General features: G+C 31.5%; 2 protein-coding genes and 1 pseudogene across 2 annotated transcripts; 1 reads left to right on the forward strand and 2 right to left on the reverse strand.

Annotated features, from left to right (window-relative positions):
• Positions 1 to 11,501: 11,501 nt before the first annotated feature.
• On the forward strand, positions 11,502 to 14,671 carry LOC124923825 (annotated as a pseudogene).
• Positions 14,672 to 34,758: 20,087 nt separating this feature from the next.
• On the reverse strand, positions 34,759 to 37,656 carry LOC124923835 (subtilisin-like protease SBT4.6). Its single transcript, XM_047463816.1, has 7 exons — positions 37,412 to 37,656; positions 36,817 to 37,303; positions 36,299 to 36,342; positions 35,745 to 36,087; positions 35,385 to 35,583; positions 34,883 to 35,300; positions 34,759 to 34,801 (listed from the first exon to the last, which is right to left on the reverse strand). The coding sequence occupies exons 1-7, from the start codon at positions 37,654 to 37,656 to the stop codon at positions 34,759 to 34,761; spliced, it is 1,779 nt and encodes a 592-aa protein (XP_047319772.1).
• A 24,221-nt stretch (positions 37,657 to 61,877) lies between these two features.
• LOC124923846 lies at positions 61,878 to 63,737 on the reverse strand. Its single transcript, XM_047463823.1, has 5 exons — positions 63,603 to 63,737; positions 63,417 to 63,518; positions 63,130 to 63,294; positions 62,898 to 63,059; positions 61,878 to 62,270 (listed from the first exon to the last, which is right to left on the reverse strand). Exons 1-5 carry the CDS (start codon positions 63,735 to 63,737, stop codon positions 61,878 to 61,880), a joined length of 957 nt encoding a protein of 318 aa, XP_047319779.1.
• Between the last annotated feature and the right edge of the window lie 8,352 nt (positions 63,738 to 72,089).

Here is a 72,089-nt window from a genome sequence, read left to right on the forward strand (position 1 = left end):
TGTCTTCAATCCTTTTTAGGAATGACTAATTTGATTTTTGGTGGGAATAAGTACAAGAGCAGATACATAATCAAAAGACAGTTGTCCAAATAGCCAGAAGATGAAAGGTCCAATTACACTAGTAGTTAAACATTTATTCTTCTTTTCACATTTTCAACTTCTACTTGGAAATCCGTTTATTAGACGTATACGTCTAATTATGCAATAACACCAAGTGCAACACGTGTGTCTAGTTAGACGTGAACATCCTCTTGCTCATGACGTAAGAACGTCTAACGTCTATTAGACGTATGCGTCTAACCACGTAGGTTAAATAACCAAGACAAATATTCCAAAGGAAGATTAAATTGCTAGAGTAGACGTACGTCTAAGTAGTTGTGTTTCTCAAACCCTTAATCCTTAGGACGTATTAAGACCTCTGTCTTCATGTCTGTTCAGTTACGTTTTCAACAATACGTTCCCCCTCAATTTATGCATGTAATCATATCAATCAAGATCAACAAGACCTAAAATGTTTCTAAAGTGAGAAAACTTAGCTTCGGGTAGAGGTTTCGTGAAGATGTCTGTCGTTTGTTGATCTGTGGGAACATATTCATGACGAATCTGCTTCTGATTGACGTGTTCTCGGATAAAATGATGCCTAGTTTCAATATGCTTTGTCCGAGAATGTATAACTAGATTGTAGGTGATTGCAATAGCACTAGTATTGTCGCAGAAAATTGGACACTCTTCAACCTCAATCCCATAGTCCCTGAGCTGTTGTTGAATCCACAAAAGCTGAGAGAAATAACTGCCAGCTGCAAGATACTTTGTTTCTGCTGTAGACGTGGCAATTGACGTCTGCTTCTTGTTGAACCATGAGATTAAACGATCTCCAAGGAACTGGCAAGTTCCACTTGTGACTTTTCTATCAATTTTGCACCCTGTATAATCTGCATCTGAAAAACTAGTCAAATTGAAACTGGAATTCTTCGGATACCACAGTCCCACATTTTGAATTCCCTTTAAGTATTTAAGAATACGTTTAACAACAGTAAAATGAGAAAGTTTAGGATTAGCCTGAAATCTTCCACAAACTCCAACAGCAAACTGAATGTCTGGCCTGCTATTAATCACATATAGCAAAGATCCAATGAGTCCTCTGTATGCTGTTACATCGACACTTTGTCCACCTTCATCTTTATCCAGTTTACTAGAGGAGCTCATTGGAGTGGCTGCGGCAGAACAGTTCTCCATTCCAAACTTCTTTAGTAGTTCTTTGGTGTATTTAGCCTGATTGATGAGGGTCCCTTTTTCTAATTGACGGACTTGAAGCCCAAGGAAGAATGTTAATTCTCCCATCATGCGCATTTCGAATCTGTCCTGCATCAGCTTAGAAAATTTCTCACACAATTTGGGATTAGTTGAACCAAAAATAATGTCATCAACATATATTTGAACAAATAGAATGTGAGAGTCTTTAGTGAATCTAAACAAGGTTTTATCCACAGTTCCAATAACAAAATCATGATCAAACAAATATTCAGTTAAAGTGTCATACCAAGCTCTAGGAGCATGTTTTAGACCATACAATGCTTTGTCAAGCTTGAAAACATGATTAGGTAACACGTGATCTACAAATCCAGGGGATTGCTCAACATATACTTCTTCACTCAATTTACCATTTAAAAATGCACTTTTCACATCCATTTGAAAGACCTTAAAGTTCTTAAATGATGCATATGTTAGGAAGATTCTAATTGCCTCAAGTCTTGCTACAGGTGCAAAAGACTCATCAAAGTCGATACCTTCCTCCTGTCTGTATCCTTGAGCAACTAAACGAGCTTTATTTTAATGACTTAACCATCTTCACTAATCTTGTTTCTAAAGACCCATCTTGTTCCTATAACTGACTTATCAGTTGGTCTAGGAGTAAGATGCCACAATTTATTTCTCACAAATTGGTTTAACTCCTCCTGCATAGCATTAATCCAATCTGGATCAACAACAACTTCACTATTTTCTTGTGTTCAATCTAAGAAATAAATGCATAATTGGCCATTTCATCCATCAATTGACGTCTTGTCCTTCGAGGAGTGAAGGGATTTCCGATGATCAATTCTGGTGGATGATTTCTGTTCCATCTAACTCCACGAGTTAGACTGCACGTCTAATTACGATTCTATTAGACTACACGTCTAACTCCACAATTTAGACTGCACGTATAATTATGATTCTATTAGACTACACGTCTAACTGCACGAGTTAGACTGCACGTATAATTACGAGTCCATTATACTACACGTCTAACTCCACGAGTTAGACTGCACGTCTAATTACGAGTCTATTAGAATGCACGTCTAACTCCACGAGTTAGACTGCACATCTAATTACGAGTCCATTAGACTGCACGTCTAACTCCACGAGTTAGATTGCACGTCTAATTATGAGTCCATTAGACTGCACGTCTAACTCCATGAGTTAGACTGCATGTCTAACACCGCTTAGTTAGACTACACGTCTAACTTCGCTAGTTAGACTGCACGTCTAACACCATGCATCTAATACCAAATTGGTCTAATGAACCGTATTAGAACCAAGTCTTATGAAATCTGATTTCGATACACATGCATAAAAAAGAATTAGATGCATAGATTATCCATTCATCATTTCATCATCAAAATTCCAATAGTCAAATTATTTCAACACTTAGTCAAAATAATTTGACCCAACATATTATTCCTGTGAAAGTTTGAGAACTTCTTTATCCCTGAAAATTATCATCCTAAGGATTTGTTTTACAGAACACAAATCCTTCATTGCAAACTTTTCAGACAACTCTTTTTTTAGCTTGTTAATCTAATATAAATTTTCTCCAACAATCAACATGTCATCAACGTTAAGAAGCAAAATAATGTACGATTTATCAAATCTCTTGATATAACAACAATGATTAACTTCACACATCAAAAAATTGTTACTTTTTATTAAGATATCGAATTTGTTGTACAATTTCCTTAAAGCTTATTTCAAACCATATAAACACTTTAGAAGCTTACACACAAGCTCATATTTTCCTTTAATTTCAAAGCTTGTGGTTGTCGTATTTATTATCTTTATCCAAATCACCATGAAGAGAAGCAGTTTTGATATCTATTTGTTGAAGATGAAGGTCTTCTTTCATAACCAAACTCAAAATAGTTCTGATTTTCATCAATTTGACCACTAGATAGATCTCATTGTAGTCAATACTTTCTTTCTGTTTAAATCCTTTCACAACCAAACTTGCCTTATACCTCATGGTTGTATCATTTTCTTCTTTAATCCTGAAGATCCATTTTTGTAAAGTGATTTCTTTCCCTTTGGTAGCTTAGTGAGTTCCCAAGTCTAATTCGACGTTAAAGAGTTCATCTCATCTTTCATTGCAGACTCTCACTTAACCGATTTATCAGATTGTATTGCTTCCTCAAGTATTCAGGCTCGTCTCTATCTGTGTACAAGATATATTTCAAAGATGGGACCACCTCCTGATTGGTTTTCAATTTCTTGACGATCTTCTCAATTGAATAATTGTTTTTCTGATTTGTTTATAGGGCCATGTTCTAAAAAATTTCATCTTCAACAAAACATTGGTCTTTTTCGAGAGTCGATATATATTCAGTAAAAAATATTTATAATCAATTGTACCAATCTCTTCCAATTTGGAATCACCAATTGATGTCTTCCTAACACCATCTTTGTAGAGAACCTGTTCATTGAAGATAACGTTCTTCTAGGAATAATTTTCTAATTTAGATTATCCCAGAAATGATAACCAAACTCGATCTCATCATAACCATTAAAAAACATTTATTAAACTTTGGATCAAGTTTGCTCCTATCATATTAATTAATATGAATATATGATAAACAACCAAACACTTTCAAATAAGAAAGTTCTACATTTTTATTGCTCCAAGCTTCTTCATGACTTCTAAATTCAAGAGGAACAAATGGTCCTCTGTTTTTTTGGGAAAAACGACTTAGCATAATTTCATTAAAAATTCCCAAAAATGAAAAAAAAACCAAGACTTTAAGAGATCATTCTAGACAGGCCTAGAATGATTTTGAAGTTGTAATATTCTAAATAAAAGCTAAAAACGTAAATGAATTATTTAATTACAATGCTTTCAATTCTAGTGAGTTCAAAAAAAGGTAAATTCTAGTTCCTGCAGATATTCTAGTTCTGCTCCATGCTTGGATTCTTCTCCACGTTCTCGCGAGGGCTCTGCAATCCGATACAATATTTTTCCATATCTCTTCAACGCTCCTACGGGTTCTGCCATATACCCTTGCATTCCGTTCTTGCCAAATGTTATACACCACTGTTCCAAAGCCGGACTTGAACATGCTTATTGCAAATCTATTTCCGTTGGCTTTGAGTAGTGTTGCTTCTTTGATTTCATTCTATTCGCTCGGGAAACTGATCAGCTCCAGGCTTTTATAGGATATGTCCCAAAGCTCCAAAGCAATACAGCAACTCCCGAATAGATGACTCCCGAATAGATGATCTATGTTTTCTTCATTTCCTATGCATAGAAGATAGCTCACGTCCGGGATGCTCATATAATTGCTAATACGATCATGAATTCTGAGTCTTTCCCAGAAGGAGAGCCATAGGATGAACTAGTGTCGAAGGATAATCTTTGTTGACCATACAAGAGGATCCCATTCTACTTTTTGCACTTTTTCCTGGGTTACCTCCCATATTTTCTTTGATCCCAACTTCCCATTATCCTTAGCTTTACATTCATGAATATCCGTTCTGTAGTGTAGTTGTATGTTACTTATATGATCAAGTATCCTCTTTCCTTCTGGAATTCTTCTCAGGAGCGAGTTCCAATTCCCATCTTTGATTTTCGCTTTTGCGCAGTCCCTTCTGATACGAGTATTTTGAAACTCCTCCTTGTGGATGATAGACTAGTTTTCGAACCAGGGGTCATGCCAGAATAGAGTGCATTTCCCGTCCCCTAGCCGGATGTTGTAAAGATCTACAATGTCACTTCTTAGTTTAAGAATCTTTTTCAGAGACTAGTTCATACCTTCGTAAATTTTGAATATCTAGATGCTGATTTCGTGTTTCATAAACCTCGTATGCACCCATTTGATCCATAATGACTCTTGATTACGCTCCAAATCCCACAGATGCTTGAAGGTTAGAGCCTTGTTCCACTCGATACAATTCTTCAAGCCGATGCCTCCCTTGTCCTTCGGTTTGTAGAGAGCGGTCCATTTGACTTTCTTTCCTCTTTCGCTACTTCCCCAAATAAATTTTCTCATCAGCATGTCAAGCTCCTTCATTACCTTATTCGGGATGACCATCTATTGCGCCCAGTAGCCAACTATGCCCATGAACACAGTTTTGATAAGTTTGATCCTCCCTACATAAAAAAGTTTTTTCGCTGCCCAGCCAAATATTGTATATTTTACCTTTTCAATCATCGACTTGTAGTGTGAGATCTCAATCTGCTTCGCGTTTAACAGAATTCCTATGTACCTTACGTGAAAGTTGCCTACCTTGATGCCCATGATGTTGAAAATGTCCTACTTTGTTTTATCCTTTACGCCTCCATAAAATGCCACACTTTTTGCTTTCATTAATAGTTAAAACTGTAACCTCGGAAAAGAACGTTAGTGCAGCCCTAATAGTTTTAATGGAATCAACGTCCGCGTGCGCTAGAAAGAACAAATTGTTAGTAAAGCATAAATGGGTTACCTCCTCTACCTTAGAGAATGAGTGAAAGATGTAAGACTATTCTTTTGGAACATCGCGAAGATGCTCTCAAAAATTATCACGATAGCTACGAAAAGGTAAGAAGAGAGGGGGTCCCCTTACCTTACCATGTTTTCACCCTTAAAATAGCCTCCATGGACTCCATTGACGCTAACAACAAAGCAAGATGATGAAACGCACTTCATAATCTAATCGATAAAAATCATAGGAAAAAAAGATACAACCAGAAAGTCCTAAATGGCTTCCCATCTAACTAAGTCGAAAACTTTCTTGATATCTATTTTGAAAGCCACTCTCGAGGATATTTTCTTTTTCCCGTAACCTTTTAATAGGCTCTATATGAGAAGAATATTATGAGAGATTGTCCTACCGGGGATGAATGCAGATTGATTAAGATTTATTATTTTTCCTATGACATTTTTAAATCGTATAGAAATGATTTTTAAATTACATTGCAGTAGGAAATTGGTCTGAAATCTTGTACCTTCTTGGGTATCGCAGTTTTGGGGATCAAGGTTAAAACCGCTGTATTCCATTGCTTTAACATCTTCCTGTTATTGAAAAACTCCAGAACCCCATCAGTAACGTCTTTACCCACAACCGAACAATTGTCTTTGAAGAATCGTGCATTAAACCCATCAGGACCCGGACTTTTATTCCCATCAATACTAAACAGAGCTTCTTTAATCTCAACCCTCGTGACCACCCTTATCAGCTCACGACTATCTTCTGTAGATATTTTCCTATCAATAATCTGATACAAGGTATTCAGGTGACTTTGATGTTGCTTTCTTGTACCCATAAGCTGCTTATAGAAATTGATAGCCAGATTTTGTACACCCTTTTGATCCTGAATATATTTACCACCATCATTCATATTGTTTCTCATGTTTCTAGCCATGCATTTTCTGTAGAAGAAAGTTGTGTTTTTGTCACCCAACGAGAGCTAGTTCTATCTTGATTTCTGTCTAAAAAATTTCTCTTCAAGCAAACTCAACTTCCTGAAGTTTTCACATATATATATGTTTCATTGAGTTGTTCATCACTATCATCCCTTAATAACCTTTTCTTAACCTCTTCCAGTTCTTCTCTAGCAGCCAAAACTCTATTGGAAATATTGTTGAACTTCTTCTTGTTAAAGCCTTGGAGATAATTCTTAAAGAGCTTAAGCTTCTCAGAAACCCTATACATGTTGGAACCCCTAACATCTGTAGACCATATGCTTTCGAGAATACCCTTAAATTTGTCGTTATCCTTACAGAAATTGAAAATTTTAAAGGACCTTATGAACATTTCTTCCTTTTACCAGAACAATTTAATCGGGCTGTGATCAGATATACCCGAATTCAGAACATGAAGTTGACTTCTTGGAAATTGGTTAATATAGTTCTCATTACTAGACATCTGTCAATTCTACTTATTCTAATTTTCTCATTCCCTCTCGTAGAAGAACAAGTGAAGAAGTTTCCAGAATTGGTATACTCGATACAACTCATATCTCTGTTGTAGTCATTAATGTCAATCATATCCCGGATTATTTCAGATTCTGGGCTACGATCAGATTCGTTTCTAGTTACGTTGTAATCACCAAGGACAACCCAAGATTTATCACTACCGATCTAGTTTCTAAGAAAATTCCAGAGGAGTCTTCTATCAGTGCTTGAGTTTCTACCATAGACAATAGCAAGATTAAACACGATTCTTGTGATTCTGTCTTTGACCTCTACTAGGATTGCTTGATCATTCGAAAAGAGAGCTCTAACCTCAGCAACTTTGTTATCCTAAATAACCCAAATTCTGTCTGTTTTATCATTTGAGTTGTGAATGATTTCCCAGCTACTATCAATACACAACTTGCTAACCTTCTCAACGTTTCGAGTTTTGACTTTTGTTTCAAGAATACCCATAATAGTGATCTTCTGGTTCTCAATGATCCTCCTAATTTCTTTGCATTTTAGAGGGTCATTGAGTCCCCTTATGTTCCATGTCACTATATTCTTGAATGGATATAAGTTTTGGGTTCCTGACTTTCCAGACTGTCCTAGACCTCTTCATCCGAGAAATAGCATCAGTTGCCTCGCTATCCTCATTGACTACAGTTTGATTATATGGAATACTATTGCCATTGAGAGGGGGTTACTCATGTAGATCTCATCTTCTCCCGTGATAGAGTTATGGCTTCTGAATCCAGGATCTTTCTGCTTTGTCTTCGATTTTTCAGCTTGTTCTGCTTTAGTAGATCTTTTCTAACTTTGAACCTCTTCACAATTGGATTCATGTCTGTTATCGATTTTAATTCGCCCTATTTCAGAACTAAGGCTCACTACCTTATTCAAGACCAAATTGTCTTCTTCTATACTTGATCTTTTGATTTCACAAAACCCAAGATTTCCTAGTCCATTCTCAATAGCTTCCTTATAACTTATTCCAGTATTCTCCTATTCATTATCTTAAAAGGTGGCTTTAAGCCCAAGGATCGGGTCATTTCGAATTCTGATGACATTATTTTTTAGGTTCCTACTTGCATTCCTAGAACTGTGAAGTGTGGACTCACGACCTATTAGAGTGCCTTCAGACACAATTTTGCTTGTTTCATATGGGCCAAGTATTCCACATCCCATAGATCTTTGAATTCCAGAAACTTTAGAACCAGGACCTGTAGTTGCTTCAAGACCAGTTCTTTGATTAGTATTGGGACCGATGGAGTTAGGACCAGCAATAGTATCATCCATAATAATAGAACTTGTGTCAGTATCAGGATCAATATATTCGGGATCAGCAATGATTGCACTTTTTTCATCAGGACCGGTAGTAGAAAGTCCGGTAGCTTTAGTAGTTTCAGGATCAGCAAGTCCAGGACTAGGCTTAACATGGTCAATATGGCTAGGAACAGTAGCATTATGAGAAACTCTAGGACCGGTGTGGCTATGTCCAACTTTATCAAGACCGATACCCTAACCAGGACCGACGTTTTGAACATGACCTATTCTTGATAAAATATAATCCCTAGGACTGTTGCCCTGAACATTACCGATAGGATCAGCGTTAGCAGGGCCAACTTGTACCCTTACCCACTTCATTCTTTTTCCTATCTTTTTCATTTCCCTTATCTGTTTTTGCTTTTGGTTGCCCATCTTATCATCCTAAGTGCGTTCATTGATGTTAAGTTCAGACCTGTTCACATTTCTCTCAACCTGATCCTAGTTAGAGTCATTGATACTGCCTAAGCGTTGTTATTGGCCTTCGATTTTTGATTATTATTAACTGGACATTTATTCGTAGCGTGTGTGAAAGTGCTACAATGGTCCTCTATTTATCAAGTAGGCAACAAAGTTAATAGTTTATGCCCAAAAAGTTTTAGGCAACCTAGCATGCAATCTCATGCTTCTAGCACACTCGTTAAATGTTCGATTCATTCGTTAAACTATTTCATTCTCTTGAGACGTATGTGGAGTAGTCTTCACCATACTAATCACATTTACAACACAATATTATCTAAAATTATAAATGATGTACTCGTCTATGTTGTCAGATCTCAAACATTTAACCTTATAATTTGTTTCATTTTTAACCAAAGTCTTCCACTTTTTTAAAACCACAAATCCATCAGATGTTTTCTTCATAAAATATACCCATACTTTTCTCGTCAAAACGTCACGTAGTAGTGTGATCCGCCAATAAAAGAAATAGGTGTAGGTCCATAAACATTATTGTGTACCAACTCTAGACTTTCTTTCTTGAGCTCCTTCCCAATATTTAAGAAACTCACCCGTTTTTTATTTTCCAAGAATGCAGTTTCACATAACTGATGTTCAAAAGACTTCAACTATTGAATCTGACCATTCTTTAAAAGAATTTTTCATTCTTTTTTTGCTCATATGACCCAACCTATAATGTTATAGCTCACTATTCTTCGAGTCATCAACTACATCAACAACTGTTTCTCTACATGTTGAAGTCATGAATAACGTTCTAGTTTTATGACCTCGAGCAACACTTATTGCTCATTTAGTCACCTCCACACACCATTTCTACAACTGAAACTATGAGCTTCGTCGTCAAGTTTGGCATCTTCAATTTGATCTGTCTGGCATCTTATTATTCTTCTAAACAAAATTGTTTGACATCTTCAATTTGATTTCCCCATGCCTACAATATCTAGTGGCTCATCATCTTTGAGATAAACATTCTTGCAGTTTCCAGCCACATAATTCTTCATTAATTATTTGTGGGCAGTGGTGTGGAAAGATGCTCCCGAGTCTAAAACTCATAAGTCTATTGTGTTATCAATTGACGGAAGCAACACATCAGTGTCATTTTTTGTAAATACGTTGGTTGCATAATTTTTATATAATTGTTTCTCTTCGGTTCTTTGCAGTTCCTCTTTATGTGACCCCGTTTATCACAATTTCAACAATCAAATGTCCGCCCAAACTTGGACGGACTATTCCTATTTATCGACATAGATATGCTCTTATCTTAGTTGAAATTTTTATCACTTTTCCCCATGTTTATCAATCTTATATGGTTTCTAACTCATAGGAACTTGAAGCTTCTTTCCATGGAGGTAATCTTCAATCTTCATCCTCTTGATGCATAATATGTTCAATCGTATGTTTCAATCACATGTCCTATCCTATTCTCGCCTTCCATCGTTTCAAATAATTCGATATAACTTATCAGCTATGATACCAATTTTTAGGATTTGAATCCCCCAAATTTAACATGCTTAAAACGATGTGTAAAAACGCAAGAAAGAAGAACACAAAAAAACAAAAATTTATAGTGGTTCACTCAAATGAGCTACGTCCACTTCAACTACCACCAGATTTCACTATGAAGAATAATAAAGAATGCAGAGGTTTTGTCTCACACTTTATCTCTAAATTATGTATTTTCAATATAAACCATTAATAATAACATATTTATAGGGTAAACATTCATGTAATAAAATCTAAATAATTATTCGTCAGGCCCAAGCCCAAATTCAAATACAAATACAAACCCAATAAACTCTAATTAACTATTGTAAACTTTATTATAAGTTTGGGCTCCATAATTCAACATGTAAATCTTTTGAAGATCTACACATAATTTATTATTTACTAGAGGTTATATCTTAATTTTATACCATTCCACTACTTTCATCTTAAAATTCTCATTTACATTTCATATGAAAATTAACTGAAAATTTTCTTTATAGTTGATATTCCATGAAATTACTTTGACAGACAAAAAAATGTTACTAACATGTTTATATGGTTATGCTTCATATTTAGTTTGGAGTAGAATTATCTATTTTATTTTATCAATTTTAGACAATACAAAGTTAAGGTGTCTTCTATTTGTCGATGAGGAAGATCTCTACAATGTCCACAAAGCATCAATATTTCTCTCTTTTATACCATTCTTCCAATCAATTTTTTCTCCGTGACATAATTTTGCACCACATCATCTGCCGGTACAAATTATATACGGCCAAATTAAATAAACAGATGTTTGCAGATCTAAAACTATTGAAATGTGGAGACAATGTGATGTGAAAATTGTGGTTAGTTGCCAGTATATAATTTGCACTTTACCCTAGAGATGACAAAGAGAATAAAGATTCTATCAGTATATATGTTATACACTAGTAAAAAAGGGCAAATAGTTAGCAAATGTGGCTATTGGTGTTTAGCACAATCGTTAGTAGCTCATGTAATGACGATTGAAATGAATTCAATCGCAACTACTCATGTACTCATGTAATGGCGATTGGTCCATATTCAATCGTGGTATCCTATCATATTGGCGATTGGTTTAAAATTCAATCGCGGTTTCCTATCATATTGGCGATTGGTTTAAATTCCAATCGCTATTAATAACCATATTGACAATTAGTTTAAAATCCAATCGCAATTAACAACCAATTCTGCGATTGGTTTAATCCAATCGCAGTTTCCTATTAAAACTATTTCTCCTCCTTTACTTTCTTTTTCTCCGACTTCTTTCCAGGATCACAAATATTAAATCTTCTTTCCGCTTTTCTTCTCCGACACAACATTGAATCCTCTCGGTCGCGGTTAATCTAATGAGTGATGAAAATTAAATTATGTTTGATTTGAATGTAGGCTTTGTTTGACTTGGAGAACACCAACAATGAGCTGAAAAGTGACCTTAAAGATCTTTTCATCAATTCAGCATTGTGATATTTTAATTCCTTTTCTTATCAGCTGGGTGATATGAGATTGAATTGTTGTTGTAATTGTGTCCTCTTACTTGCTTACTTAAATCTTCAGGCAAGTTGATATGTCTGGAAGCCGCAAGGCGGTTGTTATTCACGTTCCCTATAGACTAAGGAAAGCTTTTCGCAAGATTCATCTTAGGTTGGTTAGAGAAATTGAGAAGAAGTTTAGTGGAAAGGTTTGTTTTTATAACCTGATGACTTTATAACTCAGACTATAGGTTAGTAAACAAACACTTAGCTATTTTCAGGATGTTGTTTTCGTTGCTACCGAAGGATAACAAGGCCACCAAAGAAGGGCTCGGCTGCACAGAGGCCAAGATCGCGTCCTCTGACTTCAGTGCATGAAGCTATTCTTGAGGATCTTGTTTATCCTGCTGAGATTATTGGAAAAAGAGTTGATACCAGCAATTTACAGTCTTTATGCTGGTTAGTTAACCTGTCTTTTTTTTCTTTCTGTTTAATAGCGGCCATGACTACTGCTATCTGTCTAGATTCAAACCTTCTTACATAGAAGCACTATTTAATTGTTATAGCCCACATTTAACTACTCAATCAAAAGTCAACATGAAGGAATTAAGGAGTTTCATTATGAATTGTTCAATACTACTAATAATTCTGATTTTATAATAATATTAAATATTTTTTATTTTAAAATGAAAAAAGCTCACTTAGACGTATATACTTGTACAACTAGCTCATCTAGACGTATGTACTAATAAAAGGTCATTTAAACATATTTACTATGAAAAATTAGTTCATTTAGCCTCTTTTAGTAATCATGATTAACTTTTATTTTTAAATTTATATATTTATTAATTAAATATTAATATATTTTCTCTCACTTTCTTTTTCATTAATTAAAGTAGGTAATTTATTTTATTCTTAAATTTTTTATTATTTTAATATTAATTTTTATTTAATATTTCATTTTTTTTATTAGTTTTTATTTCTCATATTTCTTAAATTCTCATTTTTTAAAAAAAATTTAACAACTTATTTATGAATTTTATGTTTTACTGTAATATTTTTTTAAAGGATTTTTTTCTTATTTAATTTAATATAATAAAAATGAAAAAGGTTTTTTTCTTATTTAATTTAATATAAATAAAAATAAAATTAATAATTTTTTATTTAATTTTTATTCACGACTTATATTAGTAAATGAATTATTTTGTCTAATATTTGATTATTACTCTTTTGGTATGAGTTTTTATTATTATTCAATTCTTAATTATTAATTAATTTATCTTTGTGTTGAAAGATTTTTATTGTTGAAAGAATTTTTATTGTTATATTCAATTATTGGAATAAACAAATTTAAAATAATTAATAATTAATTTAAATATAAAAAATATATATATAAAGAAAAAGAAATATAGAGTTAAAATAATTAATAATAAATGCTCATGTATATATATAAAATAAAATTAAAATAATCAATCATAAATATTTATATAGAAATAATAAAAAATTATAAAAAAATAAAAAAAAATAAAAAAAAAATAAAGGATTCATTTATGAGTAATAAATGAAATAATAAATGAAAAGAAAAGAGAGAAAATATATTAATATTTAATTAATAAATATATAAATTTAAAAATAAAAGTTAACCATGGTTACTAAAAGAGGCTAAATGAGCCAATTTTTGATAGTACATATGTTTAAATAAACATATGACCTTTTATTAATACGTACGTCTAAGTGAGCTAGTTGTACAAGTACATACGTCTAAGTGAGCTTGGAGTTTAGAACTATTAATTTCATTTTTTAAAATCACTATGACATCACTTTCGAGGGTAGATATGGTGGTTGAAGCAAAATTTGCAAAGTGACATCACTTTCGAGGGTAGATATGGTGGTTGAAGCAAAATTTGCAAAGTTACAGTTCAACATATTACAGAAACTAAAGAAGATGCTATAACTTTTAAACTATCATCGATTCTATGTCGATTCTATGTGTGGCTTTTAACTTAAACTAGAAGTTGTTCGTTCTTCAAGATTGCTGATTATTCGTCTTAGAATAGTTCTTGTGTGACTATTGAGATTTAGGGTTTGACTGATTTTCCAGTTTTTTAGAACATGTATGTAGTTGAGTTAGCAATTGATAACTTTCTGCCATGTTTGTTCTCTTCTGTCATTTTTTATATCACTTGTACAAGCATTTTCTAAAATTGAAATCTGTAATGGCAGATTAATTTACATGATAGACAAGAGCTTTAACAATGAAATGGAAGAGAGGTTGAGGATAGAGAAAGATGAAATAGAAGAGAGTTGAGGATAGAGAAAGCTGAAACGGAAGAGAGGTTGAGGATAGAGAGAGCCGAGATGATGCGTTTTATGTCAAAATTTTTACCCCGAGGTGCATCAATAGATCCTACATTATTTGCCCAGTTTACTAATCTTGGTGGTCAATCATTGGGTCAAGGATCATCAACCGCAATTCCACCCGTGCAGCCTCAACAAGACGATGATAATTCTGGGGAAGACGCGAATTAAGTAAGAACTTTAGTTATATAATTTTGGTTAGGTTTCAAATGTTGATGTCATACTATACTTTGATTATAAATGTTGGTGTTTGTGTTAAGAACATTTTTGTTATGAATTTGGTATATTTTGGTTGTGTGGTTGTTTAATAACATTTGTTATGATGATATTGGTTCAATTGAGTATGATATGTAGTAGTTAAATTTTCAGTTTTATAGGTATTATTGTAATATTATTATTTATATTGAAAGTAAAGAATCATGAGGGAATCTGCGATTGGATTAAGTACCAAAAATGGTAATAGCCATTGGATTAAGTACCAATTGCTAGAGGCTAAATGGTAATAGCCATTGGATTAAGTACCAATCTCCAGAGGCTAAATAGTAATAGTCATTGGATTAAGTACCAATCGCCAGAGGCTAAATATAAATAGCCATTGGATTAAGTACCAATCGACAGAGGCTAAATAGTAATAGCCATTGGATTAAGTACCAATCGCTAAATGGTAATTGCGATTGGTATTCTACCAATCGCCATTGCTGGTTAAGGCAACCGCGAGGACACCTCTACCGATTGATGGCGATTGGTTTTTGACCAATCGCTAAATGTTTATGGCGATTGATATGGAGGTTAATAACGATTGGTTTACCCATCGCTATAGAGTCTTTTTTTACTAGTGATACTATTTATGTGCTTGCACCTTACCCTAGAGATGACAAAATAGATAAAGATGCACTCAAAGTAAAATTAATCATCATATATAGAGTTCACAATAATTATTAATCTTTAAAAAATGTTTGGATTAGATATTGCTAGAGTGAAGAATTCACCACAAATATTAAGATTCTACAAGCTATGCTTATGCTGAAATTTTGAGTTATAGCACTTTTGTGTTTTTTAGATATAAGTTTAGAAAGTTTTAATGACTTTTTGGTCCTCATTGTCCTACATAATATATTGGGTAAGTTCTCGATAGTGTACATATTTACTTATATAAAAAGGAATACAACCACTGTAAAAATTTGACTCACTTCAATGAATTTTGAAACTGATAATTTTTCATCAACCATAGGGTATGAACTACTTACTTAGTGTATAAATATGCTTATATATAAATTTAACGGTATCCTCCCTACACTAAATTGATAGGGGTGATAGTGGAAAATTAATTATTTTTGTGTCCCATCAATAGTGGAAAATTAATTAAGTTTGTGTCTATGAAATATAATATCATATTCCAATATATTATTGTTGAGCTAATGCATTTAGATATTTGAGTTCCATAGTTTAGAATTGTGCAAATAATTGTTTTCTGGAAGTAGACCAACTATATATATTTACCATATTTAAAAATTGTGTCAGTATGTTTATTTGACTTCTTAATTTTTTGTTTTATTTTGGGCAACTTTCTAGAATTTTAATTAAAGGAATTTGGATGATACGAGCAGATGGTTTACAAGTTTGAATCATTTGTAAAAGTTTCAAAATTGGATATATATGATTTAGCTCCATTACCTTGTGAATAATAATATCATATTTGAAAACATAACTTTTTGACACAATTTTTCATATGGATGCCAAAAGTGTATAAATAGACATAATGTTATTACATTTGGTTAAACATTAAGCATCAATTGAAAACCTATCTAAAGTGGAGCCTTGTTTATATTGATTTTAATTGAAACTGCACCATTTAAAAATGTTTTTTTTTATTATATACATCATGATATTAGTCTTGATAAAATTAAACATGGAAATAGAACTTAGTCTCATAACATTTTAGAAATTTATTGACAGAAGGTCTAGAAAAATGAATATTTTTGAATTAAAATGCAATTCAGCTCCAACAAATGATGTGGCTTGTTGGATGAAAGAATACAAAGAGAGTGGTAAGATCATTACTTCAAGTACAAAAAGTTTACTACATTTGGTCATTTCTTAATACTTGTTGAGAAATGAAAAGTAAATAAGACCGATTATTGATTGATTTAGTTATGAGTTTTGTAATTATTATTTATTAGTATGTTTGACGCCATTTGTTTTTGTTACAAATTGTATAATTGGTGGGTTTTTTTTCTTTTTCTTTTGAGGTATATGTTGAAAAAGTTTTCTATTGTGATACTTTTGTAGAATTTTGATGATTGAACATTCTTTTGATTATTGATGTTTTTCATTTAGCGCATCAGTTAAACTATATTTATATATTTGTATTATGATTTAAAACATTAAACTCTTCTATATTTATTAAGAATTAGTAGTTCATGTTTATGATTATTAGTAGTTTTAATTTATGCACCAATTATCTCCTCATGAATAATAAGTTTTATGATCGATTAATTCTTGTGTATGAAAGATTTTCATGTGTTTCAGTTGGACAAGTGAAAGATATTTGGTGACTTTAATTATTAATGTGTTTTCTTAGGAGTGATGACAATCTTTTAAAACTAACTATTATTCTTATTAAATTGACGTGTTATAAATTTTCTTACTTATACGATTCTCTAAACTCGGTAAGGATTTAAACAATATTTATTTGTATGGTTTAAGATTGTTTTGTGGATCTTGATATTTGAATTTACTAAATCGTAAAGTCACAATCAATATACACCAAATTTAATACCAATGGTTGTATTTTTTTTTTTGGCTTCAATTTTCAGGTTCAAGTCGCTCAATTAAAGACCTCTTTACAAATAGTATATGTTCATATATGTTTACATGTAGGAAAAGATAATTTGTTGCTAAATATAATATTTGCATAAAAATTTGTGTGATTAGTTAAGAATTTTGTGTAATTATTTAATTATATGTTTGTTTGATTAAATATTTCATAATTTTTTATATTAATATTACATTAATTAGTTTTTGACATTAGTAGAAAAAATGAAATTCAGTGAAAATAAAAAAAAAATTACGAATTAAATAGAATTGGTAAATGAAGAAAGAAAATCCGAACAATATTTATATTATTTTAAAAAGAATAGGCTTTTAGCAATGGTAATATATCCTGCGGCAAAAATAATGGCGCATGACGGTGGTTTAACAGTGACATTGTTACCGTCGTTATTGCTCTCTTTTTACAATTAGACGAATATCACTTAAGCTATCATATTACATTATATTAAATTATGTTATAATAAAAAAATATATATAATATTCAATTTAATAAATATTGTAAATTATAATATAAATATTGTAATAATATTAATCATATATTAATAGAAATATTAATTGTTAATTCATAAACTTGCCAATTAATAATCTATTTAAATAAAATAATGAATTTAATAATTATATGTAAATAACTTTAATTATGAGAATTATTAACATTTTATATTTTTATTTTGTTTTATTTAATTGTTTTATTTTTTTATATATTTTTTTTTTATTGAGAGTGTAATAAATAGTATTGTCACGATGATATGTGAAAATTTGAAAAAAAAAACCTCAAAGGTACTAGAACACTATGTGACCCCTGCATTATGTGAGATAGAAGCTTAGTTAAAATAGGGATTAGTATGAGGACCCATATGACTCATTCATTATGTGAAAATTTGAAATAAAAAACCCTAAAATAGAGTAGAGGATATCATCTCCATGTGATCTTTCATTATGTGAAAATTTGAAAAAGAGCAAAATCCTAAAATAGTGTTGCTGACACTATCACCAATAATTCATTATGTGTGAAAGCTTAGTTAAAATAGAGAGTATGAGTACCCATATGACTCAATCATTGTGTGAAAATTTGAAAAACAAAACCTAAAATAGAGTAGAGGACACCATCACCATGTGACAAATTCACTAATATCTGATTAAATGCAAGGTATATATATTGTTTGAGTTTTTCATATTATTTTGAAAAATGTTATTCTTCATTTTAAAAAATCAGATTATTTGGGATTAGTTATTATTTATAGCATCTCTTTTTCTTTGTCTTTATCATCCCGAGGCATTTCTTTATCTCTTAATCAACCAACACAGACCTTTAATTTCAGTATATATATATATATTTATACATGACTAAAAGTTCATGATGTAATATAAATATGTTAAATCACAAACTCTGATATATTTAAATTTTGTGTTAGAGAGCTAAAATAAAGCTTAACTTAAACCTATTGTGTGTGACTATAAATTACTTTATGTTAATTATTTTTAAATAAGAATGATCAAAATATAATGTTATTTTATCATACTAACTCTCTCCTTACTTTTTATGATCAGATTTATATAGTGAATCTGCATTTAAGTGAAACTGTTTTTGAAATTTATTTGATTTACTGTTAACACTGATATTGATTAGTTTAAAATATTATATCTATATCCATACCAAAAAAAAAATAGGCAAAATGAGGGGCTAAAATATAATTGCTCTTAAAAAACACACATTTGATTGCAGCAAAATTATGATAATGAGATACTTACCTATACTATATTTTTCTTCCAACAACCATTTCATGGCATCCAATTGAATAAAAATATTGTACGTTAATTAATAAAGTTGATAAATTTACTTACAAGATATTTAGGGAGTAAGTAGCATCGAGATAAAAAAATAAAAAAATAAAATCAGATTATTACTTTATTTTTAATATTATTATTGTTATATAACTCACAAAATATAGTTTTTTTAATGGTGTTAAATGTGTTCAACTATTTTGAATTTTGGCTAGAGAGTATTTCCCTGCAATGCCCTAATTCTACGTCTGCTCATCATATTATTATACTAAACGATTTTTATTAATAGTTTATTAAATTATTATTCATAAATTATTATTAATATTATTAACATATATTTTAACTCACTATAAGAATGGAATAATTTCAGTAATTAAGAAACAAGCTAACCATTATCCTTCACTCATATATCCATTATAATATGTGTAAAGTTTTGCAATATTTGGGAAATATTTATTGTTAAAATAGACATATGTATGTTCAAATATCTTTAATTTATTTGGTTCAAATGAGAATGTTATGGTAAATTGTTTAGTTTATAACTAATTTAGTGATGTACTTTTTTTTTATATATTTTCTTTATTTTAAAAAATAATCTATATAAAAATTATGATATATAAATATTTGCACATTTAAACTTCCAAAAAATATTATGTTATATTTAAAAATCTAAATAAATAAATAAGTTTACAAATGAATAGAATATAGAGTAGAAATGAGATGGAAAAGATAATCTAACCAGTAGAGAGCATCTCTTTCAGTAAGGTTGTGTGCAAATTAAGTAATTAGAGAAAAAACATATTTTTGTCTCCATCTCCATCTCTATTTTCATATATTATTTACTTTTTCTAGCTATAAATTTATATGTAAATTTTCTCCTATCAATTATTTGGTAAAAACAAATTTAGATTGGTTACAGCCCCAGCTATAAACTCGGAAAAATAAGAATGAAATAAGAGAAAAACTATTATGATTTTAGCTAAACTCGTAAACTAATTAAATTTTTAAGATTTTAAATTTATGATTTTGTGATTTTACGATTTATAAATTATTTCGATTTAACGAATTATATGATTCTACGTAAATAAAATGAATTTATGGTTAAATATTAAAGAACATATTATTAATAGAAACAAATAAAATCAAATAAATGTTTTGTAATTATAATTTTTTTAATGTTTATTTGTTTACTAACTGTAATTTTTTTTTATAAAATTTGTTTGGATTTGCGCTTACAGCAAGTCTAAGTTATTATAGAAAAGTTGGGCCCATGGCCATGGCGGTAGCATATTTTATTTTTGAGTATTTCTCAACCTGTTGGTCATAACTCATTCAGAAAGAAGGAATGACCCACAATTCTTTCCAACAGCCATATCTAATTTATCAGTTCATTTAAAATAACATCAAAATGAAATGTTTCATCCATATAAAGCTGAACTAATGAACAGTTCAATCAACAGTTAATTGATTACTTTAAAAAAATTACTAATTAGTTTTAATAGTTAGTTTGTTAATTTGGGCGTAAAAAGATAAATGTAATTGTTTTCATAAAAATTTGAGTAATAAAATTTATAGTTTACATCTTCTTATCGTGGATGCGAGAATGATTTTGTCGGAATAAAATGAGATTTTAAAGTAGAGAAAATTTTGCTTGTCACCGCCGAAAAAAGGGTTTGAGGACAATTTTGTTGGATCAAAATGAGATTTTGATAGTTCTTCAAACCGTAAAGAAAGATTTCACTGGGATCGTAAAAAGAAAGAGGTTTGTCGATATTATTCATAGTTTATTTGTCGACATGATTCGTCAAAACCAAGTAGAATGCTAAATTGACTTCTTAGAAAAAAAATGACTAAGACGTAGGTTTTAAGATGGGAACTAAGAAAATTTGAACTTGCTAAATTTGGCTAGGTTGTCTTTGTTGGGCAGCTAATAGAAATGATGTTGAATTAATCTTGCTGAAAACCAACCTGGTTGATTGATATTTCATTTTTGTCAAAAACGTAATTTTGTCTAGTCTACTACGTTCTTTTAGGCTTCTTGAAGGAATAATGTAAAAATAATAAAATCAGTTGATTTAATTAGTTTAAAAACTGCTAATTAATAAAATTAATTATTTTGTTAATTTTCGTTTGTTGTGGAACTCGTATATAAAGTAGAGAGGTAATTGTTTAATAACAACTTCAATAATAATTTTTTTTTGTTTACATCTCCTCCTTCCAGATTTTAACCCGTAAGGTTTTATATGATCTTTGCTCATATAAATATTTGATTGGGGAGACACGGTTGTTCCAATCAAACAACTAAACAAAAAATCAAATCAGAATCGTACTTCGAAAAGATATTACTATTTTAAATACAATATAGTTACTTACAAAACTATAAACTCAAATGAGTTATTATTTGGAATATCTAAAAAAAAAAAAAAAAAAAATTATATAATAGTTTGAATTTGATGATTATAATGTGATAAGTAAAAATAATTAATTAAGTATTAGTACCAATTAACTATTTAAATATGCTAAATTAACTTAAGAAATTAGCCAACAATTGTAAAACTATCAGGTTTTAAATATTTATTCTAAATAATCAAAAAAGGAAAAATTGATAAGTAAAAATAGTTAATTAAGTAGTAATATTAATTAACTATTTAAAATAAGAAACTAATCGTGACAAAATAATAATGTGCAGACTAAACCAAGATCGGCCTTTGAAGATATCAGCATTTGAAAAAATATCGGATTTCAGAAAATATCGGCTTTCGGAAGTTCGGCACTCAAAAGTTTGGCTTTCGGAAGATATCGACTTTCGGAAGTTCGACACTCAGAAGTTCGGTTTTCGAAAGATATCGGCTTTCTGAAGTTCGACACTCAGAAGTTCGGTTTTCGGAAGATACCGACTTTCGGAAGTTCGACACTCAAATATCAACATTCCAAATATCAACATCTCATAAAGCGCGCATCCGACTTTCCAAATATCGGCTCTCTACAAACAATTATGGCATTCTACATTTCGACATTCCATGAAGCACGTCTGATATTATCTTCACTACTTCCCAAAATACAATTCCGGTAGTGGCCGAAATTAGCTTTATGCTGCATCAAGATTTTATTTTGAGGCTTCCGAGACTTCTGTCAAACAACCTAGCAGAAGTAGATCCGTCGTAGGAAAATCAACAACAAGAAAATCCACAAGCAGTCTTAAACAAGTCCACAATGCTACTAGTGATGCACCCAGTAAAAAACTCAGATCAGGGATTGAGTCTGCTGCAAGCACTAACAGCGTTGCCAGAACCGGAGTTGAAGAGACCGAAGAAATTACATCAAATTGAATGAAATTCTAACGCGAGGTAAATATTCTTACTCCTCCTTTGTTTAACGCTTTATTAGCTCTCGTGGATAGTGTGACTCTTCAAAATACTGAGATTGGGCCTACGATTTTAGAGGCTCAATCAACAGTAAATAATGATATTAGTCAGTCAAACGCTCCTGAAACCAATCGACTGGAGGTTTTGCAAACCTACCAGCAAGCTGAAGTTCCGCAATCCGATCGGCTAGAGGTTTTGCAAACCAACCAGTCAGAAGTTGCACAAGCCAATTGGTAGGAGGCGCAACTACTCGACATCGTTCAACCTATTCAGTCCAATGCCATTGATGATTCGGCTGTGAGAATTATAAATAATGAGCCCATATCTGGTTCTAGCGCAACCGTCAGTGTTCAAACTTCCTTCACCTCCTTCGATAGAATGAGAACTTTAAGGAAATTGGAGTTCAGGGAACCAGTTTCAAGCTCTAAACGACCAGAAGTTCCTAGAAAAGGAAAGGGTGTATCCTCTCCACCTCCTGCTGAAAATTGATACATTCAAGACGTGGGCTAATCTCAAAATATAGACAAATTTCTGTGATGTATTTCCAGACACAGTTGAAGAAGAAAAATGGCTGAAGAAGAAAAATAGTCACAATTAATAAATTTGGAGGAGGCAGCTCTTTCATTAGCTAAAACCAGATTCATTCCTGAAGCTCTCATACGTAGCAATTTTGTAGAAGCCTATGCAATGGGTAAAGCTATATTCCATTTCCTCAAAGGATGCCAGTTGAATTTTGATCCAACTACTACCACGGCTAAGGCAGATGCCGAGGTAATCACTCATCTAAATAGATTGCTGGGAGAACACATATCCATAACTCTCAGGTACTTCAGAAGTTCGGCTTTCTGAAGATATCAACTTTCGGAAGTTCGACAATTAGAAGTTTGGTTTTCGGAAAATATTAACTTTCAAAAGTTCGACACTCAAAAGTTCGGTTTTTAGAAGATATCGGCTTTCGGAAGTTCGACACTAAAATATCAACATTCCAAATATCAACATCTCAGAAAGCGCGCGTCTGGCTTTCCAAATATCGGCTCTCTACAAGCAAATCCGATATTCTACATTTCGGCATTCCATGAAGCACGTCTGATATTATCTTTACTGCTTCCCAAAATACAATTCCGGTAGTGGCAGAAATCAGTTTTATGCTGCATTAGGATTTTATTTTCATTTCGATGCAAGTCTGAGGAAAAACCTTTTTGATAGCAGTTGTCTGCTAACACAGTTCAGACTGTCAAGAGCACCAAAAGACAAATTATCCTTTCTACATGCTCCTAGGAAATGATAATCCAATTAATGTCATTTTAGCTTATTATAATCAAAGTACAAACAAGATCAAAGGATATCCGATCCAATGTACTTTGTTGAACCTCAACCAATCAAGATCAAGAAAAACGTCATATGAAGCAAAATGTATCTGTTGAAGAAGCAAAATATTTCCGTTGACATTTTCCTATTTAAGAGAACAAAAGTCAACTAGGTTCAATACCTTTTTACACCTTTGACAACCTTTACTTACAAGATTTCACTTCAATATTTCGAACAACGCTTTCTCAAACCTAAACCGGATGTAATACACATCTTTCGAGCGATCTTTTCAAGTTTCACTAAGCATTCTAAGTGTGTGTTAAATTTCCAAGTTTGTATTACAATACTACATATTCTGTGTAAGTGGTGAGCATTGTAAATTTACAAAATCCGTTTATGTTCAATAAGAGTGTGTGTTAGGAGTTTGAAAGTAGACATCAACTAGGTCATGGCTGTTCGACTGGGTTGTATACGAGAGTTGTATTCAATCAAATCTTCTAGTGGATATCCTTCTCAAAGTTTGAGAAGAACTGGTGACGTAGGAGTTTTACCCCGAACATCCATAAACATTGTGTTATGTATTTTCCTTCTAATTATTCTCTAAACCGATCATTTGTTGCTTCAAGTTTAAATAAACACTTCCGTACTTGAACTCGGTTCAAGACTTGTGAAAACTTGCGTAGAGTAGAAATTAGATAATCAACCTTTAACAGGGTTATTATCGACCGACGTGTGTGTAAGCGTTCAACGTTGCGAAACCCCAGTCTCCCTCGGCGATCCCGTTCCTAACATAATTTTATCATATTATTAACATTTAAATTATCATCTCATTTAATTGTTTTGATTTCTTAAATATTATTTATCATATTCAAATTTATTTTATTTGATCTAAGAAAAAATGGTTAAATATCTTATCTTAAAATAACAGAAATATAAATATATATATATATATATATATATAAATGATTCTACCAAGAAATTAATTAAATACAATGTTACAAAGAACAAAATTACTATAATACAATAGTGATTCGAAACATGTGCTTAACACATTTCCCTTAAAATAGTTTCACTGTCTCCCTTGTGCTGAAACTTATCACAGATGACTGTCTTCTAGACTACAACGAATCTTATAATAATTCAGCACCGGAATCACTACGGAGCGAACTTGACAAAGTACCTGAATCAATTATCGAGTTTCAAGAAAAATACGACGAGTCAAGAACTCAAAGAATACTTGATCGAGTGAAAAACTCGAAGAACACTCAGTTGAGTGAAGAACTCGAAAACAAAGAAAAAACCTTTCGAATTTTAGAGAGATAAAGAAATGAGTGAAAAAGAGATATGAGATATATGAAGAGTTCCAACATGAGGGAATATATATAGCTAAAAATTAAACCATCACAATAAATTCATGTATCAATCAAATGGTTAATAATTCATCGAACGATTGTCATTTTTAGACTCTTGACATTTCTAGACTTTTAGCATTTAATCTTATCTATTAGCATTCAATCTTTTTCACTAACATTAAATATCACAAAAAAATCACATTTTAATTTTGTAAGAATTTATATTTATTTGGATTAAATTACATTTAATTTATTTATCCAAATTTCCATTTTCATTTAATTAATGAAAATAGTTTAAAATTCCAAAAAAATATCTCAACCTAAATAAAAATAAAAACGATCCCGAGTAAGAGAAGAGGTATATACATTTTTTTTTATGAAATTTGATGGATTTGGACTTACAAGAAATTGTGATAAAAAACAAAGAAGATTATGAAAAAACAGTTAGGCCCGTGGTCATGGTAGTAACCAATTTTATTTTAGAGAACCGAAGTTTCATATCGGACCGATACACTCATTCAGGTAGAAGGAACTACTCGCCATTCTTTTCGGCCATCATTCCTTCATTGTTTCATTTAATTTCCAATGACGATCACAGCACTAGTGAAAAAGGGGTAAAAAACGAGAGTAAAAACTATCGGTTTTGACCCTATAACTTTTGGTATAGACCCAATACCGAAAGTTTAGGTAACTCTCGCCATCCTTCGGTATTGACTCTTTCATTAAAAACAATTGAACGTTTACCGATAGATATCATAGAGTTTTCGGTTTAGATACACGAGAGTAAAACCGAGAGTTAATTGGAAAACTTTCGGTTTTTCCCTTTGGAGTAAAACCGAGAGTTAAATAGAAAACTTTCTTTTTTCCCTTTTGAGTAAAACCGAAAGTTTTCTAATTAACTCTCGGTTTTACTCCAAAGGGAAAAACCGAAAGTTTTCCAATTAACTTTCGGTTTTCATCCAAAGGGAAAAACCGAAAGTTTTCCAATTAACTCTCGGTTTTTTCCTATAAAATGTACAAAATAGGCCGATTGTTTTGCTCGCAACCAGAACCTGTTCAGCCAAACCAATATTCCAACAAAATGTGACAATCATGACTCTTTAATCTCGAAATATTTTTCTCTTACAAATTTACACAACCGCCGATATTTGAGCAAAAACCATCAGGCAACTTGAGATCTTTCAAAAATTTACAAAGACGTTTTTTATTATCGGATGTCAAAGTGAAAGGCGCTTCTAGATAATGAATCACTCCTTCATCATTTATAGGATGTAACCATGATTTTAGGCCTAAGAGTTTTAAGTCTTTACGAGCTTTAGGATCATCCTTAGTCTTCTCTTTCACATTCATTATTGTTCCCAACACGCTATCACAAATATTTTTCTCAATATGCATCACATCCAAATTATGTCTCAATAATAGTTATTCCAATAAGGCAAACGGAAGAAAATTCTCAGTTTGTTCCAATTGTCTCCCCGCGTTTCATGATATATCTTGGTTTTCTTACTCAGATCCGTACTAAGAATTATGTCTTCTAGGTCTCGTGCTTGCTCGTAACTTTTTGCCCCGTTAACAATTTAGGGGCTCTCTATAATCTGTTCGACCATCAAATGACTCTTTATCCCTTTTGTATTTGTGCTTTGGTGGAAGGAAGCGTCTATGACCCATGTAACATTGTTTGGAACCATGTACCAATCGAAGAGATACTGTGTCGTTGTTACAACAGGGACAAGCGAATTTACCTTTCGTACTCCAGCCTGATAAATTTGTGTAGGCGGGAAAGTCGTTAATGGTCCACAACAACGTCGCTCGCATGTTAAAGTATTGCGAGGTGTGTGCATCAAACGTTTTCACACCAGTTTGACACAATTCAGTCAACTCGTCGATCAATGGCTAGAGAAATATGTCAATTGCATCTCTCGGACTTTTTGGACCCGGAATTAACATAGATAAAATAAAATTGCTAGAATCCATGCAATTAGTGGGTGGTACATTATAAGAACGAGAATAACCGGCCAAACACTGTATGACTTTTTCTCATTTGCAAATGGTTGAAATCCATCGCTTGATAAACCTAGTCTTATGTTTCGAGATTCTGACGCAAATTTTTTATAATTTTCATCAAACGTTTTCCAAGTTAAGGAATCAGCGGGATGTCTCAACGTATCACTATCAACTCTTCCTTCCTTATGCCATCTCATCATTGGAGCCGTTTTCGAGGACATGTATAGTCTTTGCAGTCTTGATATTAGAGGGAAATATCTCAACACCTTTTTTGGAATGAATTTCCTATTTTGCTTCTCTTGAACTACCCCACTTGTTTGGTCGACTTTCCATCTTGAAAGACCACAAACTCTGCAAGAATCTTCATTTTTGTTGTCCTTCCAAAATAGCATACATTTGTTCTTACATGCGTCTATCTTGTCATATTTAAGCCCGATATCAGTAATGAATTTTTTACTTTCGTAATAGGAGTTTGGAAATTGAGAGTCAATCGGTAATATGTAGTCTTTAAGTAGACGCAGCAATATATCGAACGAAGAATTTGTCCATTGACATACATTCTTTATGTGAAGTAGTTTCAGTAGTGCTGATGATTTCGTTATTCGAGCACCTTCATACAATGGACGTTTGCAATCATCAAGCAATTTATAAAATCTATGCGCATCTTCGATCGGTTCATGGTTGTTCGGGACATCATTAACGTTGGAGAACATATCGTTTATAAAATCGTGCATATAACGTTCTTCATTGACCTCGTCAATAATTGTATTATTCATCTTCGGTCTCGCATCGTTGAATTCTGGCACGGAATCCTCCGACTAATCATCGTCGTCATCATCATCATCGAAGTCATCGGCATCTTCATCGACATCGTCATTAACCACTTGAGTAGTACGTCTCTTTTCTCCATGACAATACATGTACTCATAATGAACATTTATTCCATAAATGATGAGGTGAGTCTTCACTTCGTCTGTTTCCATAAACGATGTGTTCAAGCATTTCACGCAAGGACATTTCACTGTTTGTCGGGATGTACTCCTAACAGGAAACTCGAGGAATTTGTCAAAACCTTTCTCGTAATCTGGATGATCTCGACGTAAGTTCATCCAACTTTTATCGGGTACTTTCATCTTTCTAATAAAATGGAAAAAATCCATCATTATTATTACTTAACATTGTCTAAATTAATTAGGATTACATAATTCTAACATTATATCTACCTAATCTATCATTATCCAACCAAAATTCAACATAATTTAACATTATTTTATTCATACAAATTTCAAACCAATTCTAATCCGACATACACAATTCATTCAAACATAACAATTCTAACCTAAAATCAAATATAATTCAAACCAAATCTAATCCAACATAATTTCATTCATACACATTTCAATCCAATCTAAACTAAAAACCTAAATCAATAATAATCAATACATTCAATACATTAATCTAACCAATCAATAATAAATCAAATATTCATCCACAAACCTAAATTTAATATAAATTAAACTTAAATCTAAGATGAAAATTCAACATAATCTAACATTATTTCATTCATACAAATTTCAAACCAATTTTAATCCAACATACACAATTCATTCAAACATATAACAATTCTAACCTAAAATCAAATCTAATTCAAACCAAATCTAATCCAACATAATTTCATTCATACACATTTCAATCCAATCTAAACTAAAACCTAAATCAATAATAATCAATTCATTCAATACATTAATCTAACCAATCAATAATAAATCAAACATTCAACAATAACTAAATTTAACATAAATTAAACTTAAATCTAACATGAAAATTTAACATAAATCAAACATTAAACTATTAATCAAAAAAACAACAATAACTAACCTTGTAGGAAATTAAAGAGCGACGAAGAAGAGCGACGCCGTAGTAGATCGGACAATAATAAACATATTAATAAAACAATAAACTATACCAAATCAATCCAATAATATAACATAAATCTAACATTAATCAACTATTTCAAACTCAAACTAACAAATTCTAACAATAATATAAACATATTCATCAAAATCAAACTTAAATCATACTTAAATCATACTTAAATCAAACTTTAATCAACCTAAATCAAACCAAATTCAAAATCAAACCAAAATCAAACCAAATTCAAATTCAAACCAAAATCAAACCAAATTCAAACCATAAATCATCCCTACATCAAACCAAATTATCTAATTTCAATCTAACATAAATCGAACAAAATTATAGAACATCTAAACCAAATTCAAACATAATTCATAAAAATCTAACTTAAACTTAACATAAACCCTAAACGAAAAGCAAAACACACTAAAATATGATAAGCAAAACACACTAAAATATCATCATTCGTACAGAAAAGATAATACATAATTAATCAAACAAATATAATCTAGAAATTAGTAGATGTGGGGGGAGGAGGGGGTGGTTGATTCTGTCTCTTCAACAATTCAATTTGTTGTTCGAGATTCTCCAATTTTTGCGCCATTTCAGCCCTGTCCGCTTTAATTTTAGTAAGCAATTGGCCTCTTTCTACATCCCTCAATCGAATTTCCTCCATTTCCAGCGTCATTTTTCTCACCTCTTCCTCACGTGCCACAATTTTTGATGCTGCTAGCAAATTCTGGTATGACCAGGACAGTTTCTCTAGTGTACGCCGAATACTCATCCATGACTCACCCATCCTAAATGTATTTCATATATATATATATTAAACACAATAACCAAAATATATCATTCATTTAACAAAATCTAACAAAATCATATATATTTAATAAAAAAACTAACCTAAATCTAATCTAAACAATAACAAATCTAAATCAAACTACCAAACAAATAATCTAAACTAGCATAAATCTAGATAATATAAACTAAATGATAACAAATCTAAATCTAATAATTAACAAAAACAAAAAAAACAAATAAATCACAGCAAAGAAGAACAAAAACAAAAAACAAATAAAAAACTAACCTGGAACGGAGAAGAAGAAGAGGAGCGTCGGAGGCGGCTGCGCGGGAGAGAGAGAAAGGAGAGAGGCGAATGAAAAAAAGAAGGGTTAGGGTTTGTATTTATAAAGGTATTTACCGAAGGTTTTTCAATAAACCTTCGATTTTGACTAATCTCAAAACCGAAGGTTTATTGAAAAACCTTCGGTAATAAGAATCACGAGATTTAATTTTTTTGTCTTTTTTGGATGAGTCAAAACCGAAGGTTTATAGGATAAACCTTCGCAGTTAACAATTTCAGGAAAAGGTAAAAACGAAAATTCTTCAAATAACCTTCACAATTAATCATTCTCCAACTTAGAATATTTTTTCAATTTTTTGGGATGAGTCAATTCCGACGGTTTAATGGAAAACCTTCATATTTAAACATTTCAGGAAAGGTAAAACCGAACGTTTTTTGAATAACCTTCGCAATTAACCAACTCCCAACACTTAGAATTTTTTTTCATTTTTTGGGAATGTCAAAACCGAGAGTTATTTGCATAACTTTCGGTACTAATAATCAAAACCGAAAGTTTTTACACACCTCTCGGAATCTATTTTCAATAACGAAAGATTTGTTCCTCTCGGGATCAATTAGGAGAGTTTTATAAAACCTTCGGTAATTTCTGTCGGTAAAGGTAATTTTTTTACCAGTGCAGTGAAGATTTGAATAGCGAATGACTAGCAAGTTTTTTCAAAAGACATACCAAATAGATCGTTGGTCAAGAGATACCTATTCATCCGATCTAAGAACGAAAAATCTGTAGTATAATCATGAACAAATTAAACTCGAATAATAGTAATAAAGTTCGGTATGATATTGGATCATACAACTATTTGATCGGTGAGACATTGGTACTCATCCTTTATCATTCCTCAATCAACCATCATATACAAATTTAAATGGAAATAAAGAGTTAAACATGAAATATAAATAAATTCAACAAATTTCATCAATGTTACATAATTAAACTAAAAGTTGTAGTGGGACAAACAATTTAAGAACGTTTTAATTTGACTTAGTTTTATTAACATGGTTGAGTATTCATTGAAAACATATATAAGAAAGTTGTTAGTCTCGATGTTTCTCTTATTAAGGCATTCTTACTTATAATTTTATATTAAATTACATTTTATCGAAGTAAGTGAAGTTTTAATGTATTTGTAACTCCAGAAAAAAACTATTTATACGGTTTTTGCGGAAAAGTTCGAGGTTCGAGAATTTCAACCTCGGTTTACATGTCATGAATTTTCTTTTAAAAATAAAATACTATTTTAGAAGATTTTTAAATGATTTCTGCCATCTTTTGAAATTAATTAAAGATAATTAATTTGGGGTTCAATTTTAAATAATCTGGAGATTTGTGGTAATCAAATTACAATTTGATTTTAGAAACATGTTTTAAATTAATTAAACATAATTAATTAAAAAGATTATTTATTTTGAAACAAAGACGCCATTTGACTTTTGAAAATCAATAAAAACTGGCATATGTGTACAAACGTATTGGTCAGAGTTTTTTAGTTCGTAGTTTAGTGATACTCAGGAAAGGGCTTTTGTGTTTTATCCTTCGTACCTGTTTTAAAAATGGTCTCTATTTTAGAAATTTGACATTGGAAAATTGGTTGTATATTTTTACCGATTATTCTTCCGGTCCTAAGAATGCATAATGTTTGTGTGTTATTTAAAATATTGTAACAACAATATTTAAAAGATGACACATATTGATGATGACAATGACTTAGGAGTAAATACCTGAAGAACATCAGTTTTAAAAGAATTAGAGTTTAAGCATAAATCCCAAACAAACCTTTGTCAAAATATCTTTTGTATGAAAATATCCCAAAAATATTTTGAAAGCATTTTCTATTTGTTGAGGGATTTGTAGAATATGATTTATGATTCCAAAATTATATTTATTTTGAAATTGGGAACCAAACATGCCATAGGACAGGTGTCCTAGTCCTTGGGTTTGTTTTTATTGATCGGGGTGTAGGAACCTTTGTCGGACCCATTAGTCTAGGCTAAAAAGCCTCGGTCGAGGTGCAATGGACTCTCGGTTCTTGACAGAGATTTTTGGTCGAGATCAAGATTCCTTGGTCCTAGGTTTGATCTCTCGGTCTTAGGTGGAAGTCATCGGTCCTAGGTTAAGAAAATCTCGGTCCTAGGTCTAACCTCTCAGTCGGATATTAAAATCTTTGGTCAGACCTCTTGATCCTAGATGAAGAACAACGGTCGGACCTCTCGGTCCAAGCTAAAAGGCCTCGGTTGGACCTATCAGTCATATGTTAAATTTCTCGGTCAGACCTCTTGGTCCTCGGTCAGATCTATCAGTCCTCAAAACATCAAAATTGCAGGTCCTGCAATTTTGATGGAGGCTTGGATTGTTCGATCCAAGGGTAGAATATCTTCACAAAGCTCTCATGAAAGTTTAGAACATCTCCCCAAGGTATCAATCGACATGGGTGATGATCAATTCATTTAAAATATTTTGTAGCCAAAAATTGGGTATTGGGTTTTAAAATTGGTTTGAGGTGAAAGAAGATAGCTAATAACTTCCTTATACCTCATATTAGGGGCGAGAATATATTGGGTTGACCCAAACCCCAACTTTAACCCAAAATATTAATTTGGGTTAGGTTTAGTATGGGTTAGTTTAATTTGGGTTGGGTTAGGGTTACCCAAATTAAATAAATTTAATTCAATTCTCTCTTATAAATCTAGTATAAACTAACCATCTTCACCTCCAATATATTCTTTTAATTTTTACTACGCTCATATCCATGTTAAATGGAAAATAATTGAATTTTTTTAAAACTGATTAATAATATATTTATTAATTATAGTCTAAGTTATATAGAACTAACATATCATTATTATTCTAAAAATCTTTAATAAATTAATTTGTTTCTGAAAATTAATAGAGTTTACCATATTCAATACTTTATATAGTATGAATGATTTAAATATTATTTAAATAATTCATATAAATCTCACTATTATTTTTTCAACTAATTTAATAATTAAAATATCAAAATAATTTCCAAAAAAATCAAAATTAGGTTTAACAAATTAAAAAATGTATAATAATGTCAAATACATATAAGACGGAGCAAAAAACAAATAAAAAACGGATCGAAAATGTTAAATATGTCACAAGAGTGTGAAACGGGCCAAAACGTGTTAAACATGTCAAAAATGTGTTAAACATGCCAAAATGTGTTGGGTCAAATTATTTTGACTAAGTGTCAAAGTATTTTGACTAATGGAATTTTGATGATGAATGTATATAAAACTCAATATAAGCTGTGTAATTGTTTTTGGTGCAAGTATATCGAAAACAGGTTATATTAGACTAAGTCTTAATGAGATTCATTAGACTGATTGGCCATTAGATGCTTTATGTTAGACGTGTAGTCTAACGGATACGTTGTTAGACGTGTAGTCTAACAGACGTAGTTAGATGTGCAGTCTAACAGATAAATTGTTAGACGTGTAGTCTAATAAACGTAATTAGACGTGCAGTCTAACAAACATAGTTAAACGTGCAATCTAACAGATACGTAGTTAGACGTGTAGTCTAACAGACGTAGTTAGACGTGTAGTCTAACGGATACATAGTTAGACGTGCAGTCTAACAAACGTAGTTAGACGTGCAGTCTAATAGATACGTAGTTAGACGTGCAGTCTAACGGACGTAGTTAGACGTGCAGTCTAACGGACATAGTTAGACGTGCTGTCTAACAGACGTAGTTAGACGTGCTGTCTAACGGATACGTAGTTAGACGTGCAGTCGAACAGATACGTAGTTAGACGTGCAGTCTAACAGATACGTAGTTAGACGTGTAGTCTAACAGATACGTAGTTAGACGTGCAGTCTAACGGATACGTAGTTAGACGTGCAGTCTAACGGAGACGTAGTTAGACGTGCAGTCTAACAGATACATATTTAGACGTGCAATCTAACAGACGTAGTTAGACGTGCAGTCTAACAGACATAGTTAGATATGCAGTCTAACAGACATAGTTAGACGTGAAGTCTAACATATACGTAGTTAGACGTGCAGTCTAACAGATTTAGTTAGACGTGTAGTCTAACATATTTAGTTAGACGTGCAGTCTAACAGATACTTAGTTAGACGTGCAGTCTAACTGATACGTAGTTAGACGTGCAGTCTAACAGATACATAGTTAGACGTGCAATGTAACTTATGAGAGTTAGACGTGCAGTGTAACTTATGATTGTTAGACGTGCAGTTTAACTCATTCAGATTAGTCTGAAGGGATGTGTAGGTAGACATGCAGTCTAACTTTTGAGAGTTAGACGTACAGTCTAACTCCTTCAGATTAGTATGAAGGGATGTGTAGGTAGACATGCAGTCTAACTTTTGAGAGTTAGACGTGCAGTCTAACTCCTTCAGATTAGTATGAAGGGATGCGTAGTTAGACGTGCAGTCTAACTTATGAGATTTAGTCGTTTAAAATAATTATTTTAATTTTATAACTTGTATAGGTATAGTTTTAGTGTTTACAAAAACTTATATAAATTTACAAATTTATAAGCTTATGGAGATTTTCTCATTAAAATTTTAATTGAGACACAATTATTCCAAACTCAAATACAATAAATTAAGTGATTTCAAATGATCTAGGCCATTGAAAATGTATCTTTGAGGTTCATTAATTAAAAAAAACCTAAATAAATAAAACAAAAAAGAAATCACCAAATATTAAATATTTAATATGAGGCATTTGTCCACGTTATGAATAACAAACTATAATTTCACTTAATCAAATGATAGATGCACGATACAATAGAATAGGACTTCTAACCCTATGAATACCATCAAACCAAATTAAGGAACATGAAACATGATCTTGGTTGGGCCATTGTCCACTAACGGTCACTACAAACCTTTTTCTCTGATTCAGTTTAACAAAAGAGATTACACTTGGTTCCACGTTGATATAGATGTTATTATCTTCAGTACTAATTTGTGCGTGATACGTAGAGTTAGCATGTCCAATATTTGTCACAATTCTTGTAAATTGAATTTTGAAAGACAAATTACTATTACTATACACTGGGGCGCTCATAGTTGGGTAGTTGAGATCCTTTGTAAACACTCTTATCCCCTTAGGACATTTATGTTTGGCTCCTAACATCTTTATCAACTTTTCTCCTTCTAAACCAAGACTACAAAACATATTGGTATAATCGTCTGTAAATGTCTCATATACGAGCCCAGGATATACTGCCTTCACAGGATCAATGTGTCCGGCTCCATATCCAAGTTCAGCATCTACATTGTATTTTTTATTCATGGTCCAAGCTACAATCAAGCCAACCAATAAAAAATGATATGATCATTCATGAATAAATTATGTTTTCACGGAAAAAAGAATTGAATTATTACCGGTAGTCATAAGAGAGGATTTGATAGCTGAAGCTGACCAATTAGGATGCTTTGATTTCACAAAAGCAACCGCGCCAGCAACATGGGGACCTGAAATGGATGTTCCACTTGCAATAGTGTACTTACCAGGAAGTTTGTCAAGAATAATGTCAATTGGACATTCTGATAAAATATCTACGCCCGGTGCAGTTATATCAGGCTATAAACATTAAAAATAAAGATATAAGAATAACATGATATCTTATTGAATTCACAGTTAAAATATAATAATAATAATAATAATAATAATATGAAAGAACAAAATTTAGTATTTGACAAAAATGGTTGTGGAAAATCATAAAAATCTGTTTATGTTTATACCTTTAAAATTTGTGGTAAAATAATGTTAGGCCCTTTACAAGAGAAAGAAGCAACTATGGGAGCATGAAACTTAATAGTCTCACTCTTTAGTATGTGTGCCTTTGTTTTTTTCCTGGATTTCAGGTAAGACTCGATATAATGAAAATCAGGATCATTCAAAGCTGCAGTGGGAAAAGGTGTGAATGAAGAACCATCGTTTGAACTTGTATTTATTCGAAGAATAACCCCACTTGCATTGGCAACCATAGCTGCATATACAACATCCGACTTATCGAGATTCACATCACATACTATAATCTTCCCCTTGACTAAGTCTGGATCAATGCAACCATAGATACATAGCCTGATATTCAAAATGATAAAAAAAAATGAGAGAGGATAAAACACACCTTAAATCATTAAAATATTGAGTAAAACTGTATAACTATGAAAGAATTAAAATATTGTCCTTGGATTATATTTGACATTACAAAATGAAAGACAAAAATGAAAAATAACTTGACATTGCACTTGATTCATTACAATGATGGGTGATTCCTCTTCCATACACCAACCTCTTGTTGTGTGTTCCTGTTCCAAAAGGACTCAATGCATTGCTCTACTCAACAAGTAGAACATGTTAGCATATGTTTGGTTTTGCATTATTATAATTATGTAAAATATTGAAATAGAGAAAATTAATGCTTTTAACTTTGTAACTGGTACTTTCTACCATTAATGTTTGTTTAAATTGAATTAGAAATGCAAAATGAAATTCTAATTCCAAAAATATGTTTGGAAGTATTTATTAATGATCTTTGTTTGAAGCGGACAGGCCTGAGTCCTGACGAACGTCAAATAATGTTTTATTGTTGTCAACTATCTCTAGTTTTTGTATGAATTTTATGGAAAAGAACAATGATGCTAATTGCCTTTGAATCAAATAATGAAAGTAATTGTATGATTTTTATGGAAACAATGACAAAACCATGATGTATAAAATATATGGATAAAGTTGTAAATTAAGTTACCTCTAAATCTACCAAAATAATTTAGAATATTAAAATAATTCAAGTAAAGATCTTGTACTTACAATGAATGTTCGACCATTTCCAAGAACAAGCTTATTGATAATTTTTCTGTCGATGCTACTCGCAGCCACAGTAAACAACCATGGTGCATTGCTTGAAACAGTTTTTAAGATGTTAATACCAGAATTTCCTGCACCTTGTACAGTTAAAATGTCTTTCTGCATTGCATGAAAAGAGCCGATTGCAACTACATTTTCACTAATCTTAACTGGGACAGAATATGCAATTGAGATTGTGATAATGTCAACACCGTCAGCAATTGCATCATCAAAAGCGGCCATAGCGTCTCTATCATAACAATATTCATCACATACTGTATATGTTGCTATCCTTGCAGATGGAACACCTCCTCTAGCAGTACCATTTGCTATGCCAACAAAATTAGCATTATTCACAACCCTTCCGGCCACCACAGAGGCAGTCTGGCTCCCGTGACCATCTATGTCCCTTGCTGACTGTCCGGCATAATACCTAGCTCCAATTAACTTCCTGTCTCCAAATATTAAATAACATAAATTTAGTTAAAATACAAAAACAAGTGACACTTAATAATGTACTAAATTTGAATTTCAAAATCTTGTATAAAAGACTACTTACTTGTTGCATGTGAAATTTTGTCCGCCATGACAAACACCTCTCCATTTTTTTGGAATACGGCGTAAATTGTGGTCAGATAAACTCTTTAATTCAGGTAATACACCCGTGTCAATATGACCAATAATTATATCACTCTCAATGGTAGGACTTCTTGGAATCTTCAAGGTTAAGCCCATGTAGTCCCAAGATCTTGTCGTTTGAACTTGAAGTTTACGACTTTCAAAAACAGAGACAATTCCTTCCATGTCTATAAATAGGATTGAAAGGTAAAATTACAAATCAATATAATTTGTAATAGTTGATGCCAATAGTTTTTAATATATATATGAACCTTAGTTCTTAAAAACAAAAATTATGTAAATAGTTGTTTTAAGGATGTGTTAAAATCAATTTCCTTTGGTTAGAAAAAAATATATAATATTTTTTTTAGTTTATTTAAGAATTTTTTTTTTATAATATCAAATTAAAAAACAAAATCATTTTTTTATCAATAATTATAAGAAAGTATGATAATTATGATAGTGATAAAATACTATTTTCTAAATAATTTTAATATATATTTTTTTCTTTTCACTGTGCTTGTTCCGCATTACTTTTTTTTACCAAAACAAATTATCCACATTGATACTTTTGGAAGACTAAATAATAATAATATTGACACTGATTGATTTATGAATAAAACAAAACTTTAGCAATATTTGGAAATAAGTGAATATATACACTAGTAGTTTCAAATTAAATAGGTACCAATGTTATTATTTATACAGATCAACAATGAACTTTGCATCTAATTCATTCTAAACAAGAGAAAAAAATTTGTATCAAATTTGAGTAGTTGATCTCATAATGATTTTATTTGACAATGAAATCATTTAGTAGATTTTCATAGTAAAAATAATTATTAAAATTGGTTACCTTTCAACTTCAATGCTTCTTGTACAGTGAGATTGGCACTAAAACCATTAAAACTTCTAGTATAACTTTTTAATAATATCTTTTCTGACACACTGCAATATGTATAAGTTAAAATTAATAATACGTATCTTTAATTATGTTTTTTAATCATTATCATATAAAAATTATTAAAATATTCCCATCAATATCAACTATAATAAAACATGTAATAAAATAAGTTTAGTTCAAGCACGGTCACAAACATTATTCATCTAGAAACAACAAAAAGAAATTAAATATAAAAAGAATAAATAATTAATGTGAAAATAAATTAACTGCATACATGTTGTTATGTCCCAAAACTTGAAGTAAGCTAATATGATGAGAATTTGCTAAATATTTCCCTTCAGGAAGACTTCCCATATAGACTATATGTACCTAAAGAAAGACAAAAGTTATTCACCAGATTATATAAGAAATACCTATTAAATTTTATTTTGTAATTTTTAATATGATAAGTAAAAAATTAATAATAAAGAAGCCAAGATTAATAATTATTTGTAGTGTATGTAACTACACATATGATTGGAAATCAAGAAGGATTTTATACCCACCTTTCGTTCTTCATCAGTTTCTTCATGGCCCAAACAAGTGAATGAGACAATAAAAACGATCAAGAGATGATAAGACAATTGCAAATCATTAAATTTTGTCATGGTAGAGCTCTATATCTTTATTTGTTAGAATAAAAACAATTGGTCAATTAGTGATCTATTTAAATAATTAAAATAGTAATATATGGAAGGTGTGCTTTTATTTCTTTAGATTTAAAATATTAACGTGTGAAATAACTAATTTGAAAATCTTTACATATATAATAGCCTCTATCTTAGAATACTGAATACTAGATGATTTGGCTAATATTTAAGCTTATTCATAATTCGGTTATTATTTTTGAAATCTGGCTAATTATTGCTACATTTACTATCATTACAAATATAAAATTATAGGTAATGTGCATTAATATTAACCATTAAATTAGATATGTCCTAAATAATATAATGATAATTTTAATTAACTGATATGGTGTATCATGAGGAAGCTTAATGAGAAAAATCATTACTATTTTGGTCAAATATCTCATAGAATTTCAATATTATCAAAAATATTATCCAAGTTAAAAAATATTATAATTTATGATAAGATGATCTATTTCTTAATTAATTTACTATAAAAGTCAAAATCTGTATTTTTCTAAATCATTAATTTCTTTTTTGTTAAACATATAACAAATTAAATGATTAATTAATTTACTATAAGTCATAATCTGCATTTTTCTAAATCATTATAATTTATGTTTAACATATATAACAAATTAATTACATAATTAATTTACTAATCTGTATTATTCTAAGTCATTACAATTTTTGTTAAGCATAACAAATTAATTGCTTAATTAATTTACTATAAAAATCAGTATACATTTTTCTAAATCATTATATTTTTTTTGTTAAACATTAATATAAATTTTATTGATACAATATTAAAAAATAAATTTTGATAACAAATAAGTCTCAATAGCTTATTTGGCTTACAGTTTTTTTCATGAGATGAAAAATTAAAGCAATTATTTCTTAATTTAATTTTAAATTAATTAAAAATAATATTTTCATTTCCCTTGCACTTAGTCTTAAATATGTTTAATCTAATTTAATATATTTTTAGTCAAAATATGAAATTATTTTAATTTTACTCTTTACTCATTGTTGTGATGGCTGTGACAAAATATTAATCTTAAAATAAATTAAAATTGTGGAAAAAAATCAATTTCAAATAAATCCTAAATAGTTTAATAAAAAAATATCTATAATCCGGTGTAACCGAAAATATGAAATTCGGCTAGAACAAGGACCAAATCCATCGGATGAGCATTGGATCATCATCCAATATTGATCCCAGGCTGGGAACACGCGCATGCGCCGCACCCGATCAGCTAACGTCCCATTATCTAGATCGATAACGGAATGACAAATCGCAACGATGTCTGGACAGAACGCAGACGAAACTCTTTGCGTTCGCGTTTTCCCTCGAAAGGACGTCGTTTTGTCCACCAGTTATCATCTTTCTCGCGATCACCGGAAGGATAAAAACAACCACCACCTTTGATTTTCCAAAAGTGAAACTTCCTTTACAGTCAACCAAAACGGCTGATTCAAAAGCTGAGATTATCACGTTACTTCGGTGATAATTTCTCCTACAAGAATAAGGATGAATAATCCATATTCTGGCCAGTTGGTTAAGAACAGTCAAAACACCATTAATGATTTTTAGCTAATTCGATCCACTTAAAGCCGACAACCCACTTTGAATCAGCAAAAAACATTAATCAAAGAAATCCAGAAATTCTCTAGCTTCAAATCAAAGAAATTAACTCTCCAACTTCAAATCTAAAAAACTTTAATCAAATAAATTCAGAAAAAAACTATAAATGTAAGCTCAAGAGATTAACTCTCCAGCTTCAAATCATAGAAATTCAGAAATTCTCCAATAAAGCTTCAAGCTTTCGGGTTTTTTTTTTAAACTTTGCATAATGCCTTAAAAGCTTGGATCTGAAATCCCAAAAAGTTCTCTAAGGTCTTGTGACAATTTTTCAATCCTTGGTAAGATTACAATCACCCTTTAATTCATATTTTCAATTTGAATTTAAAATTTTTATATTTCAAATTGTACAAGTTTGTATGTTCTAGTTATGATGTTTTATGGTTAGAAATTGATAGTGGGATCACATATAAACTTTCTGTATAGGTTAGAAACAATCAATCAACATTAAATAGAAATACCCAAATTTGAATTTGTAAAATTAAAAAATCGAATTTGTTGTTCTTGGTTTAACTTCTTGGATCATAGCCTAAAAAAGTCTCTCAACATAATTGTAATGATGTTGGGCAAGTGTTTAGATCATGTTTGATCCATCCCGATCATATTCGAACAAAATCAAAATTTTCAAATTAATTGAAAATTTTGAGTTATATATTTGGTTCAAACGAACAACCCATGTTATTGTTTTAGTACTAATCAAGTATATGTAGTATATGGAAACTATTGGATAACTCCTTACACTTCAAAACAACTTTACAATCTAAAACCTGGTTTTTATTCACAAATTATTTTTAACAAATTTATCATCATCCATATCGATTGATACCTTAAGATGATGATAAACATGTTTTTGAGAGTTTTGTGAAGTTACACAAACCCTTAAATCGAATAATAAATTTTAAATCAAAATTATGAAACCTGCAACTTTTGTGTTCTTGAGGATCGGGAGGTCCGATAGACAACCATTGGTCCAGATCCAGACCTAGGACAAAGAAATTTGAAACTAGGACCGAGAGGTCCGACCAGTGTTCTTCACCTAGGACTGAGAGGTCTAACCATGGATTTTTATATCCAGGACCGAGAGGCTCCTCGACCCAGACTGAAGGTTTTTAGACCCTAGCCGACAAAAATGGACCCAAGGCCCTAAGGCTTGTTTGGTTCCCTTTTTCAAAACCCAAAATTATTTTTGCAATTTTGAAACCCCAAACCATTTTCTATGAAATGATTTCAAAATAATTTTGAGATATTTCCAAAAAAATTTGACAAAGGCATGTTTGGTGTTTATATTTAAACCCTAACACCCTTAAAATAATTGATGTTCTTCAGGTATACTACTCCCTAGTTATCATCAGCAACAAGTACTAGCATGACTAGGACTTGAAAATAATCGATTAAAACTCAAACGTTATACAACCAATTTTCATAAGCCAAGTTTATAAGTATAGACCATTTTTAAAACGGATATGGAGGATGAAGCGCGAAAACCCTTTCCTAAGTATCACCAAACTTCGAACCAAAACGATACTCTAACAAAAATATGTTTATATACATACACACTTTTATTGATTTTTCAAAAATTAATTGACGAAATTGTCTTCAAACAAATAATATTTCTTCAATTAATTATGTTAACTAATTAAATCAGAATTTCATAAAATCAAATTTCCATTTGATTATTGTAAATTTCCAGATTATTAAAATTTGAAATAAATTAATTATTTTAATAATTAATTTCAAAAGTTGACGGGTGTTATCAAATTCTTTTAAAAATAAAATTATTTTAAAACGATGTCTGACACGCAAACCATGGTTGAATTCATTGAATCTAAAGCAACCCCCTGGGTCGCACGAGCGAGTGTGGGATTCCTGAGAGTTAAAACTTTCTTGGCGACTCAATATTTAACTCGAAAACATAAACTTGGCTTTTGAAAATCGTTTGTATCACGTTTTCCACCTAAGTAGTCATGACCCAAAAGGTACCACACTTAAAGGATGCATAAGTTTTACCCTAGTAACTGCCTATATGTGTAAAGGGTATATCACCCTGACCCTACCCTATTACAAAGAAGTACACGACCGGGATTGATACTTATACACCTGCGTGCAAAGATTGTCAATGGGGAATGACAACTTGTTATAAACTGAGTGATGTTGTGAGAGGAAAAACTAGAATGCACAGGATCGACCCCACCCTTTAGCGTTGAGCCGTCCGGTTGTGGAGGTGGGGGAAATTCCCAATTGAGTATATTCATTGGTTTATGGAAGCGGTTTTACCCCTCCACCATCGATGAATGAAACACTCTTATGATTACCTTAGAACAAAAAACCCTAGATACTATAACAAAGCCAATTGTTTGTTGTGCCCAGATAACCAAAACCTCGCCAGTACAACACTTATGTGACTAATATATATGTAGTATGTATATGCATGTATAGTCTAATTGAAATTTTAAAAAGGAGTTATCTCTTTTTAAAATAGACACATGTTTGTAAATGTTTTGAATTTCCAATCACAGACGATGTCCATGCTAACGGATGTCGCGCTGGTTCCATGGATTGATGATTTCCATAAAAACGAGTGGAACTATTGATCCTATGGACTCATTCCCATTATGAGGTTCATAATCTTCGAAATAAACTTATCCTTCATGATGGAAATGCAAAGAATTTGGAACCCCATAAAGCGGGCCTACTTCATGGGAGAAAGGCATATGTGCCCGACTATAGAAGAATTATGAGCTATTATAATGATGGACAACAAGAATGTTCCACATCTTAAACTATTTGTAGAATCGATATCCCTAAGGAAGCTCTTACAAGAGGAGTACAGATATTCTAAAGTAACATCCGATGTGATCCTTGCAAAGACATATATCAACTTCCAAACATGGACCAAGATGGAGATAGGGAATGAAGAAATTCATTGACTTTAGGATCATCCATGATAATAATGACAATCTTATTAGCTCATTTCTTCCTAACACCAGCAAATGGTAAACCCTCCTCAAGAATCCTAGAAGTAGCATACTACATGCGTAGGGGAAACAAAGACCCCTCAAGTATCATTCCAATTGAAACACTAAAGGCTTTGAACAACTCATGCCTAACTTCCACTATGAACAAAAGAGGCTCCCCTTTGATTCTCTACATCTGGACTCGACAAACTCAAACGTTTTTCACCAGTATATCCTATAGATATCATGTTCCTTCTCTTTTGTACCGAAGAATGAAGAAAGCTTTGCCTTTACCCCTCGTATTAAGTGACGATGAAATCGAGAAAATACTCTCATTGTATCCTATCAAGAAGATGACATTCACGATCAACGACAACCCATTATTATACTCATGGTCTTATAATGGATTACATGTTATTACACCCATAGACTGTTCAAGCATTTCAGTTATAGTTTCATAAAGGTTGCTTTCACTATAGATATCGACCACAAGGCCCTTACGGGATATATTGAGAAATGGAATAACATTATCCAAATGAATGTCCTAGGAAAGCAAAGGAAATACATGAATGTCATTCTCCAAGAATACATGTAGGTACAGGAAAATGAAGAGAATGAAGTTTCCTATGTGGGAACAGGCTACATTTGGATCTAAAGCCAATGACCACCGTCAACACCATTTTCCTTTTAGGCTCTCCATAAAATATCAACAAGAGAGCTCTGTCTGTAACAAACTTAACGAGTATGTTTATATAATAACTCTACGTTTGCTTTCGAATCCAAAAAAGAGATGTTCACACTCTAGAATTCATCTTATGTGCATATGTATTGCATTGTACTTTGTTACAACTACAAACCATCACCTCTTTCTTTTCGTAACAGTCCATGACTACGATAGTCGACAGGACCACTAGAAAAAGAGATCCAAAATACGAAAATTTTATATGCCATCAAATGGCCGAAGAACTACCGATGCCTGAAACGGTCTCGACGACCGAGTTTAGAGAAATGAATGCAACTTTGAAACATGAGACGGGGAAACTCGCTCTAATCACGAACGCTCTAACTAATCAACAAATTCCATCCACATCCCAAAACATACTTTTTCCCCACAAATACCTAACCGATCTATCCCGATTATGTTCACTCCCATTAAATCCCGTCCTACTAGACATTAATATTAAGAAGAAGTCTCCCTCTATGAAGACTCCGAAGAAGTCTCCCTCATGGGACACATGAGGAAATACTAAACCCATGTGACTACAAGAACAACAAATCCCAGTAGTTGATCAACCTCTTTTTACAGAGTACAAAAGTTAGATGGCCCAGGTACGAGCCATGCAATAACAAATGCAAGCCTAGCTAGACAAGATAGCAAAGGACAAAAGTGTCGAAGAGAACTATGACAGGAAAGACACTATGAAAATTGTCGAACAAGCATTTATTCTACTAGGCATCAAACTTCCATCTATATCCAAATACATTAGAAAAACGATATGTCTATTTTCTTCAAGATGTATATATATATATGCAATGACCTCATTACGACTCGGAGAACCAACCGTTCTCCCCTTATTCCCCAATATCTCGATGACATTGCGCTGTGCTGGTATCACTAGAAAATGGAGTTTATCTACAATCCACCGAGGAATTGGCTATAGCATTTATAGAATGCTTCTCCATACATCTCAACCTCGTGCGACCAAAAAAAGGTTGTAGAATATCAAAAAAGGAGAAAATGAGAAATCGATTACCTGCCGAGTGAGCAACGACAGATTGACATGATCTTGGAAAATGTTAACAGACAATATTCTGTTGGATTCGCCTCCAAAACCTTCCATACTATGAAAAATGTTCTGAAAAATTGACATTAACCTTGATGACACCGTCGAAAGGAAAATGAATGAGAGAAAAGAGGTCAAAGCTTCCCCACCTCTAAGTCATTTCCCAAGAAAGGAAAGGACATAAATACACCAGGTAACAATTGCCTAACAAGAACGGTCTCCTCAACAGGCGAGCCCAAGTAAGCCTCCATAGGCTAAAGTATGGACCACAACCCTACCAAAACCACGCCTTCAAGGGTGCCAAGACCTCCTAGGACCTCTGACAACCTAAGGATGCCTCTTAGTGAGGTCATGAATATTCTTCAAGAAAAGAATCTGATCAAACCACTTGCCCCAAGCGAAGGCAAACCAGTCTTAGGGAAATACGAGAATGCTTGGTGTGACTATCACCAATCCAAAGGCTACACTACTGACAACTACAACGCCCTCAAACACCTCTTTCAAGACTTGATAGATCAAAACATAATTGTCAAGCCCGAGGTAACCAAGAATCTGCTACCAGATCATAAAGTCAACATGCTTACAACCGACGAAGTGACGATTGACGTCAACACCCTACTAGAACTTCTCCACAACGATGAACTTGACATCAACATGATTGATCCCAGCCCCAAAAGGAAGCTTAAAACCTACTCCTACAAGATTTCTGTATGGGGGCAGTAAAAAATGACTACTCACCTCTATGCCCCGATACACATCGCGACAACACATGGTGGAACGAATTTTCAATCCATTTTTATGAAAATCACATCGACCGAAGTGTCATCTACTTCCCAATAACCATCGTTATGGAAAAAGAAGGATAACGAGTTCATATCTCTTAACCTAGGAAACAGTCTCTTGAGTCAACTCAGAAGGATAAATGCTAACATTTCCATTTGGGAAATCCTAAGGTACTCTATCGAGCATAGGAAAGTAGTCCTCAATGAGTTAAGCAAGGCCAACGTCCCTTCTAACACTACCTAGAGGAACTAGTATGAATCATATTCGCTAGTTCCCAACACAACATGATTGGCTTCGAAGACAAAGATCTTCCAACATCCGAATCAAATCATGACAAAGCCCTCTACATTTTTATGCAAATGGAGGGAAATAGAATCCCAATGGTCTTAATAGACAATGGATCCGCTCTCAAGATATGTCCTTGGAGGACTCTTGAGAAGATATGCGTATCTAGAGACAAGATCATATTAAATGACATGTGTGTCAAAGGCTTTGAAAATTGGCGCCGAGAAATAATGGGTTGCATCGAATGCACCATCCGAGTGGTCGACATCCCTTTTCAAGTTAACTTTTGTTTCATCAACATGTAACCTTCCTACAATATGATCCTAGTAACACCCTAGTTGCACCAAGTTAAAGCTTTAGCCTCGACGCTTCACTAAAAACATATGTTCATCGCCAACGACAAGGTCATTACAATCAATGGAGAAACTGACCTTATATCCGTCATCGGGACCACCCATGTCGACACCCCGGAGGTTGTGATAAGAGGGTTCGAGATATGCTCAATCAACCTAAAAGGTAAGGAATCATCCAAACACCCTAACTATAGTACGTTTAGCCTTCCATCCATTAAAATGATGCTCAAAATGGGATATTTTCCTAGTATGGTCTTAGGCCCAAACGGCAATGGCATGTCATCATTCCCGCAATCATATTGCAATATAGACCGCCACGATCTGGGATTTTTCCTATAGGATTCAAAGAAATCCGCTCGAAAAGAATATCCAAACAACACATGACCATTCCACTAACCTTGAATGGACAGTTCATCCGCGAGGGACAAAGCACCTTATGCTTTGACTTTACCGAATCGAGATTTATAAAGACTTTTTCCTGGTCTCGAAATCTTTTCAGATTGTTCTCATAAACTTAATTTTTCTGTTTGCGTGATTTGGAAATACCAGACTATTGGTGTGATGCCCTCAAAAACTTAACCTGAATTCCAAAAATAGTTGATCCCGCTTAGACCATCTCTTCCAGTCTGCAAGGAACCCATTCCCTCTCATCCGTCAATACTTTAATTGACGAAAGTATAACTCTTTCTCCTCTTATGTGTAGAGAGATATCAAATACTGTACATTGTAAGAAACCTAAGAACAATAATTTTTCTCCTCTCATGTGTAGAGAGATATCAAACACTTAAGCGAGGACGAGATTGGCTGCGCAACGGAAAATACAATCGAAATCAATTTAAACATGGATGGTGATCATTAAATCATATTAATCGGCCAAACTATAAACCCGCGAGAACGTCAAAAAATTATTGAGCTACTAAAAGCCAACAAAGTTATCTTCGCTTGGTCATACAAATATATGCTAGACATCGATCCCAGGATCACACGACATCACATTCCTCTATATTCATATGTTAAGCCAACAAAGAAAAAGCTTAGACGGATGAAAGAGGAAGTTGTGATAAAAATCAAAGAAGAAGTCCAAAACTAGATTTCTCGTGGTAGTGGAATATCCTACATGAATAGCCAATGTAGTTCCCATTCTGAAGAAAGATGGGAAAATACGTGTGTGCATAGATTACCGAGATCTGATTAAGGAAAGCCCTAAAGATCACTTCCCGCTACCACACATCGATATTTTGGTCGATCATGCTGCCAATCATGAATTGTTATCATTCATTGACAAATTCTCAGGATATCCTTTTCTTTTAATTAATTTAATTTGTTTTCCTTATTATTACTAGTTCTAAATATATATATATAATAGGGTTTAGAGAGAATGAGGAGAAGAGGTGACACGACACGATCGGCACATGAGACCCGATATTGTCTTGCGACGTTCATTAAGTGTCAATAGTCGCGATCTGTGCGATTAGTGTGCCGTGTGCGCCACGATATTCCGACAATATTGTTACGGTCGTAATTGTCGCTGAAGAAACCCTTGATTGTGGTTGCAAAGAATTCGCACATCGTTCGTTGTCGTGCGAATTGTTCCATATGTGTGATATGTGCGATCCATGTGCCGTGTGCGTCGCGATTTCATCTCTAGGTCGGAAGGATCGTCTTTTTGCAGAAATTTACTAAATCTCCTCATCGTTTGACAATTGATACCATTCTTGGTCAAGACTAGAGTGCATCAAGAAATAAATTTCCTGTAAATTCTTCAAATTTCAAACTTATGTGTACTGTAAAGTTGTTAAAAGTTTCGCTGACATGAATTCGTCCGTGTCAGCCACTTTAAATTTGACTTTTGAAAACATTGTAGCTCAGCAGTACAGGGAATTCCCTCATTGTCAACAGTTGGTACAAGCCCGACTAACTCTCTTAATCGGGCAATGGGTGAGTCCAACACCTGCTCCCCTGAACCTAAGACAAAGAATTCGAATGAAACTAACCTCCACAAAGGCTAAAGAAAGAATCTCACGAATATTCTCCTTGAAAATCATGGATCTACAAAGCTATGAGGAAATGGTGGAGATCAAACTTACGTGAGCAAGGGCAATAATAAGAATTATGTAGTCAACACGCCAGGTATGGTTTCTACCAATCCCAATAACACTCATGAGATGAATGCAAATATAATAGAACCGTTAGTGGAATACATGTTTATAGTCTAGATTGTGATAATCTAGGACAATTCTAGGAAAAGATAGAGTAGTTCAAGAAAATAGTCTAGGAAATAAAAATACACATGTTATCAACTTGGATTCCAATGGGAATCAAATTCAACTTGAGACTATTGAGATACATGACTAAGATGAAGAAGCCGGGAAAGTAATCCAGAAAAAATTGAAAAGAGAAAGAATTAATGCAGAAAATCTGGGTTAAATAGAAAAAACACAAAAAATGGCAGTGACAACATTGGGTAAAGAAACAGATTCGAGGAAATGGAGGGTCGGTGTTAATGAAAGGGTCAACCTAAAAGGGCTCAGAAATCAGATAACAAAATTGTTGATACTGGGCAAGAAAGGCCAAATTGTTTTAAGCAAAGAGAAAAGTCAACAGTACACAAAGCACTCAACCTGCATTACTTGCAAGACTGGAATCTCCTAAAAAAAGAGAAGTATGATACTATTGTGAGATGGTCTGTTGAAACTTTGAGAGAGCTCTCTAAATGCCCCAAACTAGAGTCTACTTAATAGAGAATAATTCTAATTTAAAGGTAGACCAGGTCTGGAAAAAAGTTGAAGAACAGAACAAAAGTCAAGGGAATGAGATGAAAACAGAGTAAAAGTAGAGTAAAGATCAAAAAAATAAGGCAAAAACATAATAATGAGCATAATGAAAAACAAAAACAAAATGCAGGGCAGAAGAATAAAGGGGAAACAAAAGCTGACAACCCAGTTCAAGAAAAAGGGAAAGATTATCCTTGGAATATTAAGCAAATGTTGAAATTACCAGTTCCTTGTTTGAATTCAAATTCCCCAAGATGTTGAATTCAAATAAAGTCATGGAAGAATGTCATAGTGGGTAACTTCATCGGAAGAAACAATTTTCCATTTCTAGTAATCAAAAAAACTCTAATGGAACAATTGAGGGAATGATTTAGAAAATGTAACATCAAACATTCATGACTTGTACTTTCTCAAATTCAAAGAAGGATCAGATCTCAAAAGTATTATGATCAACGGACACACATTTGTTGGGAAGAACTGCATGAAACTCGAAAAATGGGCAGAAGGTATGAACCTCTTCAGCAAGCCCAGAGAAACTGCGCAAATCTAGTTCTAATTGCGCAACATCTCTCTGCACATGTACAACCCTAAAGCATTAAGTCATTTTGCGAGCCTATTGGGAGTCCACTCTACATGGACCCAACTACAGAAAAATGTGAGCATATGACTTATGCTAAGATGTGCATTGAGATACACTAGAGATCAAATCTTCCATACCAGATGACGATAACGGATAGAAAAGGAAAACCCACAATTATGAGAATCTCATATGAGTGGAGGCCGAATAGATGCTTCGACCGTAACACATTCGAACATGTCTGTTACAAGTGCCCAAAAATGATTGAAGAAGAAAGGAAGAAGAAGCTCGAGTAAGAGACATAAAAGAAATAGAAAGAAGAACAAGAAAGGTTGGAAAAGGAAAAGGCTGAGAAAGAGGTGACTAAATAATCAGTATTGGTAAGCAGAAGGATCAAGAACATGGGAAGGAAAGAAATTTAGCACATGATTTTGAAGAACAGAAGAAGTAAGATAGAGTGGTAAGAGATTCAGAATCAGATGTTGTGAATGAAGAAGTAACAAAAAAACTTGACCCGGAAGCAAGAATCAATACTGAAGAGGTAGTGGAAAGGGAGAACATGAGAGAAAGCAAGAAAAGAGAAACAATTGAAGTAAATAGGAAAGATAAAGTAGAGGTAGTTGAATCAGGTGAAATTGTGCAATCTCCAATTCAGAAAAAGGTTGACCAGAGAAAAACAAAAATCTCAAAACAGCAAGGTAAGCAAATTAAGGGAAATACAATTTCTTATAGCCCTACTATATGGGAAAAACAAAAGGGAAGTAAAGGTAAAGAAATGGGAAGTAAAGCTAGAACATCTTCTTTTCATTAATAATGTTAGATAAAATAAGTAATTAATTATTAGGATTAATTAAATATTAAACACTTAATGAAGTTAATTTGTGTGTAGCAAACGCTTATAAGAAGCGCAACCGGTAGTCTGATCGGTAATCTCACTGGTAGTCTATCTGGTAGACCAATCGGTAGTCCAATCGGTAGTCTGCCGGTAGACCAATCAGTATTCCAATTAGTAGTCTGATCGGTAGTCTAATCGGTAGTATCTTTGGTATTATATAAGAAGCGCAACTGGTAGTCTGATCGGTAGCATCTTCAGTTATTTATATGAAGTGCAATCGGTAGTCTGATCGGTAGCATCTTCGGTTATTTATATGAAGTGCAACCGAAGTCTGATCGGTAGCATCTTCGGTTATTTATATGAAGCACAACCGGTAATATATTAAAACGACTTTATATAAGGCGCAACCTGCAGTTTCCACATCAGTGCTATGCAAAACGTATTCGATAATTATAGAGAGCAATTTTCAAACGCCCTAACTGTTTTATAGCCATTTTGGTGAAAGTCTGATGAAGATCTCTTGGGAGCAGAAGTGTGCCAAATTAATCTAGACTACCATTTTGGTATAAGTCTGATAAAGTCTATTGGAAGCAGTTGTCTGCCATACTGTTCCAGACAGCCGAATTATTAGAAGATAAAATCTTATGTTGATTGCTCCTTAAATCATTAATCTAATTAATGATCTCTTGGATTATCTTCACCAAAATACAGACAAGATAAAAGCATATCTTCAAAGATGTACTACTCTGATCTTCAACCAATTATATTCAAGAAATGATGTACTATGAAGGGATTATATTCGTTGAAGAAGCAGAATATGTCCGTTGTCATATTTCTTTTTAAAAGAACAAAGCTCAACCGGATTAACCACCTTGTTTTACCTTTTTCAACCTTGCAAACACCGTTTACCTGAACATTTGACAAACTTGAATAGCTTGCTGAATTCACAACTCTTTTGAGCTATCTATCTGACAAGCTACTTAATATTCACAAGTGTTAAACCTTACAAATGTGTATTATAATTACATCTATTCTGTGTTAGTGGTGATTATGGTAAGTTGACAAAATATGTTTTTGTTCAACAGAGTGAGCTTATTGAGAGGTCGAAAACTAGCAGTTACTAAGCCTCGGATGTTCGACATAAGCGTTATAAACGGTTTGAATATTCTAGTGAATATCATTCTCAAAGGTTTGAGAAGAAGGGTGACGTAGGAGTTTATCTATGAACATCCATAAATCTTATGTTGTGTCCTCTTTTCCGTACTATTTTTCTAAACCGACTATTTGTTGCTTCAAGTTGAAACAAACACTTTCGCACTTGAACTCGGTTCAAGAGTTTGTGACAACTTGCGAAGAATAGAGACCGATATTAACCTCTAACAGGGTTACTATCAACCGATGTGTGTGTGTAAGCGTTCACCTTTACGAGACCCCAGTCTCCTTTGGCGATCCCGATCTTAGAAAATGAACTCAATGACATGGAATATTAGAGGGTTCAATGACCCTATAAAGAGAAGAGAGGTTAAAAGAATAGGAGAATAGCAGAAAGAAATGAAATCACAATATTTAGAATTATTGAAACAAAAGTCAGACAAAGTCAAATAGAGAATGTTACCCATGGTTGTTTCAAAGAAGAATGAGAATTTATTCATAACTCTGATGGGGTTAAAAGCAGAATCTGGGTAGGATGGGATAAAAGAAGGGTTGAAGTCAAGAATTTTTTTGAAAGCAAGCAAGTTATTTTTACATAGGTTATCAATATGGTGACAAGAGTAAAAAAAAATTTGTGGTAGTCTATGCAAACAACTATAGGATAGAGAGGACACATTGGAATGATTTAAAAAGAAACATTACGGACGACGAACCGTGGGTTATTATGGGAGATTTGAACGTTACAAGATTCAAAAATGAAAGAGAGCCTAAGACAGACATAACACAAGACATGCTAGATTTAAATGAATGCATTCGAGACATAAGTTGCATTGAACTGTCTTCCTCGGGTAATCTATTTTCACGGTCAACTTCAAGCAGGATGGACAACATGAGAAAGAGAAGAATTGATAGAGGCCTAGTGAATGAAAAATGGGTGGAGTTTTACCCAAGAAACCAAATCCAAGTTTTGCAACCATATCTCTGACTACTGCCCTTTTAAATTCTTTTGCGAGAGGGAGAAAAACAGAAAAAAAAACCTTTTAAGTTCTTCAACTTTTGGATGAAAGATGAAGGATTTAATGAAATCCTTAATGAAACTTGGAACATTAGAATTAATGGAACAAAGATGTTCAAAGTTTGTGAAAAACTAAGATTACTGAAAGGGAAGATGAATAAGATAGAACGAAAAAAATACAGTGGGATTTCTAAAAGAGTAGAGGAAGCCATAACGAAACTGGAGGAAATACAAATTAAGGCACTAAGATCCCCGAATCTACCTTATAACAGGAAGAGGAAAAAGAAGCTCTTACGCAATTTAGAGAACTCTATTCTAAAGAGGAAAATTTTACTAAGCAAAAATCTAAAGAAAATTGGCTTTAATTAGGAGACAACAATACTTTTTTCTTTTATAAAAAATGCTTATCAAGGAATTTTAGAAATCAGGTCCTAACGCTCACAATCTAAAATGGTGATGTTTTACATAGACAAAAGGCAATTTATGAGGAAACAATAAATTTCTACAAAGGGTTGATTGGAACAGAAACGAGCACAATAATAGAGGACAGTCGAAGATTGCTTCAATAGATTGTGCAAAGGAAACTCAGTGAGGAAAGTGATAACCAATTGATTACAAGAGTTAGTATGGAAGAAGTTAAAAGCCTATGGCCAGATGGTTTCAACGCGAACTTCTTCAAAAAAAACTAGGAAATAGACACGTGTGGCTTTTAAAATATAACACAACGTGTGGCTTTTAAAATTGATATTAGAAAAGATTTTGACTCGATCAGATGGAGATCAATCCACGAATTTCTCCTTTATGCAGATTTTACAATCATTTTCACTAATTGGATTATGCAATTTGTTTTCAATCCTATGATATTCATGGAGGCTTCAAAAAGGGTGAACGGGGAGTAAGGCAAGGAGACCCTATATCTCCTTACATATGCGTCTTAACAATGGATTTTTTTTTTTTCCCAAAAAAAAAAACAATGGAAATTTTTTACTACATTATTAAAATGCTTCTAAGAAGTCATCGTTTCAAATTTCACCCGTACGGTAAAGAAGAACCAATAATCCATATATGTTTTGCAGATGATATATTTTTTATGGCTTATGCAGATATTGAATCTGTTAGTATAATCAAAAAAGCTCTAATAATATTTTCGAGTATTTTAGGGTTATACATCAATGAAGACAAAAGTCAGGTTTTCTATGGTAGGTTAATGAAGAAATAAAAGAAAACATTTTCAATATTATGGGAATAAAGGAAGGTGAACTACTAGTGAAATACTTGTTGGATAAATATTAATAATAGTTATTTCTAAATTATTATTTTAATTTAATCATCCTGAATTATGGAATTAATTTACAACGTTCAAATTAAAGATTTACGTATATTAACAGCCAAAATCAAATCTTCAATTACCGTTACTAGTCTCTTAATTTGTAGGATTGATTTTGAATTAATTGTGATCAATTAAGATATTTAATTATCGTTACTAATCTCTTAATTTGTGTGATTGATTTGCAATAATTGTGATCAATTATTGAAAACGTTTTGTCAGTATATTTTTATATATCTATATATACTAGAGGTAGAAAAAGATTACAGATATACTTTTTCAAAAAGACAATCCACATTTTCGAGAGCATCAAAAGCTATTATCCTCTGAGCCTCGTTAAGCAGATTGCGGCATTAACGGGAAGAGTTGTTGAATCCTAAGAGGGAGCATCACTAACATCCTACCGCAACGAGTAATGTACTCGAGGAGGCAAAATCTCTCTAAGGACAGTGCCCAGCACGCCTCAACTTTATCTCGATAAGTTTTCATACATGTTCATTTAGATACAATCGTTTATGGAACTTTATTTTTCCTGTCGTATCCATACAGATCTATTACTTTTTTCCAACAATCTTAGAGAGAGATCTTCTTGAAAATTTTAAAAATAAAATAAAAATGGATACGACTTTTCTTTCTACTGTTAAATCTTTTCCTGACATAACTCGTATTGAACCTTTTAATGTTCAAAATTTTAAAAGGTGGCAAAAGAAAATATTACTTGTTCTTGATATTGCCAAGGTTGAGTTTGTTTTAACTACTCCTAAACCTTTGGATAATACAAGTACTGAATCTTTGGAAAATCTGGAATAATGGATTACAGCAGATAAAATCTGCAAAACAATAATTCTAAATGCCTTATCAAATGAGTTTTTTGATGTCTACTCAAATTTTAATAAAGCATCTGAGATTTGGGAAACTTTGATAAATAAATATATCATTGAAGATGTAGGCATTAAAAAAATATGCTATAGGAAATTTTTTAAATTTTCAAATGAACGAAGAAAACGATGTTTCTTCTCAAATAAATGAGTTCCACTTGATTGTTTCTGAACTAACAAATGAAGGTATCACTTTACCCGAGGCTTTTGTTGTTGGTGCACTAATAGAAAAACTTCCAGATTCTTGGAAGCACTACAAGAATACAATGAAGCACAAAAGGAAAGAAATGACACTACTAGAAGTCGTTGTTCATGTTCGAATTGAGGAGAAAAATAAACATCAAGATAAAGTGGAGAAAGCAAAGGACCTAACAACAAAAGCCAACATAGTGCAAGATCAATGTGGTAACATCAACTCTCGTTCATTCCATCGTAATCGTCCCCATCGTTGGACGGATAGAAAGCAACCAACTAGATCAAACGAAAAACATTATGAAAGGGCAGTGCGACCTCATCATCATATAGAGAAAAAGAAATGTAACTGTTTTGTTTGTGGAAAATTTGGTCACCATCCAGTTAATTGCAGGCACAAGAAGAGAGACAACAGACCTGCTCCTAGAGCAAATCTAGTTGAGACAGGTGATGTGATAGTTGCGGTTGTCTCTGAAATAAATCTTGTGGCAGAAAAAAAGTCATGGGTGGTAGACTCTGGTGCTACCAGGCATATTTGTGCTAACAGAAATGCTTTTTCCTCCTACACTAAGGTAGGGGAAGGAGAGGAACAAGTCTTTATTGCAAACTCAAGAAGAATTAATGATTGTGGAAAAGGAAATGTGAATCTGAAACTCACCTCCGGTAAAATCCTCTCATTGACTAATGTTCTTCATGTGCCTGAGATTCGCTCAAATCTTGTGTCAGTTTCTGTCTCGGGGAAGGCTGGAGTGAAGAGCACTTTTGATTTAGACATACTAACACTTATGAAAAATAATATTTTCGTAGGCAAAGGTTATTTTGCTAATGGTCTGTTTTTATTAAATGTTCTTGAAGTTATTAATAATAATGCATCTTCTTCTGCTTATATGATTGACTCGTTTAATTTATGGCATGCTAGATTAGGACATTTGAATTATAGTTATATTCAGAAAATGAAAGAGTTGAATAATTTGCATGATATATCAACCAATAAAAATGAAAAATGTCATGTGTGCGTAGAAGCTAAGAGTACAAAGAAACCATGTAAAGTAATTAACAATAGAGAAAATGAACTATTAAGTCTTATAAACTCAGACTTGAAGATATGAAATCTAACATGACTAGAGGCGGAAAAAGATATTATGTAACATTTATAGACGATAAGTCTAGATATACATACCTATATCTTTTAAGAAATAAAGATGAGACTGAAGGAAAATTTATAAAATATAAAGCTGAAGTAGAGAATAAATTAAATATAACCATTAAAAGACTAAGATCCAATAGAAGTGGAGAATATGACTTTAAATCCTTTAGTGAATTTTGTGAACAACATGGCATAATATACGAGGTAACTCCACCATATTCACCAAAATCTAATGGGATAGCTGATCGAAAAAATAGGACATTAAAGGAAATGATGAATGCTATGCTTATAAGTTCGGGTGCTCCTTCAAATTTGTGGGGTGAAGCTATTTTGTCAGCATGTTTTATACAAAATAGAGTTATATTCAAAAAACTAAACAGGAAAAACTCCATTTGAAATTTGGGAGGATAGATTACCTAATTTAAAATATCTAAGAGTGTGGGGATGATTAGCTAAAGTTCTCTTACCTGATATTAAAAAGAGAAAAATAGGATCCGAGACATGTGATTGTATATTTATTGGTTATGCTGAAAATAGTGCAACATATAGATTTTTGGTGTTAAAAGTGATTTCTTAAATACAAATACAATAATTGAATCTAAAAATGTTGAATTTTTTGAAGATGTATTTCCTTTAAAATTGTCGATTAGTAAATCACCTTCTTCAATTAATAATGAAAATAATAATGAGATTGAGGTTGATGTTGATACTTTAGAAAATATTGATGTAATTAAATTGAGGAGGAGTAAGAGAATAAGAAAGGAAAACAACCTAGGAGATGATTATTATATGTTTCTAGTTGACGGAGACCCATTAACTTATAATGAAGCTATTTCTTCGTCTGATGGTGCACTATGGAAAGAAGCTGTAGATAATGAGATTAATTCAATAATGATGAATCATACTTGGGAAATACTGGAATTAAACCAATAGGCTGTAAATGGATATTTAAAAAGAAATTAAAATTAGATGGATCAATTGAGAAATATAAAGCTAGACTGGTAGCTAAAGGTTATAGACAAAAGAAAGACATAGATTACTTTGACACATATTCCCATGTTGCTAGAATAACCTCAATTAGAGTTTTGATAGCACTTGCTTCAGTTTTTAAAATGATAATACATCAAATGGATGTAAAAATAGTTTTTCTTAATGGTGATTTAGATGAAGAAATCTATATGGAACAACCTGATGGTTTTATAGTGCCTGGAACTGAAAATAAAGTTTGTAAACTAATAAAATCTTTATATGGTCTTAAACAAGCACCTAAACAATGGCATGATAAATTTAACAAGACAATGATTAATGGTGGTTATAAGATTAACCAAGTTGAAAAATGTATTTATTATAAGTTTGATGAAAATATGTGTGGTGTTATTATATGTCTTTATGTAGATGACATGCTCAGTTTTGGTACTAACATAGAAAAAATAATTGAGACAAAAAATTATTTATGTTCTAATTTTGAAATGAAAGACTTGGGTGAAGCTAATATGATATTAGGAATAAAGCTTACAAAATTAGAATATAAATTATCTCAAGAACATTTTGTTGAAAATTTATTGAAAAAGTTTGAGATGTATGATTCCAAAGTTGTTTGTACTCCTTATGACTCTAATTTACACTTAAAGAAAAATACTGGAAATAGTGTTTATCAATCTGATTATGCTAAAATAATTGGGAGTCTCATGTATCTGTTGAATTGTTCGAGACCAGATATTGCATATGCAGTTAATAGATTGAGTAGATACACTTAGAATCCTAATAAAGATCATTGGATTGCACTAAATAGAATTTTAAGATATTTACGTGGAACTATAGATTTTGGTATATACTATTGTGATTTTCCAGCCGTACTTGAGGGTTATTGTGATGCTAACTGGATTTCTGATTCAGATGAGATCAAGTCTACAAGTGGATTCATATTTACTATAGGAAAAGGTGTTGTCTCTTGGAAATCAGCAAAGCAGACCTGTATAGCACGTTCTACAATGGAGTTAGAGTTTATTGCTCTCGATTTGGCAGGTATTGAAGCTGAGTGGCTTAGAAATCTCTTAGCAGATATCCCTTTATGGAAAAAGCCCATGCCTTCTATATCGATACACTGTGATTACAAAGCAGACATTGGTAAAGCCAATAATGATAATTATAATGGAAAAAGTCGACACATGCGGGTGCAGAATTGTTCAGTGAAACAACTAATTAAACATGGAGTGATATCACTAAACTTTGTAAGGTTAGAGATGAATTTGGCAGATCCTCTGACCAAACCACTAAGCTCGAGGCTAGTGAGAAATACATCGAGGGAGATGGGATTAATGTCTACAAACGAAACTGAGAATGATAGTAACCCAACCTAGTACGTGAATTATTTCACGTATTGTAGGTTCATATGGGTAAGAACAAGTCATTTGTCAGTTTGTGAGACACTATCCCCAATATTTATGAGCAACTCATCCCTATGGTGTAGGATAGTGAGTACTGTAGTGGAAGAGGATGAGTTTAAACTCTTAATGAATCTATAGCTCATGCATGAGTGGTGTGTTTAATTGTAGTACACACTTGATAGATTTCACCTATGTGAGAATAGAGGTGGGGCCGCTTCTATGAAAGTTAGACAGCCTTTCTAGAGCTCTCACGAGATGTAGGATCGACGCAAGGCCAAAATGTGTCACACCGCGACGGATAACTTTGGAAGAGAAATTAATGTGACAAATAAGTTCACTGATTCACGTCTGAAATGAGGTTCATAGAGGTTCTAATCTCACCGACATTTCTGTGAGTCTTTGCTTATTTTTCTAAGTACTAGTTCATTGTCCAAAAGACACTAGTACTGATGCATTAATTTTTGGCGCTCTCGAGAAAAATGTTTTTTAAATATTTTTGAAATATGTGGGGATTGTTGGATAAATATTAATAATAGTTATTTCTAAATTATTATTTTAATTTAATCATCCTGAATTATGGAATTAATTTACAACGTTCAAATTAAAGATTTACGTATATTAACAGCCAAAATCAAATCTTCAATTACCGTTACTAGTCTCTTAATTTGTGGGATTGATTTTGAATTAATTGTGATCAATTAAGATATTTAATTACCGTTACTAATCTCTTAATTTGTGTGATTGATTTGCAATAATTGTGATCAATTATTGAAAACATTTTGTCAATATATTTTTATATATCTATATATACTAGAGGTAGAAAAAGATTACAGATATACTTTTTCAAAAAGACAATCCACATTTTCGAGAGCATCAAAAGCTATTATCTTATGTGCCTCGTTAAGCAGATTGCGGCATTAACGGGAAGAGTTGTTGAATCCTGAGAGGGAGCGTCACTAACATCTTACCGCAACGAGTAATCTAATCGAGGAGGCGAAATCTCTCTAAGGACAGTGCCCAGCACGCCTCAACTTTATCTCGATAAGTTTTCATACATGTTCATTTAGATACAATCGTTTGTGGAACTTTATTTTTCCTATTGTATCCATACAGATCTATTACTTTTTTCCAACAATACCTTGGAGTACCCCTGTCATCAAAGCAACTCTGATATAATCACTTCAGTGAACTGTTAGTAAGGTTAGAAATTTTGTCTTAGGTTGGGCTACAAAAACTATCTTAAGCAAGTAGAATCGATCTCGTTAAGAGAGTAATCTTTGGAATTATTGGCTACTAGGCACAATAGATAGTCATCCTAAAGAAAGTAATGGTTGAACTGGATACAATCATGAGAGATTACGTCTATGAAACATAAGGCAGAGGAGGCAAATAGGTCAAATGGGAGGAAGTTTGCACTCTCATAGAAGAAAGCAGACTAGGAATAAAAAGTTGTGTTGAGTGGAACAAAACCGTCACCATCAGGAACCTATTGGCGTTGGAGCAGAAATCGGACTCCCTGTGGGTCAAATGTGTGCATACAAGATTTATGAAAGAAGAGCAGAGTATCTGGACACGAAACATCAATGAAAGATTAGAATGTTCATTGAAGAAGATCTTAAAAACAAGAAAAGATGTCTTTCAATTGGTACAAACCACAATTGGAAATGGAAGAGGGGCACTATTTTGGCATGATCCTTGGCGGGATAATATCCCCATTATGTTCAAAGAAGAAATGCAAGGAAGTAGAGTTAGAAGAGAATTCATCAAGTACTCATTTAGAGACGTCTATGAAAGTAGATGTGATTCGCTTTTGAGCCATAGTCTAGAAGGTGATAGAATCCTAAACCTAATGAGACATAAGCAACTCAATGAAAGAAATGATGAAATATGCTAGAAAATAAAAATTAATGAGAAGTTCATTACAGGAAAGGCATGGGAAATAGTTAGAACAAGAGGGACAGGAAGTAGATTGATATAATGTGGTATGGTTTCCAAAGATTATTCCTCGTCACCAATTTATTATTTGGCTGGTATACAGGAAAAGGTTGATAACAAAAGACATAATTTGAAAATACATAAACATTTCTCACAACTATGTCTTATGTTCGGGAGTTGAGGAAAGCATAAAACATGTATTTGGGGAATTCTCTTTTGTAATACAAATCTAGAGGAGGTATGTTGCAAACATGAACATCATCAACTTTCCAAGAACATGGGAAGAAATCCAAGAGTGGACGAAGAATAAAGCAAAAGAAAGATCCTCTATGTAAGTATGCCGAAATGTTATTTTGGAGTAGTAATCAATAATATCTAGAAAGAATGAAAATCAAGAACTCACAGTGGAAGAAGTTGAACTGTTGAAAATATTTGGGGAAATATAACTTCAGATGAAAATGCACTCATTCAATCTTGGAGAGGAAACGAAAGGAACGAAAAGAATAGAAAGCTATGTCAGATATGAGATATTTTGTTTGAGAAAGTCACAAGTAGAATCAAAGTAAATAACGTTATATGCGCTAATTAATTGTTATTGTTGATGTCTGTAATTCAGTTTTTGTTTTACTGTCAAATATAGAAATTGTCTAGATCTGATCTTAAATTTTATATTTTTTTCCTCTCTTTTGGTTTTTTTTTTTTTTTTAATAAAATAGCACTAAACTGTTTTTCCAAAAAATATATATATAAATAATATAAAAAAATTATATATATATATATATATATATATATATATATATGCTAATATATAAAATTTATGGACATTTGGAAGAATGTCCGTAACCTCCATAATAAAAATAAACCCCCCAATCCTTTTTCCTTTTGAAAATACTTGGAAATTTTAAGTTATAACAATTAGAGTTTGAGATAATTTCTTTAAGAGACCAATGATAAGGAGTCTTCCATTCGTTTGGCTCCTTCATGACTTGAAGATTGCGGACATGACTAGCTATTTTGTAATATCTAGGAAATGCCCCCATACCCATCTGAGTAGTCGTGTGGTACTCATGACGTGAAGGTTTTGAGTAGACATCTCCGCCCCATAAAATTTGATTGGCGTTTGCACCTAAATTGCTGAAAAGATCATGTGGCCAATATCCTATTGTTTCATTGTCCACTTTGAGCCACCAGTCACCTGTTTGCTTTGCCTGTCACGTTGACATAAAATAGAGTGCAATGATATGTTTGATTTTTTGGATTATTTAAATAATTCAAAAGCCGAACAAGACGGCGTAAGGGTCTTAATTAGTAGGTAAGTAAGGGTTTAATCTTAAATAAGCCCCTGACTATCTTATACATCATATCAAGACCTAGCTAGACTTAAAGGATTATGACATAATTCTAGAAATTTCATTTCAAACCTTGTAGATAGAAATTTGTATCTCGGTCAGTATTCTATTGTCGACCAATTTGGAATTTATCGGTAAATATAGGGGTGCGCCGATGGCAAATGTTTGGCTTGTTTGCACGAAGCCAGGGCATATGAGATTATAACATCCTGTACCGTTATAGACAGTATTCTGCATTGCCGGATAAACTAGGTTACTAGGCAAATTTCAACATTGAATAATGTTACATGCAATAATAATCTTAAAATAACACCCATTATATTGGAATAGTATAGAGAGAACTCACTGTCCAATATATGAAAAACCTTGTTTTATTGTCTCCATACATGTGGGGATGGACCTAAGGAATTAAATTAAATTAATTAAATAAGCTATGTATATAAATAATGTTTTGACATAAAATGTTCAATTGAGTTTTGTACTTACTATCCAACCGGCTTCAACAGAGTTTGATTTCGGTGTGCCAAGATCAGTTGCGAGCCAAAGTTGCACTGAACTGAAATCACCTTCCTCAGTTCGAGGTTTTGCAACACTGAATATTGCAGAACCTCCGTAGTAGTTTCCTTTTTTATTCGAGACCATTGCATGCTAGCATTTTTATTTGTTATATTAAATTATTTAATAAAATATAATTTAAAATATAAAAAAATTATAATACCTCATGATTCCTAAATGCAACATTTTTGATGGCTGGAAGTGAATGAAACGAGGAAGTTTGACGTCTACGGGATCTTAGAATAGGGACTGTTTGAAATGGGCATTCTCCATATATATGCCAGTCCTGAACAAACTTATTCTTGGGGAAATAGTTATCCCTTTTCATCTATAAACATTATTTAATTAGCTTAATCTTATAATATAATTAAAATTAAATCTTGATTAAAATTAGAATTCCGATTACGAACCAAGAATTTAGGAAATAATTTCTTGTGGTATATAATGTACCTGCTCCAAGTTAAGATCGAGTTGCGAGCTCTTAATAAATGGATTGTCAAAACTGATTTGTTTGTAGATATTAACACAATCGATAATATCTCCGTAGTCGGTCTGCATATCATCATAAAAGATTTTATTGTATAACCTTCATGTTGAAACTGAAAAGATATAAATGATGATGAAGATGGTGATGACCTCGATGGTTTTAACAGTTCCTTTGGATTTTGACAAGTACATAAATGTTGTAGTGGCCTCTGTAAATCCATGGTGTAACAAATGGGCTATGACTATTAACCCAAATGCAGAGATCAATGCAAGAAAATTCATCATTTTTAGAAAATATTCAAGGAGGATTCATTCTTTGAGAGTCATTGGCGGTCGATTATATAAGATTTCTAGAGCTTCCTTGTGTTTTAAATCTATTAATTGTAAGAACAAAAAGAAGAAAATACAGACTTGATACGGTGTTTAGACATTAATTATACATTTTCTTTTAAAAACAAATTAATTGCATCATAATAAAATATAATCTAATCTAATGGAAGGACATTTCTTTTTCTTTTATTTAAAAAAAAAATACGATTTACATAATATTATATAAATTATAAAGGGATAAAACTTCCCTTTGTTCTCAAAAATAAGATTTACCTTCTTGAATCTTTTTTAAAAAATAAATTAATTAAGATATACAACTTATAAAGGAATGAAAAAAATAGCAAAATCTTTTGCGAAAATAAAAACTCAAACAAACATATCAAGAAATTCAATATATCATAAAATCATATATTTATAAAATATTATCAAAAATATTAAAATATAATTATAATTATATTAATTATAAATTTAATATAATATATATATATTATACCTAAACAATGTAATTTAATATATATCATTTAATATAATATCTTTATATTTTAACATAATATTATAGTCATGTTTTCATTTCAGAGCACATAGAATGATAGTCTAGTTATTTTTAGCATGATAGTCTAGTTATTTTTAGCTTTATCCAAGGTTATTTTAGCTATTTATATAAAACTCTACTAATTTATTATCATATATTTTTTTCAATAATAATTTTTTTTAAGATATTTTGTTGATGTTTTTATTTTATTCATTTATCATATACTCGCAATTTTTTTTTCATTTTTTTTCGACTAAGGGTTAAAATATTATCGAAATTATCGTTATATCAAAAATATTGTACCGTAAAATATTAAAAATATTGATTTTTTCAGCAAACCGAAAAAACTGTAATGTATAATACCGATACCGAAATTATTGGTAAGAAAGTAAATGTACGAGATTATCAAAATTTCAGTATATCGATATATATACCAAAACAATATTTATAAATTAAATATATATATATAATACTTATTAGAAAATAAATAATTACTACTTAAATTTTAAATAATTATACTTTAATTTCTAAATTTAGAAATTATATCATGAATGCGTTATAGAAATTTTAGTAAGATCAAACGTTTATCAACGAATCAACCAATTTTAGTAAATTTATTTTTTTATCCAAACATATTTTAATAATTTTTATGATGATTTAATTATAAAATATAATTTTTGAACATAAAAATAATAATTATACAGTAATGTTATTCATATATACCATTCATAGACATATATTAAACTAATTTTATTTCATAATAATGTATGTTTTTTTTTTTTAAATAAACCCAATAGAGTCTATTATATTGTTAAGTTAATCTAAAATGCAAAAAATTTAAAACACACGAGTTCATAACTTGAAAAAAAAGTAAAAAAAAAATCAAAACAAAAAACTCAGTGTAACTCCTAAATAGTGCAGAGGTATATTTTGGGAACCGTGTGAAAATAATACAAAAGAGTTATTTGATTAAAGAATTCAACTAATCGGAATATACAATTACTTACAAGTTGAGATTCCAGACATTTTTGGAAGTACCAAGAGTTGAAAATCACCTATTAAAAATTGTAAGTTGAGTCCACTCTACGAAGGTGATAAAAATTAAATCATATACAAGACGATCGGATAAGAAAGTATTTTGTTCCACACACATTTAAACCAGAAATATGTGAAATAAAATTAACAAAGTATGTTATTTAGATATAAAGGGTATACACTGATAACATATCGAAATAAATGTATACCAAAATTAATGTACGATAAACATATAAATTTTTTTATGCCAAAACTTTAGTAAAATATAAGATATGGATAAAAAAATTAAGGTATGCCGTGTCGACTCACCCCTAATTTCACCCTAACATTCAATGTCTATGATATTTTACCTTCTATGTTGGTTTATATCTTAATACTCAGTTATTCCGGTGTTTGATAGATCTTAATACTCACAAGTAACTTCGTAGTTATTTTTTGTTATTATTTACCACAATATTTAATGTCGGTAAGATTTTACATTGTTCGCTAATCTATTAGTAAACACAATATTATCTTGTTCTATTTTTTTTATAATTCTCAACACTCACAAGTTTATTCAGTTTGAAAAACATATTATTATCATTTCACAATCTCGTCTTCAACCTTCAATTGTCAAATATTTTTCATATTGAATTTAAAGAGGATTGTTATCGTATAGAATAATATATTTGTAAAATATTATTAATATATTATAATATTATGATAACATTATATTAGTCCTTATAAGTTTAATCTAATGTCTAGATAAATTTTTATTTAAAACAAAATAAATTATATCATTGAAAAAAATCTAATACTTTTGGAAGAACAATTTTTTTATTTTGTTTAAAAAAAATACGATTTACATAATTTTATATAAATTATAAAGGAAAAAAAATAATTTATTTTCAAAATAAGATTTACATTCATGGACATTTAAAAAAAAATATTAAGATTTACATAATTTTATATAAATTGTGAAGCAATGAAAAAAAAGGCAACATGGTATTCTATGAAAATGAAAACTCAAACAAACATGTTAAGAATACTAAAAACAATTTTTAGATTGTCTCAACATTTACCAAGAATTCAATTATTAAAGTATTAAAATATTTCTCCAATATTTTTGAATAATCTGTTGTCCCATTTCTCCAATGTTAATAATTAGAATTTCAACTCATAATATGGTTCTCGTCTTCATCTAACAATTTTTATTTATAACTCTAATATATATTTATTACTAATAATTTCAATTATATATAAAATCAATTCTAAAATAGAACAATTCTTTATTATCAATTTTGTTTCTATGTTTTTTTTCATTTAAAACTGACCCTAATTCTTTTTAAGAACCTTATGAACTCTAAATGTTTTAAGTTACAGTGTCACCAACCAAATTATTAAAATCCAATTCCCAAGTAATTAATAAATCAAGATCAATAAAACACTTAGAGTCTACAAACTAACGGACTAGGTACTATTCTGTTGTCCCAAAAATCGAGGTCAGGAAACACTGAGTTCAATGTCATAGAAATTAATGATGACGACCTTTATGGTTTTAACAGTTCTTTCGGGTTTTGTCAAGTTCATAAATGTTACAGTGGTCTATGTTAATACATGGTGTAACAAATGGGCTATGGTTATTATCCTAAATGTAGAGATCAATGCAAGAAAATTCATCATTTTTAGAAATGCATTCAAGGAGAGGATTTATTCTATGAGAGTAATTGGTGGTGGGTTATATAAGACTTCCTTATGTTTAAATATATTAATTGTAAAAACAAAAAGAAGAAAATACACACCTGATTTGATCCCATGGTGTTTAGGCATTAATTATACATTTTCTTCTAAAAAAATTAATTGCATCATAATAAAATAATCTAATATTTTCGAAAAAAAAATTCTTTTTCTTTTGTCTTAAATAAAATATTTACATAATTTTATATAAATTATAATGAGATAAAACTTCTTTTTGTTTTAAAATTTAATATTTACCTTCATGGATCTTTTAAAAAAAATAACAGTGTTTTACAAAAAAAAAAAAAAAAAAAAAATAACTCAAACAAACATATCAAGAAATGATCTAGAACTGTGTAATTCAATATACCAGTTCAATTGAATAATATATTTATAAAATATTATCAAGATATTAATATATAATAATTATATTAATTTAATTATACGTTTAGGTAGCGTTTGTTATTAAGTATTAGTTATATAGGTATTAATTGTAGGGGTTATAAATTGTAAAGAGGTATTAAGAGGTATAAATTATATATGTTATTTGTATTTGGTTGAAAGTATAAGAGTGTATAAATTGTATAGATTTTATAATTTTGTGTTTGGTTGGTAATATAAAAATGTTGTATAAAATGTAAAAGACATTTTTGCCCTTTATATTTATATAAATTTAATTTAATTGTTAAATTAATATTTACTTTCTTTTTATTTCTCTATTTATGTATTTTTTTTTATTATTACTTAATCTTATCTGAATCTATATGTTGTTAAATATGAGTTTAGATGAAAGCCGAGAAAAAAGGTTTCCGATGAGAGAAAGATGAATGAAAAATGAGAAAGTATTAATAGACGAAGAGGTGTACGAAGTTTTAGAGAACAGAGGTTTCAAAGATAATAAAACTTTAAGATAATAAAAATGTAAGGGTAAATATGGAAACGTTTTTTTATCCTTCTTTGTAACTGGTTTGACTAGGTACAAGCTAGTACCTAGTTTAATGTATAAGTTATATAACATTTAATACTATTTATATAAAATACTTTAACCAAACATCACATCTAATTTCCTGTTAATATTTTTATACTATATCTACATGTTAGTACTTGTCAACAAACATAGCCTAAATATAATATCTATATAAATTTAGATTTTTTTTTTAGAAGATTTGATGTTAGTTTAATTATAAAAATAAAATAAAAAATAATTATAATATAATATTATTTCATATATTTAATTCTTAGACATATATGAACTAATTTTATTTCACTACCAAATATTTTTTTCTTTTAGAATAGACCCAATCAAATCTAATATGTAGTCAATTTTATCTCAAATAAAAAGAATAGACCCAATCAAATCTAATATGTAGTCAATTTTATCTCAAATACCAAATACAATGAAATTTGACACACAAGAGTTCACAACCCGAAGAACAGTAAGAATAACTTCAAAACAAAAACTTCTTCTAACTCCTAAACAAGGTAGAAGTATATTCGAGAGAGCTGTGAAAAGAAGACAAGTGTTAGTTGATGAAATGCAACTAATCATGATATAGAAGATTACAAGTACTATAAAGTTGAGATTTTAGCCATTTTTAGACGTAATAGAGGATTGAAAATCACCTATTATAAATGTGTAAGTTGAGTCCTCTCTATAAAAGAAGTAAGTGTGATATAGTCAAATCATATTAACGAATGAGACGATAGAGCAAGAAAGTGTTTTATTCCACACACTTTTAAACTAAAAATGTGTGAAGTAAAATTAACAGAGTTTGTTTTTTAGGTATGAAGGGTATTTATCGATAACATACCGAAAATCAAGGTATACCGAAATTAATTTACGATAAAATTATGCATTTTATAATACCGAAACTCTTAGTAAGTATAAGATATGGATAAAAAGTTAAGGTATATCGTACCAACTTACCCTTAATTTCATACTAACATTCAATTTCTATGAGATTCTACCTTCTCTGTTGGTTTATTTAGTCAATATACAGTCCTACCTTATAGTCCTTTTTTATGTGGTTTCACCACAAAATTTTATTTTGTTAAGATTTTATATTCTTTGCTGATTTGTTAGTAAACACACTATTATCTCGTCCCATTTTTTTTATTTTTTTTTGTTAATCTCAACACTCATGAGTTTAAAAAGGCATAACATTATCGTACAGAATAATAAACTAATAAAATATTATCACAATATTATAATAGTGTGATAATATTGTTATATTAATTTTTTATAAGTTTATTGTAATGTCTATATATTATACATAAATCATTATTTAAAACAAAATGAGTTGCATGATTTAATATTTTGGAAGGATATTTTGTTTAAAAAAAATTAATTTACATAATTTTATGTAAATTATAAATGGATAAAAATTTCTTTTAGTTTTCAAAATTTAATATTTACATTTATGGACCTTTAAAAAAAAAAATAAGATTTACATAATTTTATATAAATTATAAAGGAACAAAACAAAAATAGCACACTCTTCTACGAAAATATAAAAATTCACACAAACATATCAAGAACACGACAAACAATATTTTCGTAGTCAATTAATAAATCAAGATCACTTAATAAAACACTTAGAGTCTACAACCAACTATCGAATTAGGTACTATCCTCTTGTCTCGAAAATCGAGGTACAGAAACAACATATTAGAGTTCAATATTTATAAGATATTATTAAAATATTATAATATTGTAATGATATTATATTAGTTATTCATAAATTTAATGTAATTTCTATATATTATATATAAATTATATATTTACATATTATTTAATATAATATTTTTCTATTATAACATAATATTAGAGTCAAATTTTTGCAATAGAGCACACACAATCATAATCTAGTTTTATGGTGTCTCCATTAATTAATTATTTATGGAGGGATCTAAATCTTTAATAATTTATTATTATATAATTTTATAATAATTTTTTTAATATATTTTTGTTGATGCTTTTATTTTATTCAATTATCATAGACACATAGTACTTTTTTAGTTGTTTGTTCACCCAAACATTCAATTTCAAGGAAATTCTATCTTTTTGCTAGTCTATTTAGTCAATACATAGTCATTCCATTGTTGGATAGATCTCAACACTCACGAGTAACTTCGTATTTCTTTTTAGTTATTATTTCACCCCAAATTTAACATCGATAAGATTCTACCTTCTTCATTGATTTATTAGTAGACACACCTTCATCCTGTTGTTTAATGAAGCTCAACATTCATGAGTTAATCCAATTTGAAGAACATAACATTATCCTTTCACAATCTAATCTATTTCTCTCCCAAACTCATTAACCATATTATTCTAAACAAACTCTCAATTAAAATGATCATATACTTTTTAGTCATCAATTTTAACAAAAGCACACTTATCGCCTCTAGAGTTAGTCGAATCAATACACTCATTGGCGATTGTAGACACTTAAATTTATATTTGATATATGGGCTTATTGCACATGAATTAAAAATATAATTATTTTAATGTGATGCCATGTCGATAGAATCCCGAAAATAATTAATTTCGGACTTTAAAATCCAAAATATAAATGATAAGTTGATATTTGGGGTAATTAAAATAACTATACATATTATTATTATTAATGATATTATTTTTATTATTTTGGGAATAAGAAAATATAATAAATAAATATATCTATATCTATTATTATTTTATTTTTGGTAGGCATGTTGGAAAAAATAATAAATAATAAATAAAAATAAAGTGTCAAAAAGCCTAATGTTATTCCAGCCAATTAGGAGGCAGCAAAATATGGACGTGGATCTCCATCAAGGCAGTTGGATGAGAAGATTGTCTAGGCCTTTGGATCATTCTCACTTGGATCACTACTATAGCCAACCAACATACCAACTTCCTGACCAGACCTTGTCATCCTGATCTAGTCATCTGATCCAAACCCACTACATGCATTTGGTTCAAGCCCCTAAACTGAAAGTCGAGGTCTTGACATAGGCCTCACTCCTTGTTTGTTTCCTTTTAATATCCAACCTTATATATTTGTGTATATTTAATGTCTTGAACCAATTAACAAAAAAAATAAAAAGAATACTTAAAATAATACCTTTAACTAAAAATATTTTTCTTATTAGGGCACATTTGATTCAAATATTTCTTTTCCTAAATTTGTAAGAAACTTTAGGTGTAGACTTTAAAGTCACAAATTAGTTTTATCCAATTTCCTAATTTAATTTAATTTATTTCAAAAATTCGAAAACTGCATTTTGCATTTTTCGGAGTCGGACGTTTTAATGCATAGACACCGTTGAAGACATTTGATGCTTAACTTAAAATGATATTTTGGTCATCCATTTGAAAATTTATATTTTACATTTAAAAGGTACTTAACGCCCATTTTTTGTCGTCTTTGACGTGCATAAGTGCATAAGCTTTATGAGCTCATTTATGTTTAGATAGTATACGGTATGTTAAGCGTCATCTTACAAATATTGATTTACGTGTCAAGATTCGCCAATGAGGGATGACGATCTATTTTTTTTGCGCGATGTTGCATGAGATTTGAACATTAAAAAAATATTTCAAGGTTAACTTTTTCTTCCACTTAGTGAATTCCCTTAGTAATAGGTGACGAGATCGTGAGAGGCGGCAAGAGGGACATCCCAATTGAGAGCACCTCCCTATATCGGAAGACTTCAGATTTCCTTTATAGGTGGGACAACTCTCTCTTACCTTGGAATTCATAGACTTGACATCTTTTTCACTAGACTCATTGACTCGTCATGCCCGAGCAACATAACCACGTTAGAAAGCCTATTAGGTGTCTATTATATATATTAAATACATTTATGTATATAGATGAGATAGGCGCCCAATAGTACATTCTAAAATCCATTTGAAAACAAAATAAAAATAAAAATGCCTAAAATAACAAGTTGCTTGTCTTTGAGTTTTTGTTAGGTAGATAATGATATACTAGATCATTAGCCAAGTGGACTAGGAGGTTCAAGAAGGCCAACTA

The sequence above is a fragment of the Impatiens glandulifera genome, chromosome 1 (genome assembly GCF_907164915.1).
Source record: "Impatiens glandulifera chromosome 1, dImpGla2.1, whole genome shotgun sequence".
NCBI classification, from domain to species: Eukaryota; Viridiplantae; Streptophyta; class Magnoliopsida; order Ericales; family Balsaminaceae; genus Impatiens; species Impatiens glandulifera.

Coding starts and splice junctions, on each gene's coding strand:
- LOC124923846 (XM_047463823.1), bottom strand. CDS start 63,737: ATGATGAATTTTCTTGCATTGATCTCTGCATTTGGGTTAATAGTCATA. Junction 63,519..63,602: donor GAACTGTTAAAACCATCGAG/GTCATCACCATC, acceptor GATGATATGCAG/ACCGACTACGGAGATATTAT. Junction 62,271..62,897: donor CTGTTGAAGCCGGTTGGATA/GTAAGTACAAAA, acceptor TCAACGTGACAG/GCAAAGCAAACAGGTGACTG.
- LOC124923835 (XM_047463816.1), bottom strand. CDS start 37,656: ATGGAAGGAATTGTCTCTGTTTTTGAAAGTCGTAAACTTCAAGTTCAA. Junction 37,304..37,411: donor CAAAATTTCACATGCAACAA/GTAAGTAGTCTT, acceptor ATTTGGAGACAG/GAAGTTAATTGGAGCTAGGT. Junction 34,802..34,882: donor AAACTGAATCAGAGAAAAAG/GTTTGTAGTGAC, acceptor TGGTATTCATAG/GGTTAGAAGTCCTATTCTAT.